The sequence below is a fragment of the Cervus canadensis genome, chromosome 20 (assembly GCF_019320065.1).
Source record: "Cervus canadensis isolate Bull #8, Minnesota chromosome 20, ASM1932006v1, whole genome shotgun sequence".
In the NCBI taxonomy this organism is placed as follows: Eukaryota; Metazoa; Chordata; class Mammalia; order Artiodactyla; family Cervidae; genus Cervus; species Cervus canadensis.
This window is the reverse complement of record NC_057405.1, coordinates 42813668-42885756: the sequence shown is the minus strand read 5'-3', so window position 1 is coordinate 42885756 and position 72089 is coordinate 42813668. Positions and strand designations below refer to the sequence as shown.

The 72089-nt window shown below is 36.4% G+C and overlaps 1 long non-coding RNA gene across 1 annotated transcript; it reads right to left on the bottom strand.

The window, feature by feature from the left end:
- Nucleotides 1-12405: 12405 nt before the first annotated feature.
- Nucleotides 12406-36177, bottom strand: LOC122422863. The gene is made up of 4 exons (XR_006263987.1): nt 36167-36177; nt 35689-35696; nt 16091-16095; nt 12406-12467 (listed from the first exon to the last, which is right to left on the bottom strand). It is a non-coding gene; the product is annotated as an uncharacterized LOC122422863 (long non-coding RNA).
- Between the last annotated feature and the right edge of the window lie 35912 nt (nt 36178-72089).

The window sequence follows — 72089 nt, the reverse complement described above, 5'->3', positions numbered from 1 at the left end:
ACATAGAATCCTGAGGAACATGCAACAGACACACATGCACATGTAAATCATTAGAGCTTATAAACAAATCTAGTAAAGTTCTTTATAAACAAATTCAGGAAGGATTTCAGGGTACCAAATTAATATACAAAATCAACTGTATCTCTGTACACTGGCAATGAATAATCTAAAGGTGAAATTAAAAGATCCTAATTACAGCAGCATCAGGAAGAATAAAATATTTAGGAATATATTTAACAAGAAAGATTTAAGACTTGTACAGTAAGTACTACAAAAAATCAATAAAAGTAATTAAAGAAGACCTAAATAAATAGAAATACCATGTTCACAGATGGGAATATTTATATTGTGGAGATAAAACAATATTTCCCAAATAGTCTACAGATTTTTGCCATTATTCCATTTCCATAATTTTCCATTATTCTACATGGAAATGTGAGGGACCCAGAATAGCCAAAACAATCTTGAAAATAATAAAGCAAAATTGCAAGACATATGGAAAGCCCATGAATAAGTTATTATATTTATCATGAATTGATTTTTGACAAAAGTACCAAGGCCATTTCAATGAGAAAGAATATTCTTTTCAAGGTATATTGCTGGGGCCAATAAGTAGCTATATTCCTTCTGGAGTATCAGTTATGAATGCCATCTTTTTCTTCCCTTCCTCTCCTTTTCCCCTTCCTCTTCCACTTCTATATCCACTTCCATTTCCTTGCTCCCCTTCTCCTCCTCCTCTTCCTTTAACTCAAACTTAGCTAACTATGTGTTTAATCTTTTTCATTATTGACTGGTTAATAACATTATAAATCAAATGCTATTTTACCATGTGTATATTTAAGGAAAAAGTGAATCAGTTTAAAATGCTGTGAGTTGGTCAAAATTTATATAGTCTTGCAAAGTCACTCTCTTCTTGGAAAATTAGACCTCCTTAACAAAATGTAGATTAATCACTATCTAATAAATACTTAAGGGATAGCTACTGTACACTGTCTTCATTAAATTGCTATTTGTGATGGACTCTTGAGATCTATGATTATAAGAATGTCTATTAATTTAGAAACATTAAAAGCTTTAATGTCAGCAAAAGTAGCTAAAACATTTTTTGCTTCGTACTGCATACTGAAATAAGCAATTAAATAATATGGCTTTAAAAATAGTTGCCATAAATATAATTGAAAATATTCCTTTAATATGTGCAAGGCATTTTGCTGGAAATTACTAGCAAATACTGATCATTAAGATAATACCTTCTAGAAATGTGGTCCAAGTGTTTCATTATGCTAACTCATTTCGTCTTTACAACCATTGTTGTTTTTGTTGTTGTTCAGTCACCCAGTGTGTCTGACTCTTTGCAACCCCATAACTGCAGCATTCCAGGCCTCCCTGTCCCTCACCATCCCCTGGAGTTTGCCCAAGTTCATGCCACCCAGCCATCTCATCCTCTAATGTCCTCTTCTCCTTCTGCCCTCAATCTTTTCCCGCATCAGGAACTTTCCAATGAGTCATCTCTTCACATCAGATGGCCAAAATACTGGAGCTTCAGCTTCAGCATGAGTTCTTCCAGTGAATATTCAGGGTTGATCTCCCTTCAGATTTACTGGTTTGATCTCTTTGCTGTCTAGGGGACTTTCAGGAGTCTTCTCCAGCACCACAGTTCAAAGGTATCAATTCTTTGGTGTACTGCCTTCTTTACAATCCAGCTCTCACAACCATATGTGACCACAGGTAATACCATAGCCTTGACTATACAGACCTTTGTCGGCAGAGTAATGTCTCTGCTTTCAACACACTGTCTAGGTTTTTCATCACTTTCCTGCCAAGAGGCAAACATCTTCTAATTTCATGGCTGCAGTCACCATGCTTAGTGATGTTAGAGCCCAAGAAGAGGAAATCTGTCACTACTTCCACCTTTTCCCCTTCTACTTGCCATGCAGTAATGGGGTAGGATGCCATGATCTTAGTGGTTTTTTTAAAAAAAAATTTAGTTTTAAGCCAGCTCTTTCACTCTCCTCCTTCACCCTCATCAAGAGGTTCTTTAGTTCCTCTTCACTTTCTTTCATTAGAGTGTTACGACCCACGTATCTGATTGTTGTTGGTATTTCTCCCGCCTGTCTTGATTTTGACTCGTAACTCATCCAGCCCTGACATTTCTCATGATGTGCTCAGTGTATAGATTAAACATCAGGGTGACAACAGACAGCCCTGTTGTACTCCTTACTTGATCTTGAACAAATCAGTTGTTCCATACAGGGTTCTAACTGTTGCTTCTTGATCCACATACAGGTTTCTCAGAAGACAGGTCTGGTGGTCTGGTATTCCCATCTCTCTAAGAGCTTTCCACAGTTTGTCATGATCAACAGTCAAAGGCTTTAGCATAGTCAATGAAACGGATATAAATAGTTTTTTGAAATTCCCTTGCTTTTTTTTACAATCCATTAGCAACCATTATTTCCAATACTTATGGGGAACTTAAAGAACAGAAAGATTATGTGTCTGTCTCAAGTTCATACAACAGATATACTAAGATTATATAAAGAAATAAAAGCAGCCTTATTTTCAGATTAATTCTCTTAACTGTTACTCAGATTTGACTGAAATGGCATAAATAATAATTGTCTCAAAACTAAAATATCTGAAATAAAGAAAACCTGTTTGTTCATCAATCAAGTTAGTGATAGATAAGGGTGGGCTGCAAACAGCCAAATTGACTCAGGCTATTTTTTTTTCTTTGAAATTACTGTAGAGTTAAAGTTACAAACATAATACAAAGAATCTCATATGTCCTTCACCCAACTTCCCCCCAATTGTGACACTTCATACAGATGTAGTACAACATCAAAATCGAGAAACTACCTTTGAACATAACTATTAACTAGACTTCAGACCTATTCAGTTTTCAACATTAATAAGCTGCATTCATGTATTTGTGTGTGTATATATATACACACACATATGTGTATGTGTGTGTGTGTGTGTTTGTAGAGCTATGCAATTTTTTCTCTGTGTATAGCTTTATTCCATGTATTGATTCATGTGCCATGTGTAGGTTCATGATTCACATCAGTGATCTGATAGGGCTAGAGCAAGCGGTTATTTTTTTTTGTTTGTTTTAATCTCAATCTGGTGTATACAAGTTACCCCATTAATTCTGTCACTTCCAAATGAGGAAATGTTTTGCAGGGATTTCACCGCTTAGCCCTGCTCTTAGACTCATCTGTCCCGGTTTACTAACTTACAACACAAGTGAATGTTGGGTTTCCAAGTCCTATTTAGCAACAGGAGCCCTCTTCTTTTATGCAAACCAGGGACAGAGATTCCTCAAGAGTGGGAAGGACAACTTTGTCCAACTCAGTCATAGAGCATGTGCTCACCACCTCCCATGGATATATCAATAAAATGGCTCCTAATTCTCTTGAGTTTGAGCACAGTCAGATGCCCTACATAGCCAAATGCACATGGAACATTTCTGTTTGGATGTCCTAAGCCGCTTTAGCTCACCACTTGTGTGTAAAACAATATTTCTCAGCTTTACTCTTATGCTTCCTTTTTTAAAAAAATATTCTTCAATATAGTGAAATATACTATCACAGTTAACCAGAAATCTTGACAAAACAGATTTCTTTTACTTCAATTTCTGCTTCTTCCAAATCTTTTCATTGCCAAATTATGGTAACTCTTTGTCCTCTTTTTCTCATAAGTCTTCTCCCGTGCCCACATTCTCTCAGCTACAGCCATATTTCAAGCCCTTCAAAAATTTTTTAATCTAAATGATATCGTTTGCCTTTTATTATGATTGGCCTTTCTGTTTCCATAAAGATTTAATGGTTCTTGTGTATTCTACTCTGCTTTCAAACTGAATTTGAGAAATACATAGCATTGGACACATTCTTCTATTAAGTGTCAGTCATTAGGTTCACTATAAGTATAAGATACAGTTCAAATTCCTTAGAATCGTATTTATGGCTCTTTGTAATTGTACTGTGCCTATCTCTTCAGTTTCATTTACAACCTATTTCATTCTTAAAGCTGAGGCCCCTAAGAAAGTAAACCCAGTTCAGTTCAGTTCAGTTCAGTTCAGTCCAGTCACTCAGTCGTGTCCAACTCTTTGTGACCCCATGGACGGCAGCACACCAGGCTTCACTGTCCATCACCAACTCCCAGAGCTTGCTCAAACTCATGTCCATTGAGTCAGTGATACCATCCAACCATCTCATCCTCTGTCGTGCCCTTCTCCTCTTGCCTTCAATCTTTCCTAGCATCAGGGTCTTTTCCAGTGAGTCAATTCTTCGCAACAGGTGGCCAAAGTATTAGAGTCTCAGCTTCAGCATCAGTTCTTCCAATGAATATTCAGGGCTGATTTCCTGTGGGATTGACTGGTTTGATCTCCTTGAAGTCCAGGGAATTCTCAAGAGTCTTCTCCAACAATACATTTCAAAGGCATCAATTATTCTGCGCTCAGCTTTCTTTATAGTCCAAATCTCACATCCATACATGACTACTGGGAAATCCATAACTTTGACTAGATGGACCTTTGTCAGAAAAGTAATGTCTCTGCTTTTTAATATGTTGTCTAGGTTGGTCATAGCTTTTCTTCCAAGGATTTCATGGCTGCAGTCACCATCTACAGTGATTTTGGAGCCTAAGAAAAGTCTCTCACAGTTTCCATTGTTTCCCCATCTATTTGCCATGATATGATGGGACTGGATGTCATGGTCTTCATTTTTTGAATGTTGAGTTTTAAGCTAACTTTTAAACTCTCCTCTTTCACTTTCATTCTGCCATAAGGGTGGTGTCATCTGTGTATCTGAGGTTATTGATATTTCTCCCGGCAAGCTTGATTCCAGATTATGCTTCATCCAGCCTGGCATTTTGCATGTCGTACTCTGCATATAAGTTAAATAAGTAGGGTGACAATATACAGCCTTGACATACTCCTTTCCCAGTTTAGAACCAGTCCATTGTTCCATGTCTGGTTCTAGCTGTTGGTTCTTGACCTGCATACAGATTTCTCAGAAAGCATGTAAGGTGTTCTGATAGTCCCATCTCTTGAAGAATTTTTCAGTTTGTTGTGATCACACAGTCAAAGGCTTTGGTATAGTCAATAAAGCGGAAGTAGATGTTTTTCTGGAACTCTCTTGCTTTTTCTATGATCCAACGGATGTTGAAAATTTGATCTCTAATTCCTCTGCCTTTGCTGAATCCATCTTTAACATCTGGAAATTCACAGTTCATGTACTGTTGAAGCCTGGCTTGGAGAATTTTGAGCACTTCTCTGGTGCCTCAGACGGTAAAGCGTCTGCCTACAATGTGGGAGACCTGGTTTCAATCCCTGGTTCCGGAAGATCTCCTGGAGAAGGAAATGGTAACCCACTCCAGTATTCTTGCCTGGAAAATCCCATGGATGGAGGAACATGGTAGGCTATAGTCCATGGGGTCGCAAAGAGTCAAACATGACTGAACGACTTCACTTTCTTTTCTTTTGCTAGCGTGTGAGATGAGTGCAATTGTGTGGTAGCTTGAACATCCTTTCACATTGCTTTTCTTTGGGGTTGGAATGAAGACTGACCTTTTCCAGCCCTGTGGCCACTGCTGACTTTTCCAAGTTTGCTGGCATATTGAGTGCAGCACTTTAGCAGCAGCATCTTTTAGGATTTGAAATATCTCAGTTGGAATTCCATCACCTCTGCTAGCTTTGTTCATAGTGATGCTTCCTAAGGCCCACTTGACTTCACATTCCAGGATATATGGCTCTAGGTGAACGATCACATCATCATGGTTATCTGGGTCATGAAGATATTTTTTGCGTAGTTCTTCTGTGTATTCTTACCACCTCTTCTTAGTATCTTCTGCTTCTGTTAGGTTCATACCATTCTGTCTTTTATTGTGCCCATCTTTGCATGAAATGTTCCCTTGGTATCTCTAATTTTCTTGAAGGGATCTCGAGTCTTTCCCATTCTGTTGTTTTCCTCTATTTCTTTGCAGTGATCACCAAGGAAGGCTTTCTTATCTCTCCTTGACATTCTTTGAAACTCTGCATTCAAATGGGTATATCTTTCCTTTTCTCCTTTGCCTTTCTCTTCTCTTCTCAGCTATTTTTAAGGCCTCCTCAGACAGCCATTTTGCCTTTTTGCATTTCTTTTTCTTGAGGATGGTCTTGATCACTGGTCTTGTAGGTCTTCATAGAACCATTCAGCTTCAGCTTCTTCAATATTACTGGTTGGGGCATAGACTTGAATTACTGTGATCCACAATCATAGAACACTGATCAAACTGACCACATGGACCACAGCCTTGTCTAATTCAAAGAAACTAGGAGCCTTGCTATGTAGGGCCACCCAAGATGGATGGGTCATGATGGAGAGTTCTGACGAAATGTGGTCAACTGGAGAAGAGAATAGCAAACCACTTCAGTATTCTTGCCTTGAGAACCTCATGAACAGTATGAAAAGCCAAAAAGATATGACACTGAAAGATGAATCCCCAGGTTGGTTGATGCCCAATATGCTACTGGAGAGGAGTAGAGAAATAACTCAAGAAAGAATGAAGAGATGGAACTAAAGCGAGAACAGTGCCCAGTTGTGGGTGTGACTGGTGATGGAAGTAAAGTCCAATGCTATAAAGAACAGTATTGCATAGGAACTTGGAATGTTAGGTCCATGAATCAAGGTAAATTGGAAGTGGTCAAATAGGAGATGGCAAGAGTGAACATTGACATTTTAGAAATCAGTGAACTAAAATGAACTGAAATGGGTGACTTTAACACAGATGACCATTGTGTCTACTACTGTAAGAATCCCTTAGAAGAAATGGAGTAGCCCTAGCAGTCAACAAAAGTGTCCAAAATGCAGTACTTCAGTGCAATATAAAAAAAAATAACAGAATGATCCCTGTTTGTTTCCAAGTCAAACCCAGATGTACATCAAATGTGGAACATTCTTTTGTCCTCCAAAACTTTTGCAAATATACATTCAATTATTCCCTTTACTTAAACACCTTAAATAATGGATTCCTACTTATCTTTCATAACTCATAAAGCCTCTTGCCCCTTTTGAGAAACACTTCATTGTTCCCATTCAACACAGCTGTTCATCATGTTTCTAATGCATCTTAACGTTACCAGACTATGGATACATCATCCTTGCCATTGTACCCCCTGAACTGGAGGACCCTGAGTCTGAGAACTCTCTCTTATTTCTATATTTGTTTACTCTAAATATATTATAATATTCATGAATATTTGTTGAATGAACAAACATAACTAGCAATTAAAATAATAGAATGCAACTCCTGCCAGTCTCTACAATGACTACATGAATAATTTGAGCACTTAGCATGATATTTTCCTGCGTCTGTCATCTTCCATATCTGAATATGAATATGAATTCTTTGGAGACCAGAGAAGGAGACATTTCTAAGGTCATGATCTCTAGGGTTCCATACTCTTGAATATTATCAGTTGGATAATACTCAAGACTAGGGAAAGGGACAGATGTATTTAATTCTTAAATTTTTCACTTGCAGTGTCTGTTCATCCTTACTGAAACATATACTAAGAATTAAGTGTACTTGTTTAGGTATTTGATTTTGGTTTTTGAAAATATATTTGTAGAGAAAGTAGAAATTATGTTGGAGAAATGCAAACCAATTACTTTTTGAAAACTAGGCCAAATAGAATTTTTGCAAGTTTGTCTTAGTTTGACAATTTAAATAGCTAGAACGTAAGAAATAATTACAAAACCCAAAAGAAAGTTACAACATGCAAAGTCCTTACCAAAGAAATTAGAAAAGTGAAATAACTAATACTAATATGTACCTCCAACTTTCTCCTCCACTATGACAGAAAATCCATTTTAGTGTGATTATAGTGAAAGATTTATTCAGTCTAACAAAATAAGCTTTTCAATCCCCAAGAAAAAAAATCTAATGAGACTATATATAAAGAGTTTTCAAGTGATGAAAGTTTATTTAATGAAATACCATTTTATCATTTCCTAAGGCATGAGTAAAATACAACTAGCCTTTGAAAATGAGTCCAAAAATGCTAACCATTAAAAATTCTTCAAAAATACAAAAAATAAAAAAATAAAAATTCTTCAAAAATACAGGTGGATAGACGACTTCCCTGGTGGTCCAGTGGTTAAGACTCCATGCTCCACTGCAGAAGGCCTGGGTTCCATCCTTGGTCAGGGAAATAAGATCCCACATGCTGCTCAGCATGACCAAAGGAAAAAATAAAATAAAATGAAATAAAGTGGATGATAGCTAGCTAGCTAGATAGATGCATGGATACTTTGACATAGACTACATACAAAAATTGGTTCTAACATTCAATCTGTATTCAGTGTTTCTGTTTAATTTCCATAACTTTTGATTTTTTACAACCATTTGAGAAAGCATATTGAGAAAAACATAAAAACAAAGCTGAACTGAAGTATGGGGGAGAAAAGTGATTTGTGGTTAGACACAGGCACCAAGCCTATCTAACCCATTTCTACTCTTTGACAACTGTGTAACAATGGGAAAACCACTTACAGACACTCCTCTTGGATTATGTTTAATTATGAGAAAAAAATAAAATATTTAGCACAAATAATGTCCAAAAAGAAGTTACAAAATCAATATACGTCCTCTCTCCTCTTCCTTTCTAATTCTTCTATTTTCTTTTTCAATCAATAATGTGAATGGGTTGGTGTTTCCTTTATCCTGCTCCACCTGACAAAATAATGTAAAACCTGGTAAGAGAATGGAAGAGATAAGAAAAGAGCTGAAATAAAGCATCCACTTTTGATATTTGATTGCTAATAACTTTCAAGCTTCACTTTCCCCTCCCTCTATGCACATCTGGACAAAGTAAAAAGAAAGCTTAGTTGTTTCCTCATTTGGCGCCATAAAGATGTTTATACCACATAAGCTCAGTCCATGCTTATGGGAAACCCTTATTCCAGTCCCACTCTTTAGCCACCATTAAACTCTAAGCCAGTTACTCCTCTTTACTCTTGCTCTCTCAAGCCATTTTTGTAGCAACCTGGGAACATACTCTACTCTGCCCAGAAACCCTCAGTATATGAGTAATAAGCCTTTTCATACTCTCTTGGTGTGGATGTGGCTTTGTCAATACCTATATCTCAACCAGATCCTTCTTTTTCTTTTTTTTAAAAAAATTATTTATTTTAATTGGAGGATAACTACTTTACAATATTGTGACTTTTTTTTTTGATACATCAACATTAATCAGCCATAGGTATAAATGTGTCCCCTCCTATCCCAACTCTGGTTGTCCCAGAGTGCCAGTTTTGGGTGGCCTGCTTCATGCATCAAACTTGCACTAGTCACCTATTTTCCATATGGTATATACATATTTCAATGATATTCTCTCAAATCATCCCACCCCCTTCTTCTCCCACTGAGTCCAAAAGTCTGTTCCTTATGTCTGTGTCTCCTTTGCTGCCAGGCATGTAGGATTGTTGGTACCATCTTTCTAAATTTTGTATATGTGCATTAATACACAGTATTTGTCATTTTCATTCTGATTTACTTAACTCTGTATAGTAGGCTCTAGGTCAACCAACTCATAAGAACTCACTCAAATGGGTTCCTTTTATAGCTGAGTAATATTCCAGTGTGTATGTACCACAGCTTCCTTAGCCATTCAATTGCCGATGAACATCTAGGTTGCTTCTATGTCCTAGTTAATGTAAACAGTGCTGCGATGAACATTGTGGTACATGTGTCTCTTTCAATTCTGCTTTCCTCAGGGTGTATGCCCAGCAGTGGGATTGCTGGGTCATATGGCAGCTCTATTTCCAGTTTTTCAAGGAATCTCCACGCTATTCTCCACAGTAGTTTTACCAGTTTGCACTCCCACAACAGTGTAAGAGGGTCCCCTTACACACCCTCTCCAGTATTTAATGTTTGTAGACTATTTGATGATGGCCATTCTGACCAGTGTGAGATGATACCTCATTGTGTAAATCAGACTGAATGGAGCAAACCATCCCATATCTACAGGTTGGCCACAACAACATACACTGTGAGCAGAGAGAGAGAGAGAGAGAGAGAGTGTGTGTGTGTGTGTGTGTGTATGTGTGATGACCCTCACCATCAGGGGTCTTTCTTCACTTGCTTTGACTTGCTCTCTGGCTCTGCTGCCTGCTAGCCAGCATGTGCTTTGAGGTGTTGCCTGCTGAAAATCTTGTGCTTTTGCTAGGCTACTTTGTGCTGTGTTTGCTGACTTGCTAAGTTGTATGGAATTTCTGATACAGATTTAATTAACCCAAGACAAAATTTTCAAATGTTTATGAACAAGAATATGAGATGAGTGTCTACTTCAAAGAGGCATTGGGTTAAATGTTTCAGTCCAGACTCATTTATATTTCATGTGTATGTATACATGTTCATATATATATATATTTATTTATGTATATATGTTTCTCTTGTGTTTAATCATGAGTGAAATAAAGACTTTTCTATATATTTCTCAAATATTATCTCCTTAGGAATGCCAAACATTCTTGATAGTGACCAAGGCACTAATTTTACTTGTTAAAATGAATATTGTTCGATTCCTAAAGATATAATTTACTGACTTCAGGACACAGTAGTCTTAGAGGCCATATTGCTTTTGTAAACAAATTCAAATTTAATTCAATTAAACATGATATAGTTCACTTATCAGTAAATCTTTGGGAGTTAATTGTAATATTTTGATTCCATTTTTGATGTTAAACTCTTGACAGGTTTCAAGCCTATCACTCCTCCTTCCCTGCTGTACTTTATCTGGGAAAGCTGATAAGAAAGCCTGAGTGTGCTCTCTTTTGGCATCAGTGGGAAGTCCAAACCATACAATATGAATTTGCATGTGTGAGAATGTTTATCCCAGACCACTTCCTCCTCACCGCAAAAACCTCAAGACAGTCATTCTTCCTTGATTTTTTCTCAAGCCACTTTGGAAGTCAGCCAGGCTCTCCCAAGAAAACTTCATAATGTGAGTAACAAACCTTTTCATACTCTCTGGGTGTGTGTAACTTGCAAACAAAATTATGAGTGAGAAGTCCATCTCACTACTTTGGGCTAATCACAAGAGGATAAATAATATCATTTCCATAAAGTATACTTTGTTGGAAAGGGAATATTTGATTACTTTCTACAATGTTGTACTTTTACTTCTCTTTTCCTTTTGATTCTTCTGTATTAGGAAGAAACATTAAGCTGATTCTTTTTTGATTGCTCTTTTCTGCTTTTTTCCCCATCCTAACTCAAACCCCATTAATGGAAGACATAGAATAGCATTTTTTTTTAATTGAGATATAAATGATTTACAGTGTTGTGTTAATTTTTGCTGAAAAGCAAGTGATTATATATACACAGTATTTTTTTATATTCTTCTCCATTATAGTTATCTCAGGATGTTGAATATAGCTCCCTGTGCTAGGCAGTAGGACCCTGTTTATCTATTCTATATGTAATAGCTTTCATCTACTAACCCCAAACTCCCAATCCATCCTTCCCTCACCCTCTCTTGGCAACCACAGTTTGTTCTCTATATCTATAAGTCTGTTTCTGTTTCATACATAGGTTCATTTGTGTTATATTTTAGGTTCCCCATATAAGTGATATCATATGGTATGTCTTTCTCTGCCTGACTTCACTTAGTATGATACTCTCTAGTTCCATCCATGTTGCTGCAAATCACATTATTTTCTTCTTTTTAAAGGCTGAGTAATATTCCATTGTATATGCATAACATATCTTCTATATTTTTCCATCTATCTGTGGCCATTTAGGTTGTTTCTGTGCCTTGACTGTTGTGATAGTGCTGTTATGAACATGGGGGTGCATGTATCTTTTTGAATTATAGTTTTGTCTGGATATATGCCCAGGAGAGGGATTTTGGGTGATATGATATCTCTATTTTAAATGTTTTGAAGAACCTTCATGCTGGTTTTCTGTACCAACTTACATTCCCACTGATAATATAGGAGGATTTCCTTTTCTCCACACATTTCTCTAGCATTTGTTATTTGTAGACTTTTTAATGATGGCCATTCTGGCTAGTGTGAGGTGATACCTCATTGTAGTTTTTGTTTGCATCTCCTTAATAATTAGCACTGATGAGCATCTTTTCATAGCATAGTGGCTTTGAAAATGTGGTCCAACAGCATCAGTACCAGGTGGAAACTTAGAAATGCAATTTCTTGAGTTCCACACCAGACCTATTAGAGCATAGACGTGGGGGCAAGGACCCTCATCTTTCTGGGTGTAAACAACTCTCCAAGTGGTCCTCCTGATCTTAAAATTTGAGAACTAGTGGTCTCAGAGTATAAGAGAGGGTCTGGTGAAAAGATGAGAGGTCAGTGTCCCAGACTGGCTGTATTTCAGGGTTCTCGTGAGGCTTGTCAGCTCTTAGTTCCCTGACCAGGGATTGTACCGACACCCTTGGCGGTGAAAGCACGTAGTCCTAACCACTGCATTACCAGGGAATTCCCCTGGAATTTGCTTTCCATATTTATATTTGAGGTGTCAAAGTTAAAATTTGAAGGATAGCCTTATTTATCTTTAGATCTTAGTTTATAATAAAGAGCAGTTTTGATGAAAATGATATATTATTGACCCCCATTTTTTTTTTTGAGTGTCAAAGCTAATAATGCAGAGTTAGACATTAGCTGAGAAAATGGAGCCAAAACCTTCATTTATAATAAGGAGTTCTTTGGCCTGGATCACTCTTTGTGTGCATTTTGTGTCTGTACTTGGGTAGAAACAAATGCATACACATACAGCACACACCCTGGGAAATAAATTGAAAGGAAGTGTTTGATTTTTTGTCCTGCCATCTCTTTCCATCAGAGATATAACTAGCAAACAAGATGGAATAAATTATTTCTAATAGTCTCTCCAGGTTCAAAATTTGAGGTCCTGTTAATACTACTGAGGTTGTTATGTTATGTTCAGAGAGAAGTTCTCAGTACTTGTTGCTTCTCTACTTTTCTGCAGGTCAGATTTTCAGCTGCAGATATTTTTTAAAGAAAATTTGGTCATATATTTATATACTTTTTCCATTAGCAGAATCTCCACAATAGAGGTATAAATGGAATGTTTTTCTACTGCTTTCTGTAATTGAGTTCTTAGGGGAAAGAACTTCCCATTATAACGGGAAGATTAATCCAGGGGTTATCAGAAGATATTTAATATGAACAAAAATGTTGACATTTTCTTTGTTTGTAACCTTATACTTTCATAGTTGTTTTATAGTCTCTCTGCCAAGATCTTATGAAGATCAGAATTTTTCCAGCATATGCTTTCTTTGTTTACATTTTTGGTTTTATAGAGGTCCACAGAATTACATTAACTTTTAAAAAATAGTTTTATTTATTTTTAAATGTACTTTTGACTGTGCTGGGCCTTCGTTGCTGCACAGGCTTTTCTCTAGTTGTAGTGAGCGGGTCTATTCTCTAGCTGTGGTGTGCAGGCTTCTCATTGCAATGGCTTTTCTGATTGTGGAGCATGGGCTCTAGGGCTGAGGGCTGCAGAAGTTACAACACCTGAGCTTAGTAGTTGCACGCAGTTCTTAGGCTCTAGAGCACAGCCTCAACAGTTGTGGCATGTGGGCTTAGTTGCTCTGTGGCACGTGGGATCTCCCTGGACCAGGGATTGAACCCTTGTCTCCTGCACTGGCAGGTGGATTCTTTACCACTGAACCATCAGGAAAAGCCCAATGCTAATTTCAATAAGTGAAAAATAAACTTCCAGGAGATAAAATACCCTAAGCCTTTGACAAAATTTAAGTAGCAGATTTTTTCTGTTATAATATTATCACAACTCAAGGAAACTGAAGAAGCTTAGTTTACCAAGAATTGTCATATCCAAGGATATTTTTAATGTCTTTTTTTAAATGGATAGTTGATGTGATTGTCTTTCTATTTTTTTTTTCTTACTTACATTTTTCTCTCTTTTCCTTGATTTCCTAGTGAAATCTGTGATAAATTCAAGGAAGCATTTTCCCCTCTGTAACATCTCATTTATCTTTCATTTCCAGAAATGCAAACACTACCAGCATTGTACAGAGTTGACCATTCACTCATTTATGGATGAATTCTTTTAGCTTATCATATTAGTATAATGAGATCAGGGACTATATGCTTGGGCTGTGAAATAATATCTTTACTCATTCTGAAAGTCATTTTCTCCTACTATTTAGACTCTGTAATTTTTCAATGCTTATGCTCAGTTGCTCAGTCGTGTCTGACTCTTTGAAACTATATATAGTTATCCCTTAAATCTGGATTTGGAGTCAGAAATTCTTAATTTTTCCTTCTTTTTTTTTTAAAAATTTCTGCACATAAATGAAATTTACATCACAGATTCTCATTAAGTAGGACTCGTATTACATGTTCTAAGAGTACTAAAGAATTTGCTCTCAATTCTTGTCAACTCTCACAAGAATGTTCCTAAGGCCATGAGAATAGACCCGAGCTAACTAGTCATCATGGGATTGAATTGTATCAAAGCAAGCCCCATTCTCCAGGCTAAAGTGCAGCAGGCCTAGAGGCTGACTCAGATGAGCCAGCCTGGCATTAATTAATTTTCAGCTTTTCTGGACCAGATGATCTCTGAGGTCACATTCAATTCTGAGATCCTTTTTTTGGACTAGCTATCTTTTACCTGTCATTGGTAATAGTGGAAAGTATCCTTATACCACTAAAATATTATTTATAAATGCTTAATTCAAGTTATTTCTGAAAGATGATTAATAATTTGGATTTTGTTCTGATGCTTGACTTCATATGTAATTAATGATATGAACAGAGAGTACATTGAACTTCTAAGTGCTTTATATGCTAGGAATTGGATCAAGTATAACTTATGTAAAATTAGAATTATAGCCCTTAGCATTAAAGAGTTTACCTGTTGACAATGCCACTTGCAATAAAGAGCTAATTTGAGTACTGTTTACTGTTAGTATTGTAAAATAATGTTAATGCTAGTTAAAGATTTTTCTTCTCCCTACCTGATCTCTACTTCTCAAGCCTTCTGCCACACACCTTCAAATAAAGACTCTGAGTTTTTATAACCTTGTCCTATAATATTCACTAACAGGGTATTAATTTCCAGTGATGTTTTTACTTCCCTACCTGTAGGGTGTAACTTTAAATTATAAATTTGAAGGCTCTACATTATATACATATATATTGTGGGTTGCTAAGTCGCTTCAGTCGTGTCCGAATCTGTGTGACCCCATAGATGGCAGCCCACCAGGTTCCGCTGTCCCTGGGATTCTCCAGGCAAGAACACTGGAGTGGGTTGCCATTTCCTTCTCTAATTTCTAAAATTCTCTCGTCTAAGGTAATTTTTATTTAAAAAGGAGAAATGTTTTAATTACAGCCATAAGATTTATCAGAGTACATGTAATTGAGGCTTATCTTGTGTATTAAAAAATTTATGGAATAGAGACCATGACTATTGTCTTCATAATTGTACCTCATACATCTTGTATAGGGTATTATGCACAGCAAGAATTCATTAATTAGCCTCTGAATTGACTCTCTTTGCTTACTTCTCATTTACTCTGTAACTCATTGCAATGTGATTCTCTAGTTTGTAAGACTATTAGAAGTATTCTTGCATGGTCATTTTTCAAAATCCAATGGAAAATTTTAGTTTCTAAATTATCTTACTTTAATTTTGTTTGGTAGTATGTTGAGGATGCTTGCCTTGAAATTTTTACTTCTTTGATTTACATAATGATACTTTGATTTTTCTTTATCTCATTTTTCAGTAATCCCCTATCTCCTTCCCCTCTTTCTCTGAATGTGCTAATCATCATGATGTTCTGTAGAGTCCCACTTTCAGTCCTCTTCTCATTTCGTCTCATCAAAAGTATGCCAAAGTTTCTTTTTTTTCCATTTATTTTTATTAGTTGCAGGCTAATTACTTTATAATATTGTAGTGGGTTTTGCCATACATTGACATGAATCAGCCATGGAGTTACATGTGTTCCCCATCCCGATCCCCCCTCCCGCCTCCCTCCCCATCCCATCCCTCTGGGTCATCCCAGTGCACCAGCCCCGAGCACTTGTCTCATGCATCCAACCTGGACTGGCGATCTGTTTCACACTTGATAATATACATGTTTTGATGCTGTTCTCTCAGATCATCCCACCCTCGCCTTCTCCCATAGAGTTCAAAAGTCTGTTCTATACATCTGTGTCTCTTTTTCTGTCTTGCATATAGGGTTATCATTACCATCTTTCTAAATTCCATATATATGCATTAGTATCCTGTATTGGTCTTTATCTTTCTGGCTTACTTCACTCTGTATAATGGGGTCCAGTTTCATCCATCTCATTAGAACTGATTCAAATGAATTCTTTCTAATGGCTGAGTAATATTCCATGGTGTATATGTACCACGGCTTTCTTATCCATTCATCTGCTGATGGGCATCTAGGTTGCTTCCATGTCCTGGCTATTATAAACAGTGCTGCAGTGAACACTGGGGTACATGTGTTTCTTTCAGTTCTGGTTTCCTTGGTGCGTATGCCCAGGAGTGGGATTGCTGGGTCATGTGGCAGTTCTATTCCAGTTTTTTAAGAAATCTCCACACTGTTCTCCATAGTGGCTGTACTAGTTTGCATTCCCACCAACAGTGTAAGAGGGTTCCCTTTTCTCCACACCCTCTCCAGAATTTATTGCTTGTAGACTTTTGGATAGCAGCCATTCTGGCTGGCGTGTAATGGTACCTCATTGTGGTTTTGATTTGCATTTCTCTGATAATGAGTGATGTTGAGCATCTTTTCATGTGTTTGTTAGCCATCTGTATGTCTTCTTTGGAGAAATGTCTGTTTAGTTCTTTGGCCCATTTTTTGATTGGGTCATTTATTTTTCTGGAATTGAGCTGCAGGAGTTGCTTGTATATTTTTGAGATTAATCCTTTGTCTGTTTCTTCATTTGCTATTATTTTCTCCCAATCTGAGGGCTGTCTTTTCACCTTGCTTATAGTTTCCTTTGTTGTGCAAAAGCTTTTAAGTTTCATTAGGTCCCATTTGTTTATTTTTGCTTTTATTTCCAATATTCTGGGAGGTGGGTCATAGAGGATCTTGCTGTGATTTATGTCGGAGAGTGTTTTGCCTATGTTCTCCTCGAGGAGTTTTATAGTTTCTGGTCTTACATTTAGATCTTTAATCCATTTTGAGTTTAATTTTGTGTATGGTGTTAGAAAGTGTTCTAGTTTCATTCTTTTACAAGTGGTTGACCAGTTTTCCCAGCACCACTTGTTAAAGAGATTTTCTTTTTTCCGTTGTATATTCTTGCCTCCTTTGTCGAAGATAAGGTGTCCATAGGTGTGTGGCTTTATCTCTGGGCTTTCTATTTTGTTCCATTGATCTATATTTCTGTCTTTGTGCCAGTACCATACTGTCTTGATGACTGTGGCTTTGTAGTATAGTCTGAAGTCAGGCAGGTTGATTCCTCCAGTTCCATTCTTCTTTCTCAAGATTACTTTGGCTATTCGAGATTTTTTGTATTTCCATACAAATTGTGAAATTATTTGTTCTAGTTCTGTGAAAAAATACCATTGGTAACTTGATAGCGATTGCATTGAATCTATAGATTGTTTTGGGCAGTATACTCATTAAAAGTATGCCAGAGTTTCAATACCCTTCAACATGGTGATGAATCTCAAGACAGTAATCTTCAACCTAATTTTCCAAAACTGTATGTCCCTCTCCCAACTAGATACCTCCATCCAGATAATCCAAAGTATCATAAGTGCAGTGTATATAAAACCAAATATTTTATCTATTAATCACCTCCTTCTCTACTTGAAATCTGTTTTAGTTCTATATTCTCTTATCATTGAATGTTCCAACCTATTACTCAGCTTTCAACATCACAAAATTAGAAACCATTAATTCTCCTTTTTACTTATGTAATCAGTTAACCAAATCTTGTTGATTCAGTCTGTTTAGACTTGTTTAATTTGCCCAGTTCTTTTTACCTCTTCCAAAATTTTAGGGACTATCATTCTCAATTCTCACAGAGACTATAAAAACAATCTCTTAATCAACCCCGTACTTCTAGTCCTTACTCCCTTCAAGTGAAAAAAAAAAAACAAAAACAGTGTCACACCCTGTCTAAAATCCTTTAGCTATTTCTTATTACCTATAATAAAAAGTGCTGTACTGTGCTTAGTCACTCAGTTGTGTCTGACTCTTTGCAACCCCATTAATGGTAGTCTTTCAGGATCCTCTGTCCATGGAGATTGTCCAGGCAAGAATCCTGGAGTGGGTTTCCATGCCCTCCCCCAGGGGATCTTCCCAACCCAGGTTTCCAGCATTGCAGGTCAATTCTTTACTGTCTGAGCCACCAGGGAATAAAAGGCAATGAGACTCATTTCTCAGACTGTTGCCTAATTAGTGACTGATTTCCTCATCACCCCATCTCACCACCAATTTCTTCATTACAGCACAACTTTGGGAATTAGTCCAAGTCCCCAAATGTTCATTATACAGTCTTCTCTCCAGTGGTTGCATGTGTATCTTTTCCCTACTTGGATGACTGCTATTATCTCCTAGAACTGAATTATCACCTCCTCCAAAGAAACTTCCTCTATGGTTGTCCTACCTCCAAAGTTCAGCTCTGGCCAACTCTATATATATTCCAATATCATCTGTTGTAGCTCCACCATAGCAATTACTACACTGTATTGTATTCTCTCTCTTTCTTCCTACTCTTTTCCATACCCGATTATATTGAAACTACTTGAGTTAAGAGCAATTTATTGTTTGTGAAAACCAATTCTTGATGGACCACAATTCCTTTCTTAATGATTTTGAATGAATGAACGAAATCAGAATTTGTGCCTCATCAAGATGTCTTTCTCAGGTAGCATAGTCTGGTTTTTCAGTATGTACATTGTACATTAGCATCTGTGATTCTTATTTTTTAAAATTCACTATTTTTATTCCGTGTGGATGTTTGCTTTAATATGTGCTTTTTGTGGATACAAGGTAACAAAGAAGAACTTTTTTTTTAACTTTTCCAAATGAGTCTGTTCTATTTTTTGTGTGCTGTGGTCACTCATTCAATGACCTCTTTTTCTCTCAAAATGTTTATGTTCCCACATATATATTCCTTACTCTATCTCGAAGCTATATATAACCTAGTATATTGTGTTTTGTGAAGTTCATTTAATTGGTTTGGGAAAGTTAGAGGTGATTATCACAACACTTTAAGTTTCTACTGAATGTTTTGGCTATAATAGAAAAGTTAACAAACTCAAACCTGAATATTTCATTAGCAGGTGGTGGACACATTTATGAAATACCAGGTTAGAATTACAATGGAAAGAGTCAGAGATTGAGACTAGGTCTAGAGAATCCATGGCTTTCTAAAATTTTAACACTAAATTTGAGGCTTTTCTAATGTCAACAAACTACTGTTTGGGCACACACAAAGCATTATACGCTACTTAGTGTACACAAAAAATACAAAATATGAAGTTGTAATGTTTAGTATAAATAATTGAGAGGTATTTAAAAATTTTTCAGGTTGCTATGAAACTCACTCTCATTATTGTAATCACCTATGTAATGTTTCTTAATTTTAGGAATGATCTATAAATTATAATATTTAAGTAATGATTCCATTACTTCACAATTTCTTTTGGCATTTTTTTTAAACTGAAGGATAATTGCTGTACAGAATTTTTCTATTTTCTGTCAGACATCAACATGAATCAGCCATAGGTATACACATGTCCCCTCCCTCTTGAATCTCCCTTCCATCTCCCTCCACATATCACCCCTGTAGCTTGATACAGAGCCCCTGTTTGAGTTTCCTGAGAAACACAGAAAATTCCCATTGGCTATCTATTTTGCATATGGTAATGAAAGTTTCCATGTTACTGTCTCCATACATCTCCCCCTCTTCTTCCCTTTCCCCACATTTGTAAGTCATTCTCTATGTCTGCTTCTCCATTGCTGCCCTGCATATAAATTCATTAGTACCATCTTTCTAGATTCCATATATATATGTGTTAGTGTACGATATTTATCTTTCTCTTTCTGACTTAACTTTGTATAATAGGCTCTATGTTCATCCACCTCATTAGAACTGACTCAAATGCTTTCCTTTTTATGGCTGAGTAATATTACACTGTGTATATGTACCACAGCTTCTTTGGCAACTTTTGATTTTAGGTAGATTAGACTGAAATTAATTCTCTGGAATGGATTTACATTTATATATACATATTTTTTTTACATTTATATTTTTTATGTGTACTCCCCATATATTTCTCTCTTAGATGGTCAAAGTAGAAGCATTTATTTCTGACATGGAGCTTATTGAGCCAAAATTTTAAATGACTCTGATATTTAAAAATTTAGTATTTTATTTTTAATTTACTACATCCTAGAATAATTTGGAGATCAGATGTAAAGGGGAGCACAGTGATTGTACTTTCTGAAAAAGATGTAAATTTTTCTTTGTATTTGTTATTATACAGTATTTTGCTACAGGAACCACTTTTAATTTGTAGAGTTTTTCTTGAGCAATACATGTCACATTAGATCTGTTAATTCCATGCAGGATGTAGTATTGTTATTATTACATTGTCATCATGAGGAATATTACTCAGTATTTCACTGAAAATTTTCTCCCTAAGAAAACTGGAGGCCAATGATGAATAGTGCTATTAATGTTACATCTATCTAAAGACAATGATAATTATTTAAGAAAGTTAACATTCATTTAGATAATATTTGAAAAGAAGAAACAAAAGAAAATAAGGATATTTTTATCTAAGCTATTTTTTTATTGAAGTGTTTAAACTTGATTTTTATATCAACTTACATTAGACCTTTGCTTGTGTGTTTGTTAAGTTCCAGGAGACATCACTGATTCTTTAACAAAATCTTTACATCTTAAAAGTTATTTTGAAGATTATTGTTTCTGTTATTTTTTTAAAAGTGTTTTACCCACAATCTTCCCACCTTCCGTCTTATAATCTTATCTGCATTTATTTCTCCTTGTAATTAAATCTATCAGTTTCTAAGCCATATACTTTGGATAAATCATTTTAGTGGTGCTAAAAATTGTAAATGTTAACTACAATAGAAAAAGAATTTTAGCATGTGCTAGCATGTGTCCTCAAACATCAGCAGTAGAAAGAATTCCAACTAAAATTTTCTACCAGAGATGATTTGATCATAAACCTTTCAAGCAGAAAATTGGCAATCACTGTAGAAACAATTCCTCAGGAAGGTATTCAACTTTCAAATAACCCTGAAGCAAAGCAGCCCAATGACATTTGCTTTCCAAAGACATAACCTCACTGGCCCTTCCTCTCAGGGTCCTCTGGAAAGCAAGCCTGGAAGAAAACAAGATAAAGTGAGACTCTTGGAAGTGTTAACCTTCTGTGATTCATAGAAGGTAAAAATGTTTTCCTTCTATCCTGAACCTTTAGGAACTAATTAGTTCCAATGTCTGGGAAGTGGTACAGGTTTCAATGGTATAGACTATATAAAGATCAAAACAATAGACACCAGGGCTCATTAATCTGTTGGTAAGCTGAAATATACCCTTAGCCTTTTGTACAACTCAATTCAACCAGACTAGAAACATTCTGGAACACAAAGAAAACTAGTCTGAAACCATTTAGAACAGAAAGAAACTTAAAAATGAATGCCTTGTGTTCCAGTTTTCTTTTAGATTATCTTTAAAACTTAAGACATTCGATGGTCATGGTATGTCCCAAAGGCTCTGCCCCTTGAACATTTTATACACACAAACATTATTATGCCCATGTGTGTGTATGCTTGTGTGTGTGTATTCAAACTATTTTTTTCTTTTACTTTAATACAACTTCTAGGTTTACACATTTTGAATAAATTTATATATATATATAAAATATATATATAATATATATATATGTATCTTTCCCATCACTAATAATTTTCAGAATAAATTTGAATTTAGGAAAGGCATTAGGGATTACAGAAAATCAATTCTAATATTTGACTTAAAACATCATCACAAAACTTCACCACAAGTCACCAAAATGACCATGTTAGAATTGAAAAATTAAACATAATATACAGTTTTAGTCTGCTAATATATACCCCCAAAGGAAGCAGAGAAGAAAACATACATTTTATCATATAGGATATTCTTAGTCACTCACTCGAGTCCAATTTTCTTTTTTTTTTTTTAATTTTTAATTGAAGGATAATTGCTTTAAATATCATGTTGGTTTCATCAGCATGAATCAGCCATAGGTATACATATGTCTCCTCCCGCTTGAACCTCCATCCCACCCTACAGCCCTTCCCACTGCTCTAGGTTGTTATAGAGACCTGGTTTGCATTCCCTGCATCATACAGCAAATTCACATTGGCTATCTGTCTTACTCACGGTAGTGTATATGTTTCCATGCTACTCTCTCAATTCACCTCACCCTCTTCTTTCTCCCCCGGCCCATGTCCGTAACTCTGTGCTCTATGTCTGCATCTCTGTTGCTGCCCTGCAAATAGGTTCATCAGTACCATCTTTCTAGATCCCATATATATGCATTAATATGCAGTATTTGTTTTTGTTTCTGACTTCACTCTGTATAATAGGCTCTAGACTAATCCGACTCATTAGAACTGATCAAGTCCTATTTTCTTATATTTAGCTTATATTCAATTATAAAATGCTTGCTTATCTAGTTTGTCATTTCTAACCTACTGTTAGCATCCAGAGGCTTCTAGGCTACAAAGTTTTAAATGCAATCAAACATAGGAAGTGATGCCAAGGTAAAATACAAACATGAAGGCTGAAATGTACTAAAGAATTCAGCACTACAGTGTGGACTGATTTACATAAGTTTCCATTCACCTCCATAACTGAAGAGTGAAGACAGGAATCTAGCAAATGAAGTGGGTAGAAGAAACCTTGTTGTTTTACAGCCACTAAGTCGAGTCTGACTCTTTGTGACCCCATGGACTGTAGCACTGGAGGCTCCTCTGTCCTCTACTATGTCCTGGAGTTTGCTCGAATTCATTTCTGTTGAGTCAGTGATGCTATCTAGCCATCCATCTCATCCTCTGCTGCCCGCTTCTCTTTTGGCCATCAATCATTCCCAGCATCAGGATCTTTTCCAATGAATCGGTTCTTTGCATCAGGTGGCCAAAGTATTGGCACTTCAGCTTCAGTATTTCCAATGAATATTTAGGGTTGATTTCCTTTAGGAACGACTGGTTTGATCTTCTTGCAGCCTAGACATGCAGTCCCTTGCAAAATGATTCTCTTATTGAACCTCAGTTTATTCTGTTACAAAATGAAAGAGCCAAACCAGACTAGATTTTTTTTTAATCTCTGAAGATCTATCATGTAAATAATTATGAGCTGTATTTCTCTGGAAACATATAAGAAACACTTACTATTTGTTTCCTAAGGAGACAGTGTCATGTGGAAAGGATTCTAAAAAAATCTTCATTAAAACACATAAAGTGAAAATAAACATTAGTGATTAAAGTAGGTTAGCTCTGATTATTTGAAAACTTAGTATAATAATTTATGTCTGAAAACAGTGAGTGGATTAGGAGTTCCTGCATTTCAACCAAAATTTAAGAGACATTACTAATTTAAGAATGGAAGTATGCATTATTTATACTAATTCACATACTCAATATAAAATAATATTTTATATTTCTAAAAATTAGGTCATTGAATCTAATTAGCTATTACTTTAGCAAACCCAGTTCACTCATAAATTTGAAGAAAACAGTATTAAACTGGAAATGCTAACTCAAAATACATTTGCAGCAATAGAATGTGTAAGGTGACAATAAATTTTCTAGAAAGCTGAGTGGGTTATAAAAGAACAGTTGGGCTGATTGATTAATTCAAATTTAGATATGTTAGGTATGCAATTTTTATGCTAAAATGGTAGTTCAATTTAGAAATAGCAGTGTTTGGCAATTTGAAATACATTTCTGATTGAAAATGCCTTAAATAGATGTTTAATCACTAAACAAATTCTATCATTTACATTACACTTTTAATTTTGTTCATGTTTACTTGAGGCATGCATGCATGCTCGGTTGCTTCAGTCATGTCTGACTTTGCAACCCCATGGACCATGGCCCACCAGTTTCCTCTGTCCATGGAATTCTCCAGGCAAGAATACTGGAGTGGGATGCCCTTCCCTTCTCCAGAGGATCTTTCCGACCCAGGGATCAAACCTGGGTCTCCAGCATTGCAGGCAGATTCTTTACCACTGAGCCACATGGGAAGGCCTCTTACTTGAAACAGTGGTGTTAAAATACTTGGGTTCTCTTTGGGTCTACCTGTAATTGGCTTGGTGGGCCCAAAGCAATTCAGTATGTTGAATTAGACTTTAACTAATGACAATTATCTTTTAAATCTCAAAGTAAATTTATGAAGAGTGTTTGAGGAAAAATGGCGAGCAGGATAGTCTGGGGTAAACTCCACAAGTAAGGGTTCCTGTTCCCCTCCTATCTGAATTTTCCTCATTCTAACATGTCCACTTCTCCAGTAATTTCTGATTCTCATTTCTCTATTACAATTTCACATTTTATTCTCTTAATCCCCTACCTACTCAAACATCAATAATTATTCTTTTTGAATTCTGTGTCTTTACAATTCCTATTTCTAATTCTTTTATCTCCTGTCTCTTCATTTCCTTAGCTTTTCTATTTTTAATCTGAACACAAATACAGGAGGTGGAGTAGTACAGATATAAATGAGTAGCATGTGTATTAGCAAAACTTTTGATTCAAATGTGATATGTACGTTTTTTACTACATAAAGAAGCTTAGACTCACAAACTGATGATCTGATTAATGTTTCCAATTTAATGATAATGTTGTGTTAGCTATATACATGACAAAGTCAATCATTTAAAGATTGTGTCTGTATATAGTGCATGCATCTGTATGTGTTTAGCTTAAAATCACATTTTAATTATATGTCTACTAACTGATCTTTTAGAAACTATTGTTAGTTTTAATGAGTTTTATATTTGGAAAAGGTGACTTTTGTAATTTTAAGATTTTTCTTTATGTCATCTTCATAAATCAAAGTACTTAGGGTTTGAGGGGATTCTGACCTTATATTAATATAACACAATATTACTAATACTCCTAATAACAATAGTATAGATTGATGTAACAAATAAATGCTCTGATGGTAAAGACATCGAGCCAATTTCCTGTATACTGTTTTTTTGAAGGTAGTGTCCAATTTAACTAAAGATGGAGTGAACTTTGATGTAAGTAATGTGATCTGAAATAATGAAAACACCACATTTCAAAAATGCTTTCTATGCCATGCAGTTCCTATGAATTATTGTACTAAGATTTGTTCCCATATTCCAGGAGACATACATTCATGAATGACAAGTCCACTAACATTCAGCTATTAATTTATAATTACAATGAGTTTGAGTTTTCAATGTTAAGAAGGAGTTCATATCGACAATTTATACTATAAGAAAAGAAAAAAAATTGAGAAGTGTCAAAGAACTTCTGAGGGAACTGACCCATCTAGAATGTCACAGCAAGTTGGATTTTGCAAAATTAGAGGACAGCATGAAAACAGAAGGAAATATAAAAAGGAATAAAAAAGCACATAGATGTGCTTTTTTGTGAAGGCAGTGTTCCTGACTTTAGTGTGCTGAAAATGAAAACTTCATAACAATTTTCATTAAAAATTTATAGATCTAAATGTCCCCTCTTAAAACTGTGTAGTGAATATTTAAAATCGAGAAATGTCAATATACAAGTCAATTGATAATTCATATTACTTAAGAAAGGGAGACTCCAAGTTGATTTTTGAGAAAATTTCTACTTTTTCTTGCAATAATTTCTGTGTACAAGAGAAGCTGTACATTCTTTTAGGAGATTTGAAAAACTTTCATTTTCATAATGCAACTACAGACTCATTCTGAATTTTAGAACATTTGAATTGTTCCTTATTTTATAGTAACCCTATGCTTCTAGTAGTAAGACAGCAAGGAGTAATAAGAGCAAATTAGAACTGTCTGCTGTCTAGCTCCTGCCAAAGATGAGGTGTTACTTGGAGGAAAATTTATGTTTGTCATTTGGGTTACTCAGAAATATCTTTGGATTAAAAGGTACGATACAAAACATAACTTGGTCTAAACAATTTAGTACAACAAAAAAACATTTTGAATGAATTCCGTTTTGAAACTTACTATGTGAAGCAAGGTTATGCTGAGTAGTATCCCCTAATCTTGACAACTTTAAACTAGATAGGTTTTATTTCTTGTTCATGCTTTATGTTCATTTTGAGTCTCAGATGTCCTGCTCTGAATTCTTCTCACTCTGGTACACAGACTAAAGAATGGCTGCCATCTTGAACATCATCATTGTACCATGGCAGAAGGAAGAGTCTATGGAGAATCCACATGGGCAATTAAGTAACACACGGCACTTACACTTAAGAACCATTAACTAAATTGTTCACATGGCTGAACAACCACAGTGAGCAAATAAGTGCAGTGACATCTGTGTCTAGAGGAATAAGAATTAGAAATATCCAGGGATTAGAATATATAGTCACCACACATATAAATTTTGTAAAGCAAATATTAAAAATAGATTTCACAAGGTCTTTTTTTTACCACATTTATTACATTACTGAGTATTTTTTAATAGAAATTAAAGTCTGCTATATAAGATCAACATGAAGACTTATTTAGATTATAAATTCAAGGAAAGTTTAATTTTTTTTTTTTACTTTTTACCCTCTGATTTACTTCCCATATGATAAGCTTCATTGCATAATTGAGAGTTTTGTTTTTTTGAGTCACAGTTGTCAGGAAACTTAAGGTAAATTTGAAATTCAAATGAGTAATTTTTCAGAAGTTGAGAATTATATTATTCTTCTTTAAGAAGCAATTCTATATGTATGTCTAAATTAATATTTAGGTTAAACATTTAAAAGAATGAATGAAATAGATCTGGAAAAATAGGTCATTATGATTTGGTTCTACCATGAATCCTAATTTCTTTTTTAAAAACTACTATTTTTTATTTTAATGTATAAAACTTTAATCTGATATTTACCCCTTTAACTTAGTTTTAAACCGTAATACAATATTGTTCTGGAGAAGGAAATGGCTTTCCACTCCAGTAGTCTTGCTTGAAAAATCCCATGGACAAAGGAGCTTGGTGGGCTACAGTCAATGGGGTCGCAAAGAGTTGGACACGACTGAGCAACTAAACACACACAGTTGAATTCAGTCACTCAGTCTGACTCTTTGCGACCCCATGGACTGCAGCACTCCAGGCCTCCCTGTCCATCACCAACTCCCAGAGTTTACTCTAACTCATGTATATTGCGTCAGTGATGCCATCCAGCCATCTCATCCTCTGTTGTCCCCTTTATCTCCTGCCTTCGATCTTTCCCTGCATCAGGGTCTTTTCCAGTGAGTCAGTTCTTTGCATCAGGTGGCCAAAGTTTTGGAGTTTCAGCTTCAGCATCAGTCCTTCAAATGAATACCCAGGACTGATCTCATTTAGGATGTACTGGTTGGATCTCCTTGCAGTCCAAGGGACTCTCAAGAGTCTTCTCCAACACCACAGTTCAAAAGTATCAATTCTTCGGCGCTCAGCTTTCTTTATAGTTCAATTCTCATATCCATAATGACTAATGAAAACACCATAGCTTTGACTAGACGAACCTTTGTCGGCATAGTAATGTCTCTGCTTTTTAATATGCTGTCTAGGTTGGTCATAACTTTTCTTCCAAGGAGCAAGAATATTTAAAAAAAAATTAATTTATTTAACTGGAGGCTAATTATTTACAATATTGTAGTGGTTTTTGCCATACATTGATATGAATCAGTCATGGGTATATGTGCGTTCCCCATCCTGAGCCCTCCTCCCACCTCCCTCCACATCCCATCCCTCAGGGTCATCCCAGCGCACCAGCCCTGAGTGCCCTGTCTCATCCCTCAAACCTGGGCTGGAGATGTATTTCACACATGGTAATATACATGTTTCAATGCTATTCTCTCAAATCATCCCACCCTCGCCTTCTCCCACAGAGCCCAAAAGTCTGTTCTTTACATCTGTATCTCTTTTGGGCTCTTGCATATAGAGTCATCATTACCATCTTCCTAAATTCCATATATATGCGTTAATATATTGTATTGGTGTTTTTCTTTCTGACTTGCTTCACTCTGTATAATAGGCTCCAGTTTCATCTGCCTCATTAGAACTGATTCTAATGCATTCTTTTTAATAGCTGAGTAATATTCCACTGTGTATATGTACCACAGGTTTCCTATCCATTCGTCTGCCAATGGACATCTAGGTTGCTTCCGTGTCCTAGCTATTGCAAACACTGCTGTGATGAACATTGGGGTGCATGTGTCTCTTTCAATTCTGGGTTCCTCGGTGTGTATGCCCAACAGTGGGATTGCTGGGTCATAGGGCAGTTCTATTCCAGTTTTTTAAGGAATCTCCACACTGTTCTCCATAGGGGCTGTACTAGTTTGCATTCCCACCAACAGTGTAAGAGGGTTCGCTTTTCTCCACACCCTCTCTAGCATTTACTGCTTGTAGACTTTTGGATAGCAGCGATTCTGGCCAGAGTGAGATGGTACCTCATTGTGGTTTTGATTTGCATTTCTCTGACAATGAGTGATGTTGAGCATCTTTTCATTTGTTTGTTAGCCATCTGGACATCTTCTTTGGAGAAATAACTGTTTAGTTATTTGGCCCATTTTTGATTGGGTCGCTTATTTTTCTGGAATTGAGCTGCTTGTATATTTTTGAGATTAAGTCTTTGTCAGTTGCTTCAATTTGCTATTATTTTTTTTCCATTCTGAAGGCTGTCTTTTCACCTTGCTTATAGTTTTCTTCATTGTGCAAAAGTTTTAAAGTATGATTAGGTCCCATTTGTTTGTGTTTGCATTTACTTCCTTTACTCTGTGAAGTGGGTCATAGAGGATCTTGCTATGATTTATGTCAGAGAGTGTTTTGCCTATGTTTTCCTCGAAGACTTTTGTAGTTTCTGGTCATACATTTAGATTTTTAATCCATTTTGATTTAATTTTTGTGTATGGTGTTAGAAAGTGTTAGTTTCATTCTTTTACAAGTGGTTAACCAGTTTTCCCAGCACCACTTGTTAAAGAGATGGTCTTTTCTCCCTTGTATATTCTTGTCTCCTTTGTCAAAGATAAGGTGTCCATAGGTGGGTGGATTTATCTCTGGGCTTTCTATTTTGTTCCATTGATCTATATTTCTGTTTTTGTGCCAGTACCATTCTGTCTTGATGACTGTAGCTTTGTAGTATAGCCTGAAAGTCAGGCAAGTTGATTCTTCCAGTTCCATTCTTCTTTGTCAAGATTGCTTTGCTTATTTGAGGTTTTTGTATTTCTATACAAATTGTGAAAGTATTCATTCTAGTTCTCTGAAAAATATCATTGGTAGCTTGACATACCCCACGTCCAAGGTAAGAGAAACCCAAGTAAGACGGTAGGTGTTATGAGAGGGCGTCAGAGGGCAGACACACTAAAACCATAATCACAGAAAACTAGCCAATCTGATTACAGGACCACAGTCTTGTCTAACTCAATGAAATTAAGCCATGCCATGTGGGGCCAACCAGGATGGTCGGGTCAGACATCTGCGGTCTGACAGAATCTGGTCCACTGGAGAAGGGAATAGCAAACCACTTCAGTATTCTTGCCTTGAGAACCCCATGAACAGTATGAGAAGGCAAAATGATAGGATACTGAAAGAGGAACTCGCCAGGTCAGTGGGTGCCCAATATGCTACTGGAGATCAGTGGAGAAATAACTCCAGAAAGAATGAAGGGATGAAACCAAAGCAAAAACAATACCCAGTTGTGGATGGGACTGGTGATAGAAGCAAGGTCTGATGCTGTAAAAAGCAATATTGCATAGGAACCTGGAATGTTAGGTCCATGAATCAAGGCAAATTGGAAGTGGTCAAACAGGAGATGGCAAGAGTGAATGTTGACATTCTAGGAATCAGCAAACTAAAATGGAGTGGAATGGGTGAATTTAACTCAGATGACCATTATATCTACTACTGTGGGTAGGAATCCCTTAGAAGAAATGGAGTAGCCATCATAGTCAACAAAAGAGTCTGAAATGCAGTACTTGGATGCAATCTCAAAAACAACAGAATGATCTCAATTCGTTTTCAAGGCAAACAATTCAATATCACAGTAATCCAAAGTCTATGCTCCAACCACTAATGCCAAAGAAGCTGAAGTTGAATGGTTCTATGAAGACCTACAAGACTTTCTAGAACTAACACCAAAAAAAAGATGTCCTTTTTATCAAAGGGGACTGGAATGCAGAAGTAGGAAGTAAGAGATACTTGGAGTAACAGTCAAGTTTGGCCTTGGAGTACAAAATGAAGAAGGGCAAAGGCTAATAGAGTTTTGCCAAGAGAACGGACTGGTCATAGCAAACACCCTCTTCCAACAACACAAGAGAAGACTACACATGGACATCACCAGATGGCCAACACTGAAATCAGATTGATTATATTATTTGCAGCCAAAGATGGAGAAGCTCTATACAGTCAGCAAAAACAAGACCTGGAGCTGACTGTGGCTCAGATCATGAACTCCTTATTGCCAAATTCAGACTTAAACTGAAGAGAGTAGGGATAAGCACTAGACCATTCAGGTGCAACCTAAATCAAATCCCTTATGACTATACAGTGGAAGTAAGAAATAGATTTAAGGAACTAGATCTGATAGACAGAGAGCCTGATGAACTATGGATGGAGGTTTGTGACATTGTACAGGAGACAGGGATCAAGACCATCCCCATGGAAAAGAAATGCAAAAAGGGCAAAATGGTTGTCTGAGGAGGCCTTACAAATGGCTGTGAAAAGAAGAGAAGCAAAAAGCAAAGGAGAAAAGGAAAGATATTCCTATTTGAATGCAGAGTTCCAAAGAATAGCCAGGAGAGATAAGAAAGCCTTCCTCAGTGATCAATGCAAAGAAATAGAGGAAAACAACAGAATGAGAAAGACTAGAGATCTCTTCAAGAAAATTAGAGATACCAAGGGAACATTTCATGCAAAGATGGGCTCAATAAAGGACAGAAATGGTATGGACCTAGCAGAAGCAGAAGATATTAAGAAGACGTGGCAGGAGTATACAGAAGAACTGTACAAAAAAGATCTCCATGACCCAGATAATCACAATGGTGTGATCACTCACCTAGAGCCAGACATCCTGGAATGTGAAGTCAAGTGGGTCTTAGAAAGCATCACTACGAACAAAGCTAGTGGATATGATGGAATTCCAGTTGAGCTATTTCAAATCCTGAAAGATGATGCTGTGAAAGTGCTGCACTCAATATGCCAGCAAATTTGGAAAACTCAGCAGTGGCCGCAAGACTGGGAAAGGTCAGTTTTCATTCCAATCCCAAAGAAAGGCAATCCCAAAGAATGCTCAAACTATCACACAATTGCACTCATCTCACACACTAGTAAAGTAATGCTCAAAATTCTCCAAGCCAGGCTTCAGCAATACGTGAACCGAGAACTTCCAGATGTTCAAGCTGGTTTTAGAAAAGTTGGAGGAACCAGAGATCAAATTGCCAATATCTGCTGGATCATCAAAAAACAAGAGAGTTCCACAAAAACATCTATTTCTGCTTTATTGACTGTGCCAAAGCCTTCAACTGTGTGGATCACAATAAACTGTGGAAAACTCTGAAAGAGATGGGAATACCAGACCACCTGACCTGCCTCTTGAGAAACCTGTATGCAGATCAGAAGCAACAGTTAGAACTGAACATGGAATAACAGACTGGTTCCAAATAGGAAAAGAAGTACGTCAAGGCTGTATATTGTCACTCTGCTTATTTAACTTATATGCAGAGTACATCATGAGAAACGCTGGGCTGGAAGAAGCACAAGCTGGAATCAATATTGCCGGGAGAAATATCGATAACCTCAGATATGCAGATGACATCACCCTTATGGCAGAGAATGAAGAGGAACTAAAAAGCCTCTTGATGAAAGTGAAAGAGGAGAGTGAAAAAGTTGACTTAAAGCTTAACATTCAGAAAACTAAGATCATGGCATCTGGTCCCTTCACCTCATGTGAACTAGATGGGGAGACAGTGGAAACAGTGTCAGACTTTATTTTTTGGGCTCCAAAATCACTGTAGATGGTGATTGCAGCCATGAAATTAAAAGACACTTACTCCTTGGAAGGAAAATTATGGCCAACCTAGATAGAATATTAAAAAGCAGAGACATTACTTTGCCAACAAAGGTCCATCTGGGCAAGGCTATGGTTTTTCCAGTGGTCATGTTTGAATGTGAGAGTTGGAGTGTGAATAAAGCTGAGCGCCGAAGAATTGATGCTTTTGAACTGTGGTGCTGGAGAAGACTCTTGAGAGTCCCTTGGACTCCAAGGAGATCCAGCCAGTCCATCCTGAAGGAGATAAGTCCTGGGTGTTCATTGGAAGGACTGATGCTGAAGCTGAAACTCCAATACTTTAACCACCTCATGTGAAGAGTTGACTCATTGGAAAAGACCCTGATGCTGGGAGGGATTGGGGGCAGGAGGAGAAGGGGACGACAGAGGATGAGATGGCTGGATGGCATCACTGACTCGATGGACATGAGTCTGAGTAAACTCCAGGAGTTTGTGATGGGCAGGGAGGCCTGGCGTGCTATGATTCATGGGGTCGCAAAGAGTCGGACACGACTGAGCGACTGAACTGAGCTGAACTGAGAAGGGTAAGGACAAAGTTGACTAAATAAAGGAAAGTATGTCTGAAATACTTGAAAATAATGACTGAAATAGCTTTTTTTTTTTTTTAATTGAAAGATCAGCTGTTTTCCTTATGGGAATCCTCTTGTGTGTTATTTGTTGCTTTTCTCTTGCTGCTTTAATATTTGCTCTTTGTGTTTGATCTCTGGTTAATTTGATTAATATGTGTCTTGGGGTGTTTCACCTTGGGTTTATCCTGTTTGGGATTCTCTGTGTTTCTTGGACTTCGGTGACTATTTCCTCTCCATTTTAGGGAAGTTTTCAACTATTATCTCCTCAAGTATTTTCTCATGCCCTTTTTTTTTTTTTGTCTTTTTTTCCTGGGACTCCTATGATTCAAATGTGGGGCATTGAACATTGTCCCAGAGTTCTCTGAGTTTGTACTCATTTCTTTTAATTCTTTTTTCTTTTTCCTTCTCTGCTTCATTTATTTCCACCCTTCTATCTTCCACCTCACTTGTCCTGTCTTCTGCCTCAGTTGTTCTACTGTTGGTTCCCTCCAAAGTGTTTCTGATCTCAGTTATTGAATTATTTGTTATTGACTCTTTTTTTTTTTTTATTTCTTCTAGGTCCTTGTTAAACATTTATTGCATCTTTTCAATCCTTGTCTCCAGGCTATTTATCTGTAACTCCATTTTGTTTTCAAGATTTTGGATCATTTTTACTATCATTATTCTGAATACTTGTTCAGGTAGACTCCTATCTCCTCCTCTTTTGTTTGGTTTGGTGGGCATTTATCATGTTCCTTTACCTGCTGAATGTCTCTCTGCCTTTTCATTTTATTTAGATTGCTTTGTTTGGGGTGGCCTTTCTGTATTCTGGCAGTTTGTGGTTCCTCTTTATTGTGGAGGTTGCTCCCTGTGGTGGGGTTATACTAGTAGTTTGTCAAGGTTTCCTGGTTAGGGAAGCTTGCATCGGTGTTCTGCTGGGTGGAGCTGGATCTCTTCTCTCTGGAGTGCAATGACGAGTCCAGTAGTGAGTTTTGAGGTGTCTATGGGTTTGGTGTGACTTTGGGCAGCCTATATTTTAATGCTCAGGGCTATGTTTCTGCATTGCTGGGAATTAGCATGGTATGTCTTGCTCTGGAACTTGTTTGCTTTTGGGTGGAGCTTGGTTTCAGTGTAGGTATGGAGGCTTTTGGATGAGCTCTTGTCTATTAATGTTCCATGGCATCAGGAGTTGTCTGGAGTTCTCAAGTTTAGGATTTAAGCCTCCTGCCTCTGATTTTCAGTCTTATTCTTATAGTAGCCTCAAGACTTCTCCATCCTTATTACTCCGATGATAAAGCATCTAGGTTAATGGTGAAAACATTCACCAAAGTGAGGGACATACAGAGAGGCTCACAGAGTTACATGGAGAAGAGCAGAGTTAGGAGGGAGATAGAGGTGGCCAGGAGGAGAAGAGCGGGAATCAAAAGGGGGGAGAGCAGTCTAGCCCCATAATCAATTCCCTATATGCTCTCCCAAGTCCAGACCACTCAGAGAAGTTCACAGAGTTATACAGAGAGGAGAAGAGGAAGGAGGGAGATAGAGGTGACCAGGGAGAGAAGAGGGGGGAATCAAAAGGGGAGAGAGTAACCCAGCCAGTAATCAGTTCCCTAACTGTTCTCCACAGCCCAGAACACCCAGAGAGATTCACAGAGTTAAGTAGAGAAGAGAAGGGGGAGGGAGGAGATAGGGGTGACCTGGGGGAGAACAGGGAGGGTCAAAAGGGGAGAGAGCAATCAAGCCAGTAATCACACCCCTAAGTAGAAATGGGTACTGAAGACTAGATTCTTAAAGGGATAAAACTGATAACAAATACCAAAAAGCAAAGATTAAAAATCTAGAATAGGGGTGAGACTCTCAAAAATGCAGCATTAAAAATACAAAACAAAATCAATCACAAAAATTATAAGAAATATATATAGGAAATTTGCTTTAAAAATAGGGTCTTTTTTTTGCAAGGTAAAAGCAGGTTATAAAAATAAAAATTAAAGGAGTAATAAAGAACTTAAAATTTTAAAAAATTTAAATTTAAAAATGATAATAATAAAATATATCTAGGAATTTCTCTGGAGCTGTTGAGGGCTGTGTGGGGTCAGTTCAGTTTCAGATAGTTCCTTGTTCCAGCCTATACTTCTATAGGCCCCTTCCAATGCTTAGTTAATGCTAACTACAGGGTTTTAATCTGTTACACCTGTCACTTCCAGAGCAGGTCCCCTTTTTTTGTTTTGGCTTCCTCTGTTTGCAAGTCTTTTCAGGGTCTAATTTCCACCCTGACACAAAGGGGTGAAGGTGGTCACTTTTTAGGCTCACTTGTTCGGTTGTGCTGTGGGAGGGAGTAACGCTGCAAACAAATACCACTGGTGTGTGTGGGAAATGCTCGCAGTGTATGGACAGCACTGGGCTTGCCCCCGCTCACGGCACATTATGCTTCCCCGTTCTACACTGCTCAGGCTCCAGGTTGCTCTGCAGGGGAACTGTCCAAAGTGGGCCCTGGGTTTTGTGGACTTCCCAGGTCTAAGCTTCTCAGGTTCACTTTCTCGGGTACTTCACAAAAGTACAGACTCGGTTGGGCATGCGTTTTGTGCCCTTCCCAGGTCCGAGCAGCTCAGGCAACCAGGTGCTTGGCAAGCACACTGTCCCAGGTGGACTGTGTCTTAATCACCTCCCCAGTCCCAATCGCCTGGTTTCCTGGGTGCGCAGCGAGAGCGCCGACTCAGGTGTGCCCTGTGTCTCCTCTGGGGAGCTGGTCTCTGGCTGCGACCCTCCCAGCAGATGTCAGCCATCTAGGATCCCAGGAAGATGTGGTTAGCAACTGGGAGCCTGCTCAGTTTGGTGGAGGATGCCATCTCTGGAGCTGAGATTTCCCCTTGCCTTCCAGCTCTGGCTGTCACCCACCTGCCTCTCTGCCTCTGGTGGGGGGATGGGCTGGTCCACAGCCAGCTAGCTCTCCTCTGGTATTCGCTCAGTCCTTTGTTCTGTGAGCAGGCCAGGCTGTGCCTTAGGTTAGAGCTTTTCATGGGAAAGTTCTCTCTCTCTCTCTCTCTCTCTCTCTCTTTTTTTCTCCTCTCTCTGGCTATCCTACAGTTTGGATTGCTATCTCACATTAGCTCCCTCAGATTGTCCTCAGTGCATTCAGGCCTGGTCCTTATGCTAAGCATGCAACCCACACTTCCCTGTTCAACATCCACTCCCTGGTGGCAGACGCAAGCGTCTGGGCTACTTCTCTGCTGGGAGTTGCAGTTAGGTGTGTATTCTGTGTTTGATTTTTTTTTTTTCCTCCCGGTTATGTTGCCCTCTGAGATTCCAAAACTTGCCACAGACCCACAGGTGAGAAGGTTTCTTGGTGTTTGGAAATTGCTCCTCCTTCACAACTCCCTCCATGGGATAGGTCTCCATCCCTAACTCTTTTGCCTCTCTTTTTGTCTTTTATATTTTGTCCTACCTCCTTTTGAAGAGAATGGGCTACTTTTCTGGGTGTCTGGTGTCCTCCGCCAGTGTTCAGAAGCTGTTTTGTGGAAGTTACTCAGCATTCAAATCATCTTTTGATGAATTTGTTGGGGAGAAAGTGGTCTCCCTCTCCTATTCCTCTGCCATCTTAGGACCACTGTCAAGCATCTTTTAATTTCATGGCTGCAGTCACCATCTGCAGTGATTTTGTAGCCCCCCAAAAATAAAATTTGTCACTGTTTCCCCATCTATTTGTCATGAAGCGATGGGACCAGATGACATGATCTTAGTTTTCTGAATGTTGACTTTTAAGCAAATTTTTTCACTCTCCACTTTCACTTTCATCAAGAGGCTCTTTAGTTCTTCACTTTCTGCCATAAGGGTGGTGTCATTTGCATATCTGAGGTTATTGATATTTCTCTTGGCAATCTTGATTCCTGATTGTGCTTCATCCAGTCTGGCATTTCTCATGATGTACTCTGTATATAAGTTAAATAAGCAGGGTGATAATATGCAGCCTTGACATACTCATTTCCCGATTTGGAACCAGTCTGTTGTTCCATGTCCAGTCTTAACTGTTGATTCTTGACCCGCATACAGATTTCTCAGGAGGCAGGTCAGGTGGTCTGGTATTCCCATCTCCTGAAGAATTTTCCATGGTTTGTTGTGATCCACACAGTCAAAGGCTTTGACATAATCAATAAAGCAGAAATAGATGTTTTTCTGAAACTCTCTTGCTTTTTGCTGATCCAACGGATGTTGGCAAACAGACACACAATGTTGTAAACTGTAGGCACAGTGTTTTATAATAGTTCTCTAGAACTTACTCATCTTGTATTAATATTACTGAAGTTTTAGACCCTTAATCAGGAGTTCCCCATTCTCTCCTCCTCTCTGTGCCTGTAAACCACTCCTGCCCCTAGTAACATCCTAATCTCAGAAACAGTTGTTTTGATTCTTATAAATTTTCTATTTTAGTATATTTTAGAAGTGGAGTCATGCACTACTTATCTTTCTTTGACTGGCTTGTTTCACTTAGCATATGTCCTCAGATTTTTATCTATGTTGTCACATATTGCAGAATCTCTTTCTTTTTAAAGGCTCAAAAGTATTCCACTGGTCTGAGCCACCAATGAAGTCCATCTTCCTGACCCAGGGATTGAACCTGAGTCTCTTGCATCGCAGACAGATTCTCTACCTTCTGAGTCACCAAGGAAGCTGTACATTGTGTATATATACCACATTTTCTATATCCATTCACCCTGCAGTGAACATTTAGTTTTTTCCTGCTTCATGACTATTTTTAATAATGTTACAGTGCAGTGAATGTGGAAGGGCTAATGTATCCTCAAGATCCTAATTTTAGTTATTTTGAATAAATACCCAGAAATCAGAATCTTGGATGATACGGCATTTCTGTTTTTACATGCTTGAGGAAACTTGATACTATCTTACATGCTTTCACTCTTTTGCCTTTCTACAAATAGTGCACAGGCTCCCAGTTTTCTACAATTTTGTCACTTTTTTTTTTTTTCTCATTGGAACCATACTGACATCCTCTGAGATGATTTCATCATGATTTTGATTTGCATTACCCTGATGATTAGTGATGTGGAACGTTTTTTCATGTACCCATTGATCATTTGTAGGTCTTCTACTAAGTTCCTCTGCCCATTTTTTAAATCAGGTTATTTGTTTATATGCTATTGAGTTGTGGAAATCCTTATATACTTTTGGAGCTCAACCATGTATCAGATATATAGTTTGCAATTTTTTTCTCCTATTCTATAAATTGTCTCTTCATTCTATTGATTATTTCCTTTGTTGTGCATAAACTTTTTGATTTGGTATAGTCCCACTTGTCTATGTTTACTTTTGTGCCCTTTGCTTTTGGTGTCATATCTGTGAAATGATTGCCAAGACCAGTGTCGTGAATATTTTCCTCTATCCCTTGGGATAGTTGTAAGATAGAATGTGAATGTTATAATCTTTGACAGTATAAACATAGTTAGTGGAAGGTGGAGAAAAATGGGGAAAGATAGGTTAGAGGAGGTTGTATCTTCATATTATAAACAGGGCATTGTAATGTCTAAGCACTTACCATAGAAAGACATTTTGCTAAATGCGTCACATCCAATAATTAATTTAAAATTCAAATTCATGACCCAAGTTTTTAATTTTAGATGAAAAACCTGGAGCACACAGATATCAAAGGATTTGACCATGATTACACAAGTAAAAAGATCCTCTGGAGAAGGAAATGGCAACCCACTCTCGTGTTCTTGCCTGAAAAATCTCATGGACAGAGGAGCCTGGCAGGCTACAGTCCAAAGGGTTGCAGAGTTGGACACAACCGAGCAACTAAGTACACATATTCAAAACAGCATTGAGTGAGAATGCCAAAAAGTGATTGAATGATAGCCTAAAGCATTTAAGTATTACTTTAAAGTACTGTTAAAATGTTTAATATAAATAAGGGGTTAAAAGCATTCTAGAACTATATTTGGAGGAAGATACAGAAATAGAACAAACATGTGCCTGTGTGCTAAGTTGCTACAGTCATGTCCAACTCTGTGACCCCATGGACTGTAGCCCGCCAGGCTCCTCTGTCCATGGGATTCTTCAGTCAAGAATACTGGAGTGGGTTGCCATGCTGTCCTTCAGGGGATCTTCCCAACCCAGGGATTGAACCTGGCTCTATTACATCACCTACATTGGCAGATGGGTTCTTTACCAGTAGCACCACCTGGAAAGCCCAAACAAACAAGTGCAAATGCTTTAAATGTTTTAGTACTTATCAACCAGATTTATATACTACATATATAATGTCTTATATACTACACATATAATGTCTGAAGCTAATAAACAATAAGATATATCTAGATATTTATTGAGTTGGCCAAAATGTGCACTATGGAGAAACACAAATGCACTTTTTGATCAACCCAGTATTTACAGTTATGGTAGAAACTATCAGAAGATTTTAGAACAGTAACAATTAAAAGTTTTCACCTAACAAAGGAAGAATAAATATGGGAAAGGTAACGAAGATGGTTGTTTCATTACTGTATGTATAAATTACTTGACTTTTAAAATGTAAACTTATTCTATATTATAGAATTTCAGCAAGGCAAAATTTTTTTAAAATTTTAAGTGCATTTGATATATAAAATACATATTTTTATGCTATAAAAGTTTATATTATTGTTATAACAAATGCTATCTTATCACAAAATGTTTGTTTTACATACTCATAGAAAGAACTTAAAGAAAGAATTTATTTGGACCTATTTATATAGGTTTTTTTAAATCACATACAGGCATAAAGAAAAAGGATAATGTAAGCAAAATGAATTTTGCAGTATATATTTTGCATGGTGTACCCCTTTCCCATCTAAAGTGTCCTGCACTTAAGCTCTTTGCCTTGTGTCCTTGTCACTTTAGTAAAAACACAGCACCATTTTTTCATTTTGTCACGGTAAAAAAGAAAAAGACAAACAGGTAGCTTCCTGTAAATTTAGATTGCTCTTTAGAATACATTCCAAAAGATGAATTACTAGGCGTATTTATTTTGGTAGTCTTGTGGCCTATTTTTAATTTGATAGATAAAAGCATTAGTAGTTTAACTGGCTCTCGTTTGATCCTACAAGTTTCCTGAGAAATTCATCAAAACTGTGACAACTGGAAAATAAGATACAAAAAGAAAGATTTTAGAAGATGCACCTTTAAAATACATTTTAGTTTGCATATTTATCTCAATTATCTCTTGCATGCAAATAAGATTTTTTTTAAGTACACATAGCAGAAAGAAGTTTTATAAATGTGACAAATGATGCTGTAAAAGCTAATGTGCCCATATATGAGTGTGTGGGGCTAAATACTTTGGAGTCTAATAAGCCATGTCCAAACATTTTAGTGAAACTTTTATATGAATGAAAACTCACTTTTGAAAGTGGTGAAAATGAATGAAAATGGCTACAGTTTATCAAAAGGACCACTTTGGAGTGCTTAGCCTTAATGATGGGTCTATTACACATGTTTTAAAACCACAAATGAGAGAAGAGTTGTCTCTGATTATTTTCTTTCTTCTCTCCCAACTCTTTCTTGTCTTTGGTTAAATTTTGCCAAATTTCTTTCTAAAAATGTGGAACTAGTTTACTATTCCCCTACTCATATAAAATAGAACTCACTTCTGAAAGATTCATGCCTTAGAAGGTTGCCATTGAAAAGAAAAAGAAAATTTTGTCTTTTGCTTTAAAAAGGGCCTCTAAATTTAATTTGCATTTATTTGGCTTCAGTAAGTGTGATATATTTTCACATATTTTCTATTACTTTTATAGGCAAATTCAGAATTCCATTTATGGAATTTCTTTTATAATTTTTTATTCATGTATATTGTTAGCTATGTATATACAGAGAAATTTACTTCACAGTAAGAGCAGAAAATCATTCACACTATTTTCTTCTCATGTATATAGTTTCATGTTTTTAAATATAGAAATCCCAATTCTATCTGTAATTTTATTTTTGATAAGGTATAAATTAAGAATATTCTCTTCAAAAAATTCTCATATTATTTTTCAACATCAGTTTAATGTATCCAAAATTCTCAGTGCTATTTACAACTTAAACTTATTCCTTTGGAGAAATAAATAGGGGAAAATAATATCCAATTCAAGTTGATATTTACTTATTTACTTCACACAACTCATCACATTGTATCAGAACTGTTTACTTGCTGTCTCCTCACTAGACTTTGGCTATCATTATCATTGTGTTAATACCTTCAACTGGTATTACAGTAAGTACTGCACAAAAAATGCTTGAGAATTTTTGAATAAATAAATGATATATTAATATGTGCACAAACATGCATAATCCCCTGAGGCCATTATTGGTGATTATTTTTAATATAAGTATATACTTGGAGTCTATTCTTTTGATATTTAATTCTTTTGCAGGTGTAATATATTTTAAACTCTGATAGATGTTTCTCAATATCAAATAAAATATATCATGATGGAGATGTTTACATTTCTTACAGATTACCTGTAGATTGCACACTTACATTTCTCTTGATGTTTTCAATTTTTGTCCATCAATGCAAATCTATATTATAATTTCCATAACCTGTAATTAATACATGAAGACAGTCTGTCTACATATACACCTTGAATGGAGTGTTTTAGAGCCTATTTCTCAAGGAGACAAACCAAAAATGTCTGAGGTGGTGGAATCAATTTTGAGGCACTACCTGCATCAGAGGCAGTCAAGTTGCCTATATATTGTGAACATTTTCTAACAGAAAGCTATGAAATCTTCTTTTTACAATGTTAGTATATTCTGACATATGGAAATAAAGTATTTTGAGAAAGGATCTCTTCTTGATAATTTGTGTAAAAGCACTATAGAGGTACTTTAGAGGGTATAGAGGGTAGTATAGAGGTCCTGCTTGCAAACATGTCACATTATATTTTATTTCTTCAAATGAAGTGAAATGCTGACTTGATATGCTTGATGGAGACTGTTTAAACTTAGATTTGACAGTGACTTGACAATGATGTTAATATTATTATATATAATACTATAATATGTTATTATTTGACAATGATACTAATATTGTATTATTATTAATATTAGTTAGCTTTCTTAACATGATGTATTTATATGCTCAAAGTGCATGACATATGCAAGTGAAAGTCACTCAGTTATGTCTGACTCTTTGTGACCCCATGGACTATACAGTCCATGGAATTCCCCAGGCCAGAATGCTGGAGTAGGTAGCCTTTCCCCTCTCCAAGGGATCTTCCCAACCCAGGGATCAAACCCAGGTCTCCCACAGTGAGGGGGGATTCTTTACCAGCTAAGCCACAAGGGAAGCCCCAAAATACTGGAGTGGGTAGCCTCTCCCTTCTTCAGCTGATCTTTCCTACCCGGGAATTGAACCAGGGTCCCCTGCATTGTAGGCAGATTCTTTACCAACTGAGCTATCAGGGAAGCCTACACAAGCATATAGCAATTAATAAAAGTATTTTCTTGAGTTGGTAATATATTTAGATAATGCTTAAAAATTAGTTTTTATAATAAATTCAGCTTGAAGCTAGTTATCTCTTATATGCAATTATATGATCTTGCCAGCTCAATCTTCAATTTAAGTCCTTACACTGTATAATAGCAAATTTGTATGATTTTATTGCAATAGTTACTTAGGAGCTGGGATTTCTTTTCTGCGAAAACAACTTTCTCATTATATGGTCAGCATTATGCATATATTTTAAATTTTCTCAATCACTCTATCTATGTAGAGTTCATAATTAATGTTCAGAAGCCAGATTTAATTAAGAGGATGCCAAAGAAGTGTATGTTGGTTCTGAGTGATTTGGGAGTAGGATTGTTTTCTATGTGCATTTCAAGTTTGTAATTAAGCAAAATAGCTTTGGATGGAAAGATGATTTAGCATCCTTAACCAAACACCCACGTTTTTAAACAAACTTATAATTTGCATATTCTAGGTGATTTGCATTTGCAGAGCTTATGCTATACCAGGCTATTTGAATTCAGGTGAGTGGGCAGGCAAATGGCACAATGCATCAGTGCCTAGGACGAAAAGGAAAAAGAGCAGCTGAGCACTGTGAAATACCCTTGAACTTTTCTGCTGACTTACCAGTGGTCATGCCAAATGCTTTAGGTATAATTAGTATGCTCAAAGAAAAGCTATTATGTCACAGATAAGGACATAATAAGTGAAGGGAGGTAGAACCAAAGAAAACAATTTTATTTGTGGACTTCAAAGTGTATTTTATTGGAATATAAATGAATACATTTTCTTGAACATGTAGGACTTTATTATATGTGATTAACTTTGATCACATGCACTTAATATTGAGAAATAATATAATGTCATATTTTTTCCTTAGGTTTTAATTAAACATGACCCTAATATAACCAAGGAATAGTTTCAAGGAATTAAATCACACTTTAAAACATGATCAAAAATATGTGTATAATTAATCAAACACTCAGTACAACTGATACAGGCCAAAAATAAAGTCACAAAAAGGGAATTTTAACATAAATTTAAATAATTATCTATATTCATAAAAATACTTCTTAAAATAATGTATATTTTCAGTTAATCTTGAAGATCTTTTTGGCTGGTAACTAAAAATTTTTGTACGTTTAGAAGACTGAATGCTCTTTCATGACTAAAAATATGGTCAGTAATAATCCAATCCACATGATGTCTTTGCTGAAGTATATCTATCACAGGGCTTAAATGAGAATTCAATGGAAAGACTTGTCTTTGTTCTTTCCTCTCTGCCCACCCCACCTCAGCATCAGCCACTCTCCCTTCTGGATAGCCTCTTTCTCCTTTCTGCTTGTTTTCTTCTCACTGGAGTTAGTTTCATGTATATTACTTACCACCTAAGGTGATAAGTAAACTAAAGTACTAGTGTATCCTTCTTTTTAACCTCTTCAAGAATGAAAAGTTCATCTTAAAAAGACTTAAATAAAGGTAATTTGGATATAATTAATCATATTTTCCCTTCGGCTTTCATTTAAAATTTAAAACATATTCCACCCAAATTTGGGGAATCATATTAAAAATCACCCTTAGTTGCAATAAGCTGTTTTGGGAGAAAACTGATAAAATGTCTTGATCAATATATATAATGGCATTCACACTGTAAATTTCATGACAGAATTTACACATTCAATTGACTCTATGGCTTGAAAATAGAATCTTAGGCAAGGAAGTTCTTTCATGCAATCACCATTCATTAACTAGCTTATTATCTAATAGAACAGACAGAAGTTAATTATTAATATTATCCAATTAAATATAATATTACAATCTGAAATAATAATGTTGAAGTGGAAGTTTCTTCTTGAACAGGTAGATTCTGTCATTTATTTTTGAATTCATACTAAAGGAAATTCTTTTCAAATGCCTACCATTTTAAAATTTCCAATAAACTGACTTTATCTTATGGGAAGCATGTTATTTTTCTTTAACTACCTCAGTAGAAATATTTTCTAAGAATGTATGTAGTATATTATTAGAGATTAGAACAGCTTTAACTTTTTTCATGGAGGTATTTTAAATATTATTAAAAATGTTAACATATTTCAGGATTTTGGTATATTTGTGAATTTTATTATATTTACATACCATTTTGAATTATTCTTTCTGAATGTAAGAGACCTTCTGGGAACTCCTGCTAAGTATGTAACACATATATGAAGAGTGTAGAATATAATTCCTAGAACTTAATTGTTTCTTATTGTTTTATGAGAGAACAAAGTGGAAGACTTGAGAATTTTTTTCATGTTAAAATTTAGATTTTTCCATTCAGTGTGATAGTTACAAATAGTTGATTTAAGATAGCAGTGCCGCTGGAAATATTTATTAACCTCAAGGAGAAATGTCAACACTATTCACTTACTTTCTTACCTATAATTTTCTCTATATTTATTGGGATAATGGATAAAGAATTTATTGGGAAAATGAATAAATGAAGCCATTAAACAAGATCTTACTAATTATTTACATATAAGGAAATAATTATTATATCATTTTCATTCTTATGTAAGGTTTCCAATTATTTCTATTTTTTAGTCTTTTCATTTGTATCTCCAGCTATGATTTGAAATTCATCTATAAAGATGAGCAATTATAATGACATCTCATGCATTTATATAAGCAATATGTTTAAGGGGGAAAAATGGAATTGTAAACTAAACCAGAATTATAGCTATGGATATAATTGTGAGGTCGGAATGCATTGGTTTTACTTAGTAGCAGATTTTTTTCTTTTAATTAAGAATTTTTGTGCGAAGTGCTGAATAAATTAATCTCAACTATCTTAAGTAAAAGGGATTGGTAACTCCAAGTTTAATTGTTATTTATTTTCTGCCTATTTTCTTCTGTCTTCCCATCCACCCTATTAATCTCTCTCTCTTTATGGGAGTGGAATTTAACCTAAATATATCTTTAATTACTCTAAAAGCATGTAAATTTAGCATACCAATAGGTTAACTTCTAAATAAAGTTACTTTAATGGTGACTATAGAAGTAATATGAATTTTAGGGTAAATTTCGTGGTATGTTTAGCAAAGATAAAAATAATAAATGACTACTTTGTGTGCAATAACATCTGTATTCTGACCCAAGGAATTAAACATTTATATCACAAACCCTGGCAGTTCCTCTGACCCCCAGAGTCATATATTCAACTGCTTCTTCCATCTCTCTCTCTGCATGTGAACAGGCATCTCAAAATTAATATATCCAAAACTGAGCTCCCAGTGATTTTCTCAAAAAAGAAACTTTTTTTTTCAATGACATTTTACATCTCAGCAAATGACCATTTTGTTCTTTCAGGTTTTTTAGACTCATTTTCTTATGCTCTGCATCTAATTTATCAGAAAATTCTATGGATTCTATCCTCAAAAATATACCCAAAACCTGTCATTTCTCACTGCTATCTCAGGACCACAAAGTTCTATCTTATCAGCTCTGTCACCTTCTGTCGTATTCTCCTAACCTAACTTCCTGATTCTCTCCTAGCCCCCACAACAGGGGAAGCCTTTAACAACGTAAGACTGATTATGTAATTGTTCTTCACAATGAGAGTGGCTCTCATTTCATTCATTTAGAGAAAAATTCTTCTAATCGCTGACAAGGCCCTACATGGTAATCCTTAACTCTTCCTTCACACAGTCTTTTCATCTAGTCTGTTCCTACCACACAGGTCTGTTAATTCTTATAACTTATCAGGTATCTCCTCACTCAGAGACGTTTACAGTAGCCCTTTCCTATGCCTGAAGCTTTCTCCCCCAGATAAGTCTGTCACTTTGTTCAATCTGCTCAAATCTCAGGGCCTTAGTATACCTTTCCTCACTTTCTTTAAATGCTTGTTTAAATAAATTTTTATGAATGTGAGCATTTTATGGATGTGAGCATTTAATATGGATATTAAATGCTTATTTAAATAAATTTAAATGCTATTTATTTATTTATTTGCTTTCACTTCTCTATTTTTTCTCTATTCCTCTCCCAATGTGAAAATTCCATGAGAGAAAGAATCTTTTGTATTTTATTCATTGCTATATGTCCTACTCTTAGAAAACTCCTAAAATATGGTAGGTATTAAATAAATATATGTTGAATAAATGAATACATTCACATTTCAAGTGGCAGAAAGGTAGCTTTAAAGAAAAAAACCCAAGAGGACTAAAATGGTTAATCTGCTTTATAAAACCAGCAGTTCCACCCAATAATGAAGCATAATCTTCAGTCCCACCTGATCAAGGTGCCTAGCCAGAGACCCTGACAGCTTCAGAGCCCAACTTCTTGGGCAGGGAGCCAAGCCCTCATCCACACTCACCATTGGACATAGCCTCCAGCCCTGCCCCAGGGAGCCTGAACAGAGTCCCTGGGTAGCCATGGAGCTTAGGTTAAGGTTCTGTCCAGCTGCTTTTTTATTTTTCCTTTTTTTTAAAAAATAGATGTGACATCAGTAGTATAAACAACTAAAGCAAAAATAAGTGGTACTACATCAAGGAAAAAGCTTCTGTACAACAAAAGAAATGATCAGCCAAAATGAAAGGAATCTAGGAAATGAGAGAAAATACTTGTAAACCATCTATCTGATATAGGGCTTATCTCCAAACTATAGAAGTAACTCATAAAACTCAAATAGGCTGGATTAAGGAAATGGCATGGTATGTACAGCACAGTGACCACAGTTAGTATTGTAAATTTGTTGAGAGGGTAAATCTTAAAAGTTCTCACCACATACACACATACATACATATAACTGTGTAAGGTAATGAATGCAATATGTTCAATAAACAATTATGGTAGGCATTTTCAAATAAAATCATACACCTTAAAGTTATGTTATACCTTAAAATTACACAATATTAAAAAAAAAATTTACACAGTATTATATGTCAATTATATCTCAATAAACAAGAGAAAAAGAAATGCAGGTGCTTGAGAAAGATTAACTGGTTAAGTAGTTAATTGAGATGTTAATAAACCTTTTAAAATTAAAAGAAGGTAGTATAATTGCAAAGAACCTTAGTTCTTTTCATTAGTATGGAACACTTTATCCTAGTCCTTAAGTAATTTGAATCTGGCAGGTAAGGAATGTCTCTTGCATCCAGTTCTACAGTGATTGAGTGACTTTCAACAAACCCTGACAAAAACTCAAGGAGATCAGGAATCAGCACTCTATGTTCTGGGAAAATAGATTGAAAAGGACTTCAGATAGTTAGATATTTTTAGGAGAAAATTTTGTGAACCCCAGTTCTTGCATCTTCCCATACTTGGAAAAGCAGTGAATCCAATAACCAAGACAGGGACTGGGGAACAAGATGGCAGAGGAGTAGGTGGATGTGGAGTACATCTCCCTCCATGGATACATCAGGAATACAGCTTCAGACACAGAAGTGCATGCAGAACAGAGGGGACAGGAATAGCTGACCAGCAGAAAAGAATACATAGAACCACACAAAACTTGGTAGGATGAAGGAACTAGAGGGAAAAACAGGAGTGATAGTAGGACTGGACCCACCCTTGATGGGTTGAGGAACTGAAGCAGGGGTCTGATCCCCACATCTGGGCAATTGTCTGAGTCAGAGGAGAAACATTTAAGGCTGAGAGTGAAACAGCTAATCTGTGGCAGCTTAAATGGAATAGAGAATCAGACAGTCCTTGCCGCAGTCATACATACCCCGGACAGGAACGCGGGCCACCTGGAAGGGGCAGCAGCAGGGAGTTGGAGTTTAGGGATTGTGGAGCAATCCCAGGGTGAGGGCTGCTGTTGATTGCGGAGAGATGGATCAGGGGGATATGAGGGAGGAGATCATGCTGGGAAATGCCTGTGGAGGAAAGCCAGGCAGCCATGGAAGCAAGGCGATACTGCTGAGTCATGTGTAGGAGGTGGATTGGCAGATGAACAATAGAGAGGCTGGCCCATCAAATGTCTGATGCACTGAACTGCAGAGTAGGACCCCACTCAGGGTGCCCCTTTAAGTGCCTGACACCCCAATCTACAGAGTAGGACCCCAGTCAGGGGGGCCCCTCTATGTGCCTGACTTACGGAACAACAGAGAAGGACCCCCCAGGCAAGGGAGCCCTCTAAGTGCCTGAATGGGCAGAGCTATGGAGAAAGACTGGCCAAAGAGGCCTTCTGATCACCAGCTACAAGATGCTCAGAAAAAGACTATGATAGGGCCATAACTCCTGCGGTGGAGACAGTCTGTGTTCCTGCACACTAGGCACCACCAGGGACCCTGCAAGCCAAGCAGCTGTGCCACTTTCATGCTCAGCTCTCACTGGGACAGAGCTGTCATGGGCCAAAAAAAAAAAAAAAGTCTTGTGTCTAGGTGTGCAGGGTCACCAGTCCTGTCTGACTCTTCCCGACCCTGTAGACTGTGGTCTGCCAGGCTTCTCTGTTAGGGAGGGTGGGGTCTCCAGGCAAGAATATACAGCATATTGGCCGATACTTATTGCCATACCCTTCTAGAGCACTGTATTTCCTGCTGCCCTAGCCGCCAACTCCCCTGAGTACCTGGTGCTGCCAGAACCCCTGAGACCCAAGCAGCTGCACCACCTCCACACCTGGCCCTCAAAGGGGCAGACCCAAGTCCTCCAGGGCAGCCTCAGGAGCAAACCCCAGTGGACGACCTACATGTAGAGGTGGAAATAAAACCACAACTGAAACTCCGGGGCAGTGTGGCTAAGGAAGAAGATCCAAAACCTTCCCATTAGCTATACAAGCTGCAGATTAAATCCACATGATCTACTAGGTACTGTGTCTATGGAATGTATAAAAGGCCAAAGTGAGCTCCCACAAAAGGAAACTCTCTAGTTCTGATAGTTGTGGACATTGGAGACAAGAACACATAGGAGTAGGAGCAGATTAGAATCTTAGCTGTCCCCACAGCAGGTCCAGAGATCAGCACAGCGTTGGAGGGCATCCTAGGGAGGTGAGGTGTACTGTGACTCCTAGTGAGGGAAAGGGCTGACAGCAGTGACTCAAGGAAAACATTTATTATTCTTATTTTTTTATTTGTTCTGTAGATTCTTTTGGATTTTTTTTTTCCTTTTTTTCCTCTTTCTGTTGTGTTTCTTGATTTTATTGGCACTATGAAATCCAATTAAGCTTTTAAGCTTTTTTTTTTCCCCAGTCACATTTTGTATTGTTGTAAACCTCTGCCTCTACGTTGGGCTTCTGCAGTTCCGTGGAGTTTTCCTTTTTTTTTTTTTTCCTTTTCTCTCTCTTTTTTTTTAATTTTAATTTTTTAGACCTATTATTATTTTTTGTACATTTATTCCTTTGCTTTTCCTACTGTTCTCTTCCCTTTGCAGTTAATCTTTAATGTATATAAATCTTACTTATCTACCTCTATTTAACTTTACATATCTATTCTTCTCTTTCTCTCCTGTCCTCTCAATACATTTGTTAGTTTTATTTTCATTGCTTTATTCCACAGTTTTGTTTTCCAGTTTGTGTTTTAGTTAGTTTTTTTTTTTCTGGTAGATATAATTTTTGGTTTCCTTTGTTCACCAGATCAATCTATTCTTTATTTTTCTTGGACTGTTTTGATTTTGCTTATGGTTGCATATGTATATGTGTATATTCAGTCACACTTTTTATTGTTGTTATAAAACTATGCCTCTAAGTTGGACTTTTGCAGTTCTGTGGAGTTTTCCTTTAATTTTCCTTTTTTTCTTTCTTCTTGTGTTTTTTCTTTTCTCTTTTATAATTCTAATTTTTAATTTTTTAAAACCTATTATATTTTTCCTACCTTTATTACTTTGTTTGGTTTTCCTACTGTTCTTTTCCCCATGCAGTTAATCTTTAGTGTATATAAATCTTCTTCATTTACCTCTATTTAACTTTGCATATCTATTCTTTCTTTCTTTTCTTTCTTCCCTTTCCTCTCAACATTTTGGTAGTTTTGTTTTCACTGCTTTATTCCCCTTTTGGCACCTTGCTATAGTTTTGTTTTCCAGACTGTGCTTTAGTTAGTTTTGTTCTTAACTGGTAAATATAATTTTTTATTTCCTTAGTTAGCTGGGTCAATCTACTGTACTTTATCTTTTTTGGACTGTTTTTACTTTGCTCATGGGTGTATATGTATATGTGTACATTCCATTATTTTAATTATTATTTGCTGATATTGTAAGTGCCATTTGCCTGGGGTTCATCTTTGGTTTCTCGTTTTTTGGATATTTGTTTTAATCTCACTTAATGCCATAACAAACCACTTGAATAATCTTCATTTCTGGCTGGAGATCAAGCCCTGAGCCCTTGGAGTGGGAGCACTGACTCCAAGACCCTAGACTACCAGAGAACTAACCCTAGGGGGTATCAAGTAGTGAGAACTCACACTTGAATACAAACCCCTTAAATACAAGACCTGGCATCACCCAACCATCAGTAGCACTCTGTGCAGGATGCTTCATCTAAACACCAAACAATATAAAAATACAAACCAAATCATCAGCAGACAGAATTACCACCTCAATCAGCCCTGCCCATCAGAAGAAAAACAAACAAACAAACAAAAACTCAGCACAAATTTCACCCTATATGACACTTACACAAACCAGTGGACCAACCTTAGGAAGGCAGAAACCAAAAGGAAGAAAGAATCCAACCTTCTTCACGGAAAGAATTTAGCTTTCCTTGAAGTCTGGGAAAAGGAGACCTCAAACACAATAAGTTAAAAAAAAATAATGAAAATACAAAGAAATGCTATACAAACGAAGGAACAAACTAGAAACACAGAAGTCCAAATAAATGAAAAGGAAATAGGCAAGCTATCTGAAAAAGAATTTAGAATAAGGATAGGACATTTTTGACAAATGGTCAAAAAATTTGAAAATAAAATGGAGAAAATGCAAGAATCAACAAAGACCTAGAAGAATTAAAGAATAAACACACAGAGACAAACAACACAATTACTGAGATTAAAAATACTCTAGAAGGAATCAATAGAATATCTGAAGCAGGCAAACGAATCAGTGAGCTGGAAGATAAAATGGTGGAAATAACTTCTAAAGAGCAGAATAAAATAAAAAGAGTGAAAAGAACTGACGATAGTCTCAGAGACCTCTGGGACAATATCAAACACACCAACATTAGAATTATAGGGGTTCCAGAAGAAGAAGAGAAAAAGAAAGGGTATGAGAAAATTTTTGAAGAGATTATAGTTGAAAATTTCCCCAACATGGAAAAGGAAATAGTCAGTCAAGTTCAAGAGGCACAAAGAATCTTATACAGGGTAAACCCGAGGAGAAACATGCCAAGACACATACTAATCAAACTAACAAAGACTAAAAACAAAGAGCGAATATTAAAAGCGGCAAGAGAGAAGCAACAAATAACATATGAGGGAAACCCCGTATGCTCAACAGCTGATCTTCCAGCAGAAACCCTGCAGGCCAGAAGGGAATGGCAGGATATACATAAAGTACTGAGAGGGAAAAATCTACAACCAAGATTACTGTACCCAGCAAGGATCTCATTCAAAACTGGTGGAGAAATAAAAAGCTTTTCAGACAAGCAAAAGTTAAGAAAATTCAGTACCACCAAACCAGCCTTACAACAAAAGTTAAAGGGACTTATATAGTCAAGAATACAATAGAAGAAAAAAGATCTACAAAATCAACCCCAAACAATTAAGAAAATGGCAATAGGAACATATATATCAATAATTATTTTAAATGTAAATGGATTAAATGTTCCAACCAAAAGACACAGACTGGTTGAATGGATATAAAAACAAGACCCATATATATGCTGTCTACAAGAAATACAATTCAGACCTAAAGACACATTTAGACTGAAAGTGAGAGGATGGAAAAATATATTCCATGCAAATGGGAAGCAAAAGAAAGCTGGAGTAGCAATCCTCATATCAAACAAAATAGACCTTGAAATAAATAAGATTACAAAAGATAAGGAAGGACACTACATAATGATCAAGGGATCAACCCAAGAGAAAGACATAACAATTGTAAACATCTATGCATCCAACATAGGAGCATCTCAATACGTCAGACAAACACTAACAGACATAAAAGGAGAAATTGACAGCAACAGAATAATAGTAGGGAACTTTAAAACTCCACTCACACCAATGGACAGACCATCAAAACAGAAAATTAATAAGGAAACACAAATCTTAAATGATACATTAGATGAGATGGATCTCATTGAAATCTTCTGGACATTCCATCCAAATGCAAAAGAATACACCTTCATCTCAACTGCACACAGAACATTCTCCAGGACAGACCACATGTTGAGTCACAAATCAAACCTCAGTAAATTTAAGAAAAATTGAAATTGTATCAAGCATCTTTTCTGACAACAATCTTATGAGACCAGATATCAATTATAAGAAAAAAAGCAAAGAAGCACAAACACATGGAGATTAGACAATGTGTTCCTAAATAACCAAGAGGTTACTGAAAAGCATTTTCAGTTCAGTTCAGTTCAGTCGCTCAGCAGTGTCCAGCTATTTGTGACCCCAGGGACTGCAGCATGCAAGCCTCCCTGTCCATCACCAACTTCCGGAGTTTACTCAAACTCACATCCACTGAGTCGGTGATGCCATTCAACCATCTTGTCCTCTGTTGTCCCCATCTATTCCCGCCTTCAGTCTTTTCCAAAAAGTCAGTTCTTCGCATCAGGTGGCCAAAGTATTGAAGTTTCAGCATGAGTCCTTCCAATGAATATTCAGGACTATTTCCTTTAGGAAGGACTGGTTCGATGTTCCTGCAGTCAAAGGGACTCTCAAAGAGTCTTCTGCAACAACACAATTCAAAGCATCAATTCTTCGGAACTCAGCTTTCTTTATGCTCCAACTCTCACAGCTATACATGACCACTGGAAAAACCATAGCTTTGACTAGATGGACTTTTGTTGGCAAAATAATGGCTCTGCTTTTTAATATGCTATCTAGGTAGGTCATAACGTTTCTTCCAAGGAATAAACGTCTTTTAATTTCATGGCTGCGGTCACCATCTGCAGTGATTTTGGAGCCCAGAAAATAAAGTCTGTCACTATTTCCCATGAAGTGATGGGACCAGATGCCATGATCTTAGTTTTCTGAATGTTGAGCTTTAAGTAAACTTTTTCACTCTCCTCTTTCACTTTCATCAAGAGGCTCTTTAGTTCTTCTTCACTTTCTGCCATAAGGGTGGTGTCATCTGCATATCTGAGGTTATTGATATTTTTCCTGGCAATCTTGATTCCAGCTTGTGCTTCATCCACCCCAGTGTTTCTCGTAATGTACTCTGCATGTAAGTTAAATAAGCAGGGTGACAACATACAACCTTAACATACTCCTTTTCCTATTTGGAACCAGTCTGTTGTTCCATGTCCAGTTCTAACTGTTGCTTCGTGACTTGCATACAGGTTTCTCAAGAGGCAGGTCAAGTGGTCTGGTATTTCCATCTCTTTAATAATTTTCCACAGCTTGTTGTGATCCACATAGTCTTTGGCATAGTCAATAAGGCAGATATAGATATTTTTCTGGAACTCTCTTGCTTTTTCCATAATCCAACAGATGTTGCCAACTTGATCTCTGGTTCCTCTGCCTTCTCTAAAACCAGCTTAAATATTTGGAAGTTCACAGTCACATACTATTGAAGCCTGGCTTGGAGAATTTTGAGCATGTGAGATGAGTGCAATTGTGCAGTAGGTTGAGCATTCTTTGGCATTGCCTTTCTTTGGGATTGGAATGAAAACTGATCTTTTCCAGTCCTGTGGCCACTGCTGAGTTTTTGAAATTTCCTGGCATATTGAGTGTAGCACTTTCACAGCATCATCTTTTACTATTTGGAATAGCTCAACTGGAATTCCATCACCTTCACTAGCTTTGTTCATAGTGAGGCCTATGTTCATCCTAAGGCCCACTTGACTTCACAATCCAGGATGTCTGGCTCTAGGTGAGTGATCATACCATCGTGATTATCTTGGTGTGAAGATCTTTTTTTGTATAGTTCTGTGTATTCTTGTCACCTCTTCTCAATATTTTCTGTTTCTGTTAGGTCCATACCATTTCTCTTCTTTACTGAGCCCATCTTTGCATGAAATGTTCCCTTTGTACCTCTAATTTTCTTGAAGAGATCTCTAGTCTTTCCCATTCTATTGTTTTCCTCTATTTCTTTTCATTTATCAGTGGGGAAGGCTTTCTTATATCTTCTTGCTATTCTTTGGAACTCTGCATTCAAATGGTCATATCTTTCCTTTTCTCCTTTGCTTTTCACTTCTCTTCTTTTCAGAGCTATTTGTAAGGCCTCATCAGATAGCCATTCTGCTTTTTTGCATTTCTTTTTCTTGGGGATGGTCTTGATCCCTGTCTCCTGTACTATGTCATGAACCTCCATCCATAGTTTATCAGGCACTCTATCAGATCTAGTCCCTTAAATCTATTTCTCACTCCCACTGTATAATCATAAGGGATTTGATTGAGGTCATACCTGAATGGTCTAGTGGTTTTCCCTACTTTCTTCAATTTAAGTCTGAATTTGGCTATAAGGAGTTCATGACCTGAGCCAGAATCAGCTCCTGGACTTCCTTTTGCTGACTGTAAAGAGCTTCTCCATCAATCAGAGAAGAAAAGGAAATAAAAGGAATCCAGATCAGAAAAGAAGTAAAGCTTTCACTGTTTGTAGATGACATGATACTGTACATAGAAAATCCTATAGATAGTATCAGAAAATTACTAAAGCTAATCAATGAATTTAGCAAAGTTGCAGAATACAAAATTAATATACAGAAATCATTTGCATTTCTATATACTAACAATGAAAAATCAGAGAGATTAAGGAAGTAATCCCATTCACCATTGCAACAAAAAGAATTAAATATCTAGGGATAAACTTACCTGAGGAGACAAAAGAACTGTACACAGAAAATTATAAGACACTAATGAAAGAAATCAAAGTTGACATAAACAGATGGAGAGAGATTCCATGTTCCTGAGTAGGAAGAATCAATATTGTGAAAATGACTATACTACCAAATGCAATCTACAGATTCAATGTGATCCTTATCAAATTACCAATGGCATTTTTCATAGAATTAGAACAAAAAATTTCACAGTTCATGTGGAAACACAAAAGACCCCAAATAACCAAAGCAGTCTAGAGAAAGAAGAATGAAGCTGGAAGAATAAACCTTCCTGACTACAGATTAAAGTACAGTCATCAAGACAGTATGGTACTGAGACAAAAACAGAAATATAGACCACTGGAACAAGATAGAAACCCCAGAAATAAACCCATGCATCTGTGGGTACCTTTTTTTGACAAAGGGGGAAAGAATATACAATGGGGCAAAGACAGCCTCTTCAAAAAATTGTCCTGGGAAATCTGGACAGCTACCTGTAAAAGAATGAAATTAGAACACTTCCTAACACCATACACAAAGATAAACTCAAAATGGGTTAAAGACCTAAATGTAAAACCAGAAACTATAAAACTCTTAAAGGAAAACATAGGCAGAACACTTGATGACATAAATCAAAACAAGATCCTCTATGATCCACCTCCTCGAGTAATGGAAATAAAAACAAAAGTAAACAAGTGGAACCTGATGAAACTTAAAAGCTTTTGCACAGCAAAGGAAACTATAATCAAGGTGAGAAGAACCCCCAGAATGGAATAAAATAATAGCAAATAAAACAACTGACAAAAGATTAACTTCCAAAATATACAAGCAGCTCATAAAACTCAATACCAGAAAAAACAAAGAACCCAATCAAAAAGTGGGAAAAAGACCTAAACAGACATTTCTCCGAAGAAGACATACAGATGACTAACAGACACATGAAAAGATGCTCAATATTGCTCGTTATTAGAGAAATGCAGATCAGAACTACAATGAAATATCACCTCACATTGCTCAGAATGGCCATCTTCAAAAAGTCTACAAACAATAAATGCTGGAGTGGGTGTGGAGAAAAGGGAACGCTCTTGCACTGTTGGGGGGGGATATAAATTGATACAGATACTATGGAAGGCAGTATGGAGATTCCTTAAAAATCTAGGAATAAAAGCACCATATGACCCAGCAATCCCACTCCGAGGCATATACCCTGAGGAAACCAAAATTGAAAGACACCTATATCCCATTGTTCGTTGCAGCACTATTTACAATAGCTAGAGCATGGAAGCAGCCTAGATGTCCATAGACAAATGAATGGATAAAGAAGTTGTGGTACATATATGCAATGGAATATTACTCAGCCACAAAAAGGAACACTTTTGAGTCAGTTCTAATGAGGTGGATGAACCTGGAACCTATTATACAGAGTGAAGGAAGTCAGAAAGAGAAAGATAAATATCACATTCTAATGCAAAAAATGGAATCTAGAAAAATGGTGCTGAAGAATTTACTTACAGGGCAACAATGGAGAAACAAACATAGAGAATAGACTTATGGACATGAGGAGAGGGGAAGAAAGGGTGAAATGTGTGGAAAGAGTAACATGGAAACTTACATTACCATATGTAAAATAGCAAACTGGAATTTGCTGTATGTCTCAGGAAACTCAAACAGGGACTCTGTATCAACTTAAAGAGCTGGAATTGGGAGGGAGATGAGACGGAGGTTCAAAAGGGAGGGGATATTTGTATACCTACGGCGAATTCATATTGAAGTTTGACAGAAAAAAAAAACCAAGGTTCTTTAAAGCAATTATCCTTCCATAAAAATAAATTAATTGGAAAGAAAAAAAATAACCAAGATAACCATCCTTGTGTTCTACCCATTAACTTTTACCAAGATCTGTGCTTTATTGCGTGTACTCCACTTTGCCAAAATCAAATGAATACTGATCTCCCTGTTCACAGGGCTTTCCTGGTGGCTCAAAGGTGAAGAATCTGCTTGCCAATGCAGGAGATGCGGGTTTGATCCCTGGGTCGGTAAGATCCCCTGAGAAGAAAATGGCAACTCTCTCCAGTATTCTTGCCTGGGAAATCCCATGGATAAGAGGAGCCTGGCGGCCACAGTCCACGGGTTCACAGAGTCTGACATGACTAATTGACTGACACTTTCATTTTACCCAAAGTAACTGATTTCTGTTTCTACTTCTACACAGAGAAAACCGAAACATGGATGACAGAGACCAGTTTGCAAACTATCTAAGTGCTTGAACATACACTAGTCTCATTTACTAAAGATTTACCTTAGTTATTTAAAATGTTTTGAGTTCTCACTTACAGAAAAAATTTTTTTAGTCCACAGCTTTTAAAGTATTAGAGATTTGTTTTTCTTATTTCCTGGGGAAAAATACTTTTTAAATCAGAATGGATATCTTTTAATTTAAGGGACCTTATAATCCTAAGGTTAAATGTTCCCAGCATCAGGGTCTTTTCAAATGAGTCAGCTCTTCACATCAGGTGGCCAAAGTATTGGAGTTTCAGCTTCAACATCAGTCCTTCCAATGAATATTCAGGACTGATTTCCTGTAGGATTGACTGGTTGGATGTCCTTGCAGTTTTAGGGACTCTCAAGAGGCTTCTCCAATACCACAGTTCAAAAGCATCAATTCTTCCGCCTTCAGCTTTCTTTAGTCCAACTCTCACATCCATACATGACTACTGAAAAAACCATAACTTTGACTAGACAGACCTTTGTCAGCATAGTAATGTCTCTGCTTCTTAATATGCTGTCTAGGTTGGTCATAGCTTTTCTTCCAAGAAGCAAGCATCTTTTAATTTCATGACTGTAGTCACCATCTGCAGTGATTTTGAAGCCCCCTAAAATAAAGTCTCTGGCTGTTACCATTGTTTCCCCATCGATTTGCCATGAAGTGGTGGGACTGTATGCCATGATCTTAATTTTCTGAATGTTGAGTTTTAAGCCAACTTTTTCACTCTCTGCTTTCACTTTCATCAAGGGGCTCTTTAGTTCTTCTTCACTTTCTGCCATAAGAATGGTGTCTTCTGCTTCTCTGAGATTATTTATATTTCTCCTGGCAATCTTGATTCCAGCTTGTGCTTCATCCAGCCCGGCATTTCTCATGATGTACTCTGCATATAAACAAAATAAGCAGGGTGGCAATATACAGTCTTGACGTACTCCTTTCCTAATTTGGAACCAGTCCTTTGTTCCGTGTCCAGTTCTAACTGTTGCTTCCTGACCTGCATACAGATTTCTCAGGAGGTAGGCAAGGTGGTCTGGTATTCCCCTCTCTTTAAGAATATACTCATGTTAATAATAATCTTATACTCAGTTCTTAGTCTTTCACACTAAGATTCCATTTGCTTTCATGCTCTTGGGATTTCTGCTATGAAAAGCTGGCAGATCCTTCAAATCTTTGTTGTATAAGCTATCTGTTTCCAGATAAATTCTGAAACAGGAGTATAAAGGGATTTATCTCAGAAAAGCTAAAATTTATCTGATGGCAATGAGGGTTGATGAACCATTCCAAGAAAAATAAGCATCCTCTGTTAGACAATGACACATGTAAGTCCTTAAGAGTCTTCGTTTCTGACTAATTAAGGACCTATTGCACAGTGCAGAGAACTCTACTCAATACTCTATAATGGCCTGTATGAGAAGAGAACCCAAAAAAGAGTGGATATATGTATTTGGATAGCAGGTTCACCTTGTTGTACACCTGAAACTAACACAACACTGTAAATAAATTATACCCCAATAACAAATTTTAAAAAAGAATTACATCACATTTTATTCTTGTAACCGATGGTACAGTTCCAGGCACATAACACATTCTCAATAAAAAAATGTATTTTATTGATTCTTTTGAAAAATATTTTTTGTTGCTGCAAAGATTTTCTTTCAAGTACTTATAAGTATGGGAATATAGACAAGTTTCTACTTTCAAAAATTTTCCTGACAGATTAGATTTCAACTACCAAATTTATGTGTGTTTAATTGAAGGTTCTGTTTAGTGAGAATTGTTCTAATGCATGCTTCATTACCACTGCCCTTTTTTGAACAAAAGATACCTGCCAGAGCTGTGTATTTTTTTGATGCTTCTAATCTACAAGCATTGCATTCATGTTCATGGCTTAACTTCATCTGTGTCTGCCCTTTACATACTTCAGATAAGGGATTACTTTAAAAATGTCAAGGAGGCTTTCTCATCTTTCTAATTTTTAGTCAGATTTATTGAGCTTATGAATTTAAGACATTAGATCTATATTTTACTGTATTTTATACTCTCTAGGGCAACGGAAGCTTTCAGAATACTCAGTAAACTTTACACAATAAGTGCCCTACATACAAACCTTCCAGTTGCAAACGTGTGTTTGCATGTCCAATCATGTTAGTTCACAGTTCACATGTCCAGCATACATTGTCACATGGATATATCCTCTACAAGTCGTTGTGCGCCAAGTTGTATTTTACTGTACAGTACAGTATAGAGTCCAGTAGTATGCTATTATTATTTCAAGCACAGGACCTGAACATAGAATGGTCCACAAAGGTTGCGGCAGCCATTCAAAATGCAATCTAGTACAATGTCATCTATGAAATGAAAATAAGAGCTACTACCCAGACATCACTGGATCTTTTTTTTTTCAAAAAGATAGCTAGAATTGAATGCAGCAAGGAACCAGAACCTGTGCCATCAATGTCAAGCATTAGTGAAATTGAAGCTTACCCATCATCTACTATTGTTAATGATCCCTCAGTTCTACTATCTCCCACGTTCTCACCCTCCTCCAGTCAGTAACCTTTCTTGCCTGCTGACTTGATGCCATCCCCTGTATGCCAACTATAGTACAGTTGGGAGATGGTTGAGCTTTGGACTTCCCAGGTGAAGCTAGTGGTAAGAACCTGCCTGCCAACGCAAGAGACATAAGAGACAAGGGTTTGATCCCTGGGTTGGGAAGATACCTGGAGGAGGGCATGGCAACCCACTCCAGTATTCTTGCCTGGGGCATTCCATGGACAGAGGAGCCTTGTCGGCTACAGTCCACAGAATTGCACAGAGTAGGACAGGACTGAGGCGACTTAGCATGCATGTACTCTGTAAGATTAAAAAGGTTTTCTTTATTTTTGTGCTTGCTTTTTACGTAGTATTTGTGTAAAAAGTATTATAAACCTATTAGAGTACAGTACTTTATAGCCAAGTGTGCTAGTTGTGTAGCTAGGGCTAACTTTGTTGAACTTACAAACAAATTGGACTTATGAACATGTTCTTGGAACAGAACTCACTCATGTAGGAGATTTACTGTAATTGCCATTGACTCCATATGTCTAAGTGCTAAACCCACTTTTTCTCCCAATGTTTAACTGTCCATCTCTCTTTAACCCTGTGCCACTGTTGTTTATAACTAAAGCACTCATAGTACCACTGCCTTGGATTATTACTGTTTCATATTTTTCCTCCAACAAAGATGTTGTCCATAAATTAATTAAATAGATTGATGTACCAAATCCAGAATCTTATTTTTAGAGTGCCCTTTAGAGTAATTAGTACTCATGGTACTAATTACTGTACCAGTCTTGGTCCCAGAAGAATGACTTACTCAAAGAGAAAAATAAATAGAATTTAATAAGGAGATTATGTATAAATCTATGGGTAAAATTAAGGGAATTAACAAAGAAGGATAATATACTGAGCAAATAGGAACAATGTGAGTTATTATTCATAGGTCTAAATGGAGAAGAAAAGTTGGTAAATTGAAGCTGAGGAAAGCTTAAATTTGGAAGAGGATGGCCAAAAAGAAGCTATGGCTACTGGTGGAAATTGACCACTAATTTAATCACAGACTGGTGGGAGACAACCAAGAAAAATAATTCCCTCCAAACTTTCTTCAACCCACAATCTCCTGCCAATACTTTACATTATCTGAACCTAACTAGAAATCAAGAGAATAAGAATCCCAACTAGTACAATAAAATAAATTATCCTCATAGAGCACAGAGAATAACAAAGAAGGACAGAGAATGTTTCAGAAATGATAAATACAGAATAAACTGCCCACTCTATCAAATTTCATTGGCCTAAAGTAATGATGATGCTTCCACTGTTTTTCTCTTAGTTTATAAGGATTGAAAACTGCTATATCCATTCAAATAAATCTAGGAATTTCTCTTGCTTCAAAGAGTAGTAACTCTACACCTCTATCGTCTTTTTCTGTAACTTTATCTTGGTTGTGTTCATATGGCTGGCCTTCTGCCTTCGTTTCTACCTCTTACATTCCTCTGTTTAGAACCCTGTCCCTTTAAATCACTCTTCACCATGTTCTGTCCATAAAGTGGAATCCATCACTTTTTCTATTTTTCTTGATTCTTGATGTAGAGATTTTTTGTTTGTTTGAGTCCAGATAATTTATCCAAGATGGATTGAATATATTTACTTCTCTGAACTCAAGGTGAAAGGAAAAAAGGGAGGAGAGAAGGGAGGGAAAACGAGAAGGGAAGAGTGAAGAAAGAAGGAAGGAAAAAAGAGAGGAAGAGGGAGGGAGGGAAGAAGAAAGAGAAAAACAAAGAAGGAAATAAAGAAAAACAAACATTAAATTTGAATTCATCTTATCCCATCATTCAGATCTGTTCTTCTATGCATTCTCCATCTGTGGGTAAGGCACTGCTTTTGTCTTAGTTGCCAGCACTGGATATCTTTAAGTTAGCACTTTTTCTGTTACACACTTGAACAGAAAATTTAGGGTCAATATCTTGTTCATTTGACCATCTAAATATTTATCAGTCAGTTGTTTTTCCTGATCAGTATTGTCAGCTAAATGTCTACCTTTCTCAATTTGCAACTGCATCACTACCACAGATTCATAACTCCTTCCAGAGTGCTATCTAAGTGAACTGTACAAAACACAAAAGTTGGCATAAAAGTATCCTAAAAATCATCAAGCGGTTCTCCATGACTATTCTCATATTAGCACACAACCTCCCTGATCTGGTCTTTGTGTATGAAGCTGACTGTCCTTCATATTACTTTCCTTCCATAATTAACTAATGATATAGTAGCATTTATGGTTCTTTGGATATCTCTCTCAATAATGGATACTAGTCAATCATTCTTCTGAATTTATCTGTGTCCAAACTTACTTAAAGTGTCCATTCACTTCAGGAATGTTCTCTTACATTTTTTCCTGACTTGTTAGTCTGTGGTCCCATAATTACTTTGCTTGCTTCTATCATACTGTGTTATAAGTATCTGCTTTTTCCACTAGTATGAGATACTTGACTGTAAGGATGAATCTTATTTATGTTTTGATATTTATAGCTCCAGTGTCTACCAAAGTATCAAAAGAAATCTTTTAGATATCAAAAGAATATTTAGTGAATAATGAGTGAATGTTTTGTTGTTGTTATTTAGTCACTCAACCGTGTCTGTCTCTTTGCCATCCCATGGACTGCAGCACATTAGGCTTCTCTGTCCTTCACCATCTAACAGAGCTTGCTCGAACTCATGTCCATTGAGTTCGTTATGCCATCCAACCATCTCATCCTCTGTTGTCACCTTCTCCTCCTGCCTAAAATCTGCCCCAGCATCAGAGTCTTTTCCAATGAGTCAGTTCCTCACATCAGGGGGCTAAAGTATTGGAGTTTCAGCTTCAGCGTCAGTCCTTCCAATGAATATTCAGGATTGATTTCCTTTAGGATTGACTAGTTTGATCTCCTTGCAGTCCAAGGGACTCTCAAGACTCTTCTCCAGCACCACATTTGAAGACATCAATTCCTTAGTGCTCAGCCTTTTTTATGGTCCAAGTCTCGCATTCATACATGACCACTGGAAAAACCATAGCTTTGACTGGATGGACCTTTGTCAGCAAAGTAATGTCTCTGCTTTTTAATATGATGTCTTGATTTGCCATTGCTTTTCTCCCAACAAGCAAATTTTCTTTTCATGGCTGCAGTCACTGTCCACAGTGATTTTGGAGCCCAAGAAAATAAAGTCTCTCACTGTTTTCATTGTTTCCCCATCTATTTGCCATGAAATGATGAGACCAGATGACATGACCTTCTTTTTGGAATGTTGTTTTAAGCCAGTTTTTTCACTCTCCTCTTTCACCTTCATCAAGAGGCTCTTTAATTCCTCTTCTCTGTCTGCCATAAGGTTGGTGTCATCTGCCTATGTGAGGTCACTGATCTTTTCCCAACAATCTTGATTTCAGCCTGTGCTTCATCCAGCCTGATATTTCTCATGATGTACTCTACATATAAATTAAATAACCTGGGTGACAATATACAGCTTTGACATATTCCTTTCACCAGTTTGGAACCAGTCCATTCTTCCATGTCGGCTTCTACTAGTCACTTCTTGACCTGCATACAATTTCACAAGAGGCAGATATCATGGCCTGGTATTCCCACCTCTTGGAGAATTTTCCATAGTTTGCTGTGATCTACACAGGCAAAGACTTTAGTATAGTCAATGAAACAGAAGTAGATGTTTTGCTGAAATACTTTTTCTGTGATCCAATGGATATTGGTAATTTGATCTCTGGTTCCTCTGCCTTTTCTAAATCTTGATTGTACATCTGGAAGTGTTCAATTCACGTACTGTTGAAGCCTAGCTTGAAGGCTTTTGAGCATTACTTTGCTAGCATGTGAAATTAGTGCAATTGTATGGTAGTTTGAATATTCTTTGACATTGCCTTTTTTTGGAATTGTAATGAAAAGTAACATTTTCCAGTTCTGTGACCACTGCTGAGTTTTCCAAAAGTGCTGGTATATTGAGTGCAGCACTTTCACAACATCATCTTTTAGGATTTGAAATAGCTCAGCTGGGATTCCATCACCTCCACTAACTTTGTTCATTGTGATGCTTCTGAAGACCCACTTGACTTCACACTCCAGGATGTTTGGCTCTTGGTGAGTGATCACACCATCGTGGTTATCTGGGACATTAAGATCTTTTTTGTATAGTTATTCTGTGTATTCTTTCACCTCTTCTTAATATAGTCTGCTTCTGTTATGTCTATGCCATTTCTGTCCATATTGTGCCCATCTTTGCATGAAATGTTCCCTTGGTATCTCTAATTTTCTTGAAGAGATCTTTAGTCTTTCCCATTCTATTGTTTTCCTCTATTTCTTCACATTGTTCAGTTAAAAAGACTCTGTCTCTCATTGCTATTCTCTAGAACTCTGCATTCAGATGGCTATATCTTTCCTTTTCTCCTTTACCTTTCTCTTTTCTCAGCTGTTTTTAAGGCCTCCTCAGACAACCATTTTGCTATTTTGCTTTCTTTTCTTGGAAATGGTTTTGATCACCACCTCCTGTAAAATGTTATGTACCTCTCTCCATAGCTCATCAGACACTCTATCAGATCTGATCCCTTGAATCTATTTGTCACCTCCACTGTATAATCATAAGGGATTTGATTTAGGTCTTACTTGAATTACCTAGAGGTTTTCCCTACTTTCTTCAATTTAAGTCTTAATTTTGCTGTAAGGTGTTCATGATCTCAGCCACAGTCAGCTCCTGGTCTTGTTTTTGCTGACTGAATAGAGCTTCTCCATCTTCAGCTGCAAAGAATATATTCAGTTTGGTTTCGGTATTGAACATCTGGTGATGTCCATGAGTAGAGTTGCTCTTGTGTTGTTGGAATAAGCTGTTTACTATGATCAGTGTGTGCTCTTGGCAAAACTCTGTTAGCCGTTGCCCTGCTTCATTGCGTACTCCAAGGCCAAAGTTGCCTGTTACTCCAGGTATCTCTTGACTTCCTACTTTTGCATTCCAGTCCCCTATAGTGAAAAGGACTCTTCAGTATCACAGTAATACAAGTCTATGCTGCAGCCACTAATGCCAAAGAAGCTGAAGTTGAATGGTTCTATGAAAAGCCTACAGGACCTAGAACTAACACCAAAAGAAGATGTCCTTTTTATCATAGAGGACTGGAATGCAAAAGTAGAAAGTCAAAAGTGAATGTTCGATCTTTGTCTAAAAGATATATTACTGAATAGGGATCACTCATTTGAATTTTTATACCTGAAGAGTCCCCAACATATGACAACATTCAACTCTGTGGAACTAAAAAGTAACAAATCCTTGTTTCTACTAATATAATGCCGGCCCCTGACTGTGACAATAATACTTTGCTAATTTCTTGTAATCAGGTAAATAACTCTTTATCTGTGTCCTGTCCTGATGCATTGACCTCCAGTTAAAGTACTTTATACTTTCCTTTCTCTAACTCTTAGGTGTTTCTCAATTTATCAATTATTGAATTATTACCAATACATGAATTTTACCATTTTTCTAACATTCTTATTGTCCAGACATGTATAGAAAATCTCTTTTGGATTTACTTTCAGAGCCAAAAATAACAGCTTTACATATTCTCAATGATTCCAATTATTTCTCCTAAAAAAACTAATTGTATTCCCTTCAAAATTACTAAAAATCATTTAGAAGCAAATATGCTAAATAAAGTGAACTACAAAATTGGATAAAACAGTTTTGACCAAGTACACAAAGTTTATAGAAAATGAAATCACTAATTTATTCATGAAGATACCACATAGACATCTACAAAGTATAGTAGAAAAGTGAATAAACATGTAAGATGCTAGCATCAAAAACACAAAGAATCACAATATAGCAATCTTTTTTTTCAGTGTATTTTTATAATTTATACTGAAATTAAATATTTTTCAGTATATTTGTATAGTTTGATTTTAAGAATGAGAAATAATTTGGTGGAAAAATATTGAAACAAACAAAGCATCTGCACCTCCTAAACTTGGACATAATTGAGCCCAGTCATCTGGTCACAATATGTTCTCATGTATTCGTTTTCTTGGCCTGCCATAATGAAATACCACAGACTGGGTAGCATGAGAAATAGAAATTTATTTTTTCCCAGCTTTGGAAGCTAGGAGTTCCAGAGTGAGGTGCCAGTAGATTGTGTTTCTGGCTTGCAGACAGTCACCTTCTGCTAAGTCTTTACATGGCTTCTTCTCGTCTGCATATCAGAAAAAAATCACTAGTGTCCCTTCCTATAAGGACACCAGCTCTACTGAATTAGGGCTGCACCCTTACAACTTCATTTAACTATAATTATATCTTTAAAAGCTCTTATCTCAAAATACAGTCACAATGGGGGTTAGGATTTCAGCATAAGAATTTTGTGTGAGGTGGTATGCATAATTCAGTCCATAACATTTTCTCAGCAAATATCATACTCTAAAGCCAGATCTGATAAATGTAGTATCAGAAAAGGAAGCAAGTATACTTACATTTTTGAACTGTGATGTTGGAGAAGACTCTTGAGAGTCCCTTGGACTGCAAGGAGATCAAACCAGTCAATCCTTAACGAAATCAGTCCTGAATATTCACTGGAAGGACTGATGCTGAAGCTGAAACTCCAATAATTTGCCCACCTGAGGCGAAAACTGACTTATTGGAAAAGACCCTGATGCTGGGAAAGATAGAAGGTGGGAGGAGAACGGGATGACAGAGGATGAGGTGGTTGGATGGCATCACCAACTCAATGGACATGAGTTTGAGTAAACTCCAGGAGTTGGTGATGGACAGGGAGGCCTGGTGTGCTGCAGTCCATGGGGTCGCAAATAGTTGGACACGACTGAGCGACTGAACTGAACAGACATGTAGGATGGAGGTGATGCCATAATGAGTCATGAGAGGTCACTGATTTCCAGCTTCAAAACTTTAACTTATACACTCTGAAGCTGAAAACACAGCAGAACATTTGAGATGGATTCTGAAAGGAGAAAGCAAGGTATCTTTTAACTCAATCACAAGGGTCTCCTGCATTGCAGGCAGATTCTTCACCAGCTGAGCTACCAGAGAAGCCCATAAAATGCAGAACTAAAGCCCACTAAATATCTTTTCTCTGCTAACACACATTTCTCGGCATTATAAAAGGGAATTTTTGTTGTATATTTTCAGTCATAAAACCTGTCATGATTGACCTGTGATGAATATGCTTTGCAAGTTTATTATATAACTGATAGGGTTAATGTAAATATAAGCGAAACCAAGTGACTTTCAAAGATGGTGACAAGAGAAAGATCAATCTCTATCATTTTGGAAATTCTTTAGTGTAAGCAAAAAGATCTGTAGCACTTGAATATGCATGAGTATTTTGAATATGCATGACTGTTATAATGAGAGAACTTTGCTGACCTCTAGTTCTAGGGTCACAAGAAAGTCAAAAGCAAGAACATTCTATTAAGAAAAAGTAGTAATCTGAAAGTTAATAACTGAAAGACATCTTTGTCTAAAATAATCATGGCACATTTTCTAGGAATGAAATTATTCTCCAGTTTCAAATAAACATTAAATCTTTCAAGTTCTCATAGTTATTTACTACTTATATAAATAAATGTTATTAAGTTTCTATATTTCTATTATTGTACACAAGATTGGATGATAGATAGACTTTTCAGAATCTGTTTGATAAGGTCTAACCTGAAAAAAAACTACTGGCTTTCTTTCGAGGATTTATTCTTTATTGCCGGATCACTTTTTCTGCTTGATCTCTAACTGGTGGCATGCTAGCGCTTGGCTATAGAAAATCTCTATATATTCTTCTACATATGAAATCTACATATATTCTTTCCTCAACATTTTATCTAGGTGTATTACATTAATAACCACCTATATCCTGGAGAAGGAAATGGCAACCCCTTCCAGTATTTTTTGCCTGGGAAATTCCATGGACAGAGGAGCCAGCTGGCTATACTCCACTGGTCACAAAAGAATCAGACACGACTTAGTAACAAAGCAAAGCAATGTGTGTGTGTGGGTGTGGGTGTGTGTGTGGGTGTGTGGGTGTGTGCGCGCATGAATGTGTGCGCTTTCTACTCCTAACAGTTCACTCTAAGTGCTGAACTTTCCCATGAATTCAAAACATGTGCATCCAATTCCTTACTTGATATATTGTTCATTGGTAGGCAAATATGATTTCAGACATAACATCGAAAAAAGATAATTTTCATGAGTCTTCATCCAGATCTTCTTTTTACCTCACCATACTATAAAATGTGGTCTTCTGGTTACTCTCAGTCACATCTAGATAACAAATTTATTTACTTATTATCTACCTTTCCTACTCTAGGGTATAAGCTCCTTGGGAGAAGGACTTGTACTTTTCATTTCAACACAGAATTTTCAGCCTGAAATGAGTAGGTGCACAATAAATAGGAGTTAATAAATTAATGAAAGGAAGTCAAAGACAATGCATACTGTGTGTAACTTACCTTAAAGAAGCCAGTAGTCATAATCTAAAGATGCTGAAAATAAGGTACCATTAAAATCCCTTACAGCTAGCAAAGATATGCAACATATAAAAAATATTGTGGACAAGGAGAAAAATGTAGTGGTTTTAAACATAACCTCTAATCAGACATTAAATACATAGAAGCTCTGGAGCACATGGGTTATGAATTTGCTGCCTCTGATGTGAGCCAGTCTTTTCAGTGTACTGTACTACTGAAAGCAAGAATAATGTATTTTAAAATGCTGAATGATTCTACCAGGCCATATAAAAATCCAAATAAATAACATATTTAGGAATTCTAATTAATTATACATTAACTACACATTACACATTATATTACATATACACTATTATATATACACATTATTATTAATCATAATTAATTACACATCTAATACATAAGAATTTTGCCAGCCAATCATGAGACTTTGAGGCTTATGTTGACCTGACATGTTGAACATAAGCTTCAGTTATACACCCATTTGGGAAAATAAATGTAACTGTGTTTATAGTCTGGGACTTAGAAAAGTGGAAATGAGATACTGCACTGAGAATTTTCACTTTAGAATACATGCAAAACTTTTCTCAATACTTCTGTTGGTCCCTATCTGTTCTCAATGAGGCTTTAGGTTTCTCTTTCAATAAATCATAAACTAATATTGTTTGCCTACACTTTAGAATGTGGAAAAATATTCAGTTTTCTTATACAGAAGAGAAAATAAAATTATCCACTTAACCAGAAAATCTTATGTTAGAAAATAAAGCTCACTATACTTCTGATATGAAAAATAAATAGATCTTCTTACATATGCTAAGATATATAGCAAAGAAGCTACGTAGTTACCAAGAATTAAATATCTTAATGTAAATAATTTGGATAAATTACAAATGAATTAGTTGGCATTTGGGAAATGAATATCTGTGCCTCGTTCAACCTAAGGGTTAAAGTGCTCAAAATTTTCATGATTAAGTGTGATGGGTAGTTTTTTCAAGATGTCTTTGACCAGATTGTTGGCACTGCTTTTTTTAATTCAGTTTACTGAGATTATGAGAGTTTTTTCCAAATCTTTTTTTTCATGCAACTATTTAGATAGTCATATGATTTATTTATTATTCAGTTAACATGTTGAATTATATTTAATGACAAATATTTCTATTTGAATATAGTTTTATAATGTTGTGTTAGTTCCAGGTGTGTAACAAAGTGAATCAGTTATACATATACACATATCCATTCTTTTTTAGATTCTTTTCCTATATAGGTCATTACAGAATATTAGGTAGAGTTCCCTGTGCTATACAGTAGATCCTTATTAATTACCTATTTTATATATAGCAGTGTGTATAAATTATAATGAATGATTCTTGAATGTTAAATTGTCTTTTAATTCAATTAAGTTGTAAAATGTTATCCTTTTCATATATTGCAGGACTCGATTTATTAATATTATGTATTTGTCTGTCTATATTCACAGTTTGAGATGCACTTTGAGAATCAGGCTCATAAAATAATTTATATAAAAATGATTATATATATTTCCTGAATTTTTATTGAATTTCCTAGTGAGGGCATATGGCTGTAATTTTCTTTGTAATAATTTTTTTGTTGACAATAATTCTCTAAGAATAATTTTTAAATTACCTACTAGACTATTTAAATTATCTATTCCTTTTTTGTCTAAGTTTTTGTAAGTTGTGTTTCTCCATAAATATGTAAATTTCATAAAAATCAGAAAGTTTATTGCCAAAATGTTTCCATAATATATCTTATTTAATGTCTATGTCATTTGTAGTAATTTTTTCTCCTTCCTTCCTGATATCTATCATTCTGTTTTTTGTGACTTTTATTCTTAACTACTTTGACTGGAAGATAGTCAATTTTATTAAATTTTTTCAGAAATCTACTCATCACCAGCTTTTTCTCTATTTTTTGTGTATTTTATTGATATCCACAATTATTTTCTTTCACTCATTTCTTCTATATAACTAGGTTTAATGTGTTCCTTGCTAACTAATATTCTAAGGTGGAAGCTAAAATGATTAATTTTATACTTTTTTATGACAGAAACTTTTAAATCTATAAATTTCTCTCTAAGGAATACTTCAACTGGACAGTTATTTTGCTGTCAAAGCAATTCTTGGATGACAGTTGTATTCTTTCAGCACTTTAAGGATAATGTCCCATTTTCTTCTACCTTTGTGTCTGATGAAAAGACAGCTGTCAATCTTTACCTTTACCCACTATATTGCAAGTGTCTTTTATTTATTTTTTTACTCCTTTATCCACTATATGGAATGTGTTTTTAAAGTAATTTGTTTTTTATTTTCAGTAGTTCACTTCTGATGTGCTTACATGTATTTCCATTTTTGATTTTGTTTTTTTAATTCAGCTTGTTCACATTAATATTTATATATCTTTGGGTTGATGTCTATTATCAGTTTTGTAAAATTCTCAGGTATTATCTATTCGAGTATCTTTTCTGCTCCATTTTTTTCCTCCTCCCTCTATCTATCTTTCCTCTTCAGTATTATAGACAGATATTTCTGAATGGGTCACAGGTACAAGGTCACTTTTTTTTTTTTACTATATTTTTCCTGATTAACGTAGGATAATTCCTATTGATCTATATTTGTGCTCATAATTATTGGCAATGCAATCAGTTTTTAAGATCTTAAATAGAATTTGTCATCTTTGGTATCACATTTCTTTTAATTTTTAGCATTTTCAGTTGACTCTTGTTTTGTAATTTCCTCTCTATACTGATATCACTCACTATATATTCATATTTTCCATTCTTTAATCTATCATGTTTGTCATAGTTACCTAAAATTTTTTTGATAATTCCTACATTTTATCCATTTTTAGCCCGCTTTTATTGAACCTTTCTTTCTTAATCATGAGTCACCTTATTTTGCTTCTTCACCTGCCAGATAATACATGCTAGTAAATAGTGCAAATGAAGGTAAATAATATTTACACTCAGAGCAGAGAAGATTGCTTCTTCTCCAAGCCCACTAATCTGATTTGAACAGAATATATACTGTGTTGAAACCAAAGTTAATTCCAGTTTCTTCTGTGGTTCAAAGTATTAAAGTGGAATCTATATTTAATGTTTAGCCTGGTTTGATATCTAATTACCAGCAACACTAACATTCAAGATACTTTTTCTTTCTAGTCTAGCAGGTAGCTTTCTGACTCATGGGTGATTTTGCTCTTCTCTACTTACTACCTGGTTGCCAGTTTTTTGTTGGTCTAGCGGAGTTTCTATAGATTCTAATTTCAATCCCGGCACTGGACCTCTCTACCTTAATGTCCTATCTCCAACATTTGAAGGACCTCTGTTGTATATTCAGCAAAGATTCAGAGAGCTTCAAAGTGATTTCTTTTGCGTCTCCTCTTGTGCACCCAGCCTTCAGGAACCAGAAGCCAATAATGATTGGCTTGCTCTCAGTAAAGTCCAGGAATATGTGGGTGATGATTTTTACCTCTCTGGCCCTGCTTCCATCTTACATGATAGTCTCTCAGTTTTCCCTTTTCAGTAAACTGTTCAGAGATTTCCTTTGGAAAGTGCAGATGGTGGGTACACACCGTCTATATTGAAAGCTCCTGGTAATTTACAC